A 55,291-nucleotide genomic window follows, 5' to 3' on the forward strand; every position below is an offset into this window, starting at 1 on the left:
TCCAACTAGCAGAGATTGAAAAAGGCTTGATTCAAGCCCGAGCTCGTGTGCGCCGGCACCTGGGGGCACGAATGTCGTCCGAAAATTGGCTGGCCTTGCGGGCTAAGTTATGCCAAACTTCGGTCTCAACTTCTACTCTTTCTTGACCTACTGTGTTCATAGCCATTGTCTTGCTCGCCGGATTCCTTGTTTGAGTGCTCAAACATTGAATCATTAGCAAGTTTTATCCTGGGAAGCCTAGGCCACAACGCTCCTAGCATCTTTGGGAGGTGGCAAATAAGGTTTTAAGGAAAGAGTGCTCACTTGACTCTTGCAAAAACCCAACACCAAACACTACCCACTTTTCTTCATCTTTTCTTCCCTTCTTTCCAGAAAATAATAATCTTATTTTTTTATTATTATTTGTGTTTTCTACCAACGGTACCAACACATAATCCATGTACGCGTGTGGTTGAGCATGTAACATGAGGATTAAAGTGGTATAAGTGTAAAATTTTAGCGACTAAACACATGTTTTCTTCAATAAAATGGAATTATATAAGTGTGTGCACCGCTTTTGATTTTTGAATAATAATAATAATAATTATTATTATTATTATTATTTTTTGGAGATAATAATTATTATTATTATTATTTTTTTGGAGATAATAAATTATTATTATTATTATTATTATATTTTATTTATTTTTTTTGTAAAATTCATTTGGTGTTGGTCCTCCCTCTGCCTCGCCACGACGCCACCGCCCACCACTGCCACCAGCTTCCCGGTCCCCGTCTTCACCCTCAGTCCGCCTCAGTCGCCGGTCGTGAGCCGCCTCCGTCTTCACCAGTCACCACCGTCCAGTCGCCGCCTCGCCTCAGGTTCGTAAATCGTAATCTCGTTCTCAACTTCTCACCCCTTGGACTATAAATCTTAATTTCAATAATTTTTTTAATTTTTTGCTATAAATTTTGAGTTTTGAAATCTTATTATGGATTTATGGTTTTGCCCTAATTTCCCTAATTTTGTTTTTGCCCTAAGTTTTTGAATTTTGATGTTAGTACTGGAAGCAGTGAGCAGTGTGTACTTGAAATCTTGAATGCCATGTTCCATGGGTTTTAAACTTTTAATTCCCTGTTTGCCCTAATTTCCATGTACTGTTTTTAAATCCACGTGCATCAATTCTTGATCAAACTGTACTGTTTTCTTGATTAAATCCATATTAGTTGCTTATGTGATGGGTGATGTTAGCTGCTTATGTTAATTATGTTTATTTGTTTCATTGTTTGCTGGAAATTTGGTTCAGTTATGGAGAGAGCGTAGATGAATATTATCCCGTAGTTCATCAGAAACCTTGTATGGTAATTTCTAGTGTATTTTGTATTTGAACATTTTTGAATTCATTTTACTTTCGCTTCTTCGCCCCCACTGAAAGGAAATTCTGGATCCCCTGTCAGGTGGAGAGATTAGAGACGACAGGAAAGGACGAGAAGAGAAGAGAGAGATACAGCCGGAAATGGCGGATTACCACTTCGTGTACAAGGACGTGGAAGGAGCTTCTACTCAGTGGGATGACATTCAGAGGAAACTCGGAAACCTCCCTCCCAAGTCGCCTCCTTTCAAGCCACCGCCTTTCACCCCCGCCGAAGATGAAGACTCCTCCCAGCCCAAGGACAAGGCATGGATCGATAAGAAATCCGCCGAAGAGCTCGAAGAAATTGAAGATGATTTTGACGAAGACCCCTTCCTTGAAGAGTACAGGTACGTACCTCTTCTTCACCTTGATCGCAATTTGCTAAATCAAGATAAAATCAATCAACTTCTGTATTAGGAGTACAGTTTATTATGTAGCTCCATAGAGTGGGAAATTCCTACCTGCCAATTTGTGATTTTGGGAATGTTAAAAACGATATTGTGATCTTAGCAGCTGCTTCTTAATTTTATTTTATGGTGATTGTTTGCAGGAAGAAGAGGTTGGCAGATATGCAAGCAGCAGCCAAGGTTGCAAAGTTTGGATGCGTGATTCCCATTTCTGGATCAGATTTTGTACGTGAGGTATCACAAGCTCCGCCAGATGTTTGGGTGATTGTTCTTTTATACAAGGATGGGTAATGTCTCTTTCTGGGCTATAATGCACATGGGCCAAACCACACTAAAAGATTGAATTCAACCAATTAGCTAGTCTAACCCAGACTTGTAAACCCATAGGCTCTCACTTATTTTATCAATGTGAGACACTCTTTAACACATATATATTCTAAATAAATAAGAATAGTTTTTGCATTCAGTAGTTGAAGCTCTGCACTTCTTCCTCCTCGACAGATATGCAGATTGCCGGGTGCTGTTGCAGTGCTTAGAAGAATTGGCTACTAAATACCCAGCAACAAAGTTTGTCAAGATTATATCTACCGATTGTATCCATAACTACCCAGATCGCAATCTTCCTACTCTATTGGTTTACAACAACAGCGCTGTCAAGGCAAATTATATTGGGATGCATAGTTTTGGTCGGAGATGCACTCCCGAAAGTAAGTATATATGTTGCATATTTAGATTTCCCAATGCCATATCTCTTATTTATTTGCTTCAGGTGTTGCCCTCGTTCTCTGCCAATCTGATCCGGTACTCAACGATGGCCATGGTGGAGAAAAGCAGTCGAGAGAAGCTGTTCTTGATGGAGTTCGGAAGAGGTTTCTTGAGAAGGTTGTTGCAGAGCATGAAAATGATGATGGTGGTTCTGACAGTGAGTGATTTGGTGTTGGTGAACTCTTATTTTTCTTTCTTGTTTTCCCCTCTCTTTTAGTGTGATGATTTTGGAGGGTTCCTTTCAAGTTTCAACTCAACTTAACATAAAAGATATATCACGATGCTATTGTCAATGTTACGAATTTAATTATTGTCAAATTTTTTTTTAGTTAAACTTATTATTATTATAGGCAATACCATGCAATTGAACTCGTGACCGTCTGAATATGAGTGAAAACGATAAGTGAGTTCTTAAAGGTTGCAGTGTGAAAGTTATACCGAATGTAGTGGGCTTTTTATGAATGTTATGCACTTGTTCTCACTTAATAGGGCACTAAGTCATTGTACTTTAGAGCATCCACAATGGTTGGGGAAAATTGGGGGATAATGTAAGAGTGATTAGGATAGAGAAAATGGGAAGAGAAAGAAAAAAGGGAAAAAAAAGAAAAAACAAAAATTAAATAAAAATAATACTATTTTATTAACTGTCAGGCACGCCTCTCGGTGCGCCTGACGCGCCCAGCTGGCGCGTGCACTGCACGCGTCAGCTGGGCGCAGAAGTGACAGCCACGCATGGCTGTCACACATGGTTAAAAATTGTGGTGGATCCCACATTTCTGAAATCTCTCCACATTTGCAGGAGAATTCCATTTTTCTCTTTCTTCCTTCTCTCTCTTCCACATGGCACTAATTTCTGACATTATTCTCCCATTATGCATTGGTGTGGTTGCTCTTAGCCATCTATTGTCCTATCGGACTATGAGGAGAGGAGATTGAGGCGAGAGAATTTTGTATTTTTGTACAAATTAAAGTGGAGGTCGTAATATTAAGATGGAGTAACGTAACGTATTGAATCTCCTGCTTTTAATAGTTTATGTACCAAATGAAGAAAAAATAGCCAAATTTGTGACGTGGCTTTAGGTAGGTACTTGGTAGCAGCAGCCGACTATCCTAGCCGTTGACTGTAGGTTTCGCTATTTTTAATTATAAAGTCAAAATTTGCAATATTATTTTTAGTTTATTTATTTAAAGGAATAAGATTCAAATTGGCCACTAAACGTAATCTGAAAATGTAATTAGGTAACTGAACAAAAAAAAAAGTGTACTGAACACTCCAAAAACGTGCAATTAAGCAACTAAACACTTCAAATGTATGCAATTTCGCCGGATAGTAGATTACCATCAATTTTAACAGGTTACATGCTTACGTGACAACTGAATTAGCATTTTAAATAATTTTAAAATAAATTTTAATAATAATTTTTTAAAAAAAAATTGAAAAAAATTTAAATAAAAAATAAATTATAAAAATAAAACGACCCATCATTTTTTTTTAAATTTATTATTAAAAATTATTTTAAAATTATTAAAAATGCCAACTCAATTACCACGTAAGCAAGTAATCTGCTAAAATTGATGGTAACCTGCTATCAGGTGAAATTGCATACATTTGGAGTGTTCAGTAGCCTAATTGTAATTTTTTTTTTCCGTTCAGTGGCCTAATTACCTTTTCAGGTTATGTTCAGTGGCCAATTTAAACCTTATTCCTTATCTAAATGTACGCTTTATTATTATATAATAACTATTATTTTTACTCGTGCGATGCACATAATAAATTTGTTATAATATATTATGAATATTTAGATCGATATACAATTATTTAAATTATAACATAAAATATTATATAGTGTAAATGAAATTAGGATTTAGATCATTTATGTTTGTTGATGTTATCATGTTTGAATTCGAGCAAGTTAATAGCTAATGTCTAAACTTCCTTCATATGTTCCATTAACTATTTTTACTTCGACCATGTGATCAACCAATCTTGTAACGTTGAGACGCGTACCATTGCAAAGACCAAGATAATGCTCTATGTTTCGCAATAACATAACATGTGGAATAATTATATTTATTCTCTTTATTATGTTTAAATTGTTTTCAAGATATATATGAATTAATATATATTAAAGACATAAACCATGGGAGCTTCTCCTCTTCCGATCGATCACGATGGTGGAGGTTCCACAGGCGACCCACCCGCCCAGTATCCAATACACCCAGCAATTCCTGAGCAGCGTTCTCTCGCAGCGAGGCCCGGCGGCTCTTCCCTACTCCGAGGAGCTGAAGTGGATGATCCGGCAATACATCCTCGCCCTCATCGAAGCCTACCCTTCTCTCCAGCCCAAGACCGGCACCTTCACCCACAACGATGGCCGTACTGTGAATCTCCTCCAGGTGGACGGCACCGTCCCTATGGTGTTCCAGGGTGTGACCTATAATATCCCCATTATCATCTGGCTCATGGAGTCCTACCCTCAACACCCGCCTCTGGTCTTCGTGAACCCTACTCGCGACATGATCATCAAGCGGCCTCACCCTTTCGTCAACCCTTCCGGCGTCGTTGCTTGCTATCCCGTATCTTCAGAATTGGTTGTACCCTAGTTCTAATCTTGTTGAATTAGGTCGCAATTTGTGCCATTATTTTAGCCGCGACCCCCCTCTGTATTCCCAGCAGCGCAGACCCCACCCTAACCCTAACCCCACCCCCAGTCCTTCTACAAGTGCGAATTTTGCGTCCGCCGTCCAGCCTGCCATACCTCCCCGTGTATTTCCGCAGTCTCCATATGGAAGTGGAATGGATGAGGCGTCTGAAGTTTTAAAGCGGAACGCCATTAATAAGCTAGTGGAGAAGTTGCATAGTGATATAGCAGGGTTGAGGAAGGGCAGGGAGGCAGAAATGGAAGGGCTGTTTAATGCCCAAGCTGCATTGAGGCAGCGAGAGGAGCAGTTGAACAAAGGCGTGAAGGAAATGCAGGATGAGAAAGTTGGAGCAGCAGTTGCAGATGGTTTTGATGAACACCGATTTACTGGAGGGGTGGCTCAAGGACAATGAAGCTAAGTTAGGGGTTGTGGATGCTAAGTTAGGGGGGGTTGTGGATGTTAATGAGGCTTTTGAGCCTTTTGATGTTCTTTCTAAACAGATGCTCCATTGTTCTGCCTCGGATTTGGCTATAGAGGACGCCATTTATTCATTGGACAAGGCTGCACAAGATGGTGCAATACCATTCCACCAGTACTTGAGGAATGTGAGGCTGTTGTCTCGCGAACAGTATTTTCATCGCGCTACAGCCTCAAAAGTTAGAGCTTTCTAATATGGCTTCCAAGGCTTCACAATATGCTTTATGATAGGCAAGCCATTTTACTGATATGCACCTAAATATAAGGCCAGTCTCATATATTTCAAGGTTGGTTAGCTGTGAATAAAATTTTAATGCTTGATAGCTCTACAGATTAGTGAAATTATTTGTATTAGTAGTAAAAATTTGAGTATTTTTCCCCATAGGCAATTGATATTCATGTCTTTTATTGTTTTGTTGAAGTCAGTGTTTGTGGATGGATCATTACGAGTTGTTCATGAAGTTGAGGATTTGTCTGAAGTTAGAAAATTGGGCTATTAGAGGTCCAATACCATTCTCATTATTGTTATTTCTTGTCATTAATACCTTAGTGGATTTGCTTATGCATTTTATGTCTATTTGATTTGATGGTCACCTGTAGATCCAACACAATTTAGCTTGTTATTTGGGATTATATGTTTAGCTTATTATTATTTGGGATTATACTTTTCAACATCACAACTTTGCAATAATATATGTGATAATGGTTTTCTTCTTTTACTCATATACAACTGCATATGCATTTTGCTGCTGGCATCTCATCTATATTGTTTAGAATTTTAAAAGCTTTTTATCAGTCCTATGTTCCTTGTGTGGTCTTGAAGATTACCAACTGGATTTAAACATTAAACAAGATGCTACTTCCTATTTTTGGAAGTGCTTATTCTTTATTGGCCTTCTGGGATTCTATATTTATTCTTCTATGGGGTTTGAATACTTATGGGTTATTCCTTTTGTTCCACAAATTTGGGGTGCTTCACCAATGGCGGCATAATGAGAAAAGCTGGAAATTTATATGTTTTAGAATTTTGGGATGCTTGACCAATGGTCATAATGAGTTTATGTTTAGTTGGTGATGCTATGTAAATGTTGTATTTTTGACAGAGGTGTCTTATCTGCTAAAACAAACTTGTATGTTATATTTTTGACAGGGGTGTCTTATCTGCTAAAAGAAACAAATTCTGGTCATTTGCATCACCCATTGCTTTATTTGTTATGGATATTGATATCAATAAGTTTATGATGATGGGTTTTCAGTTAGGATGCATTCAAAATGTACTTTAAAAGTTTCCAAACAGATGAATTTGGTTGTATAAAATGGCGAAAAGAAAAAGGAGCCATTTTCTTTGGGGAGTTTCTTTGATGTTTTTTTTCCACTCCTTCAACCTCTAGCTCTGTTCTTGGTGTAGAAGTTAGTGCCCTTGATTTTGCCTTAACAAGTCAGTTTCCTAGAATCAACTCCACAGTTTCGGGATTTCACTGTTCAAAGTAAAGTTAGGCCATCAGCTTTGCAATTGAGAGAATTGCGATCCTATGTGTCAATGTTTTTTTTGGTAGACGTATTGCAATTGTACTTATTATTATTATTAATGAATTAATAATACGGAGTATATATTAAAAAATAATTTATTATGTAATTGAAATAATATTTTATCTAACCAACGTGGTAGAAAAAATATAGTTGAGGAAGCATGCCATTTTATTAGAGCTCCCTTACTACAGTACATCATTTTAAATTCTAAACAATATTATCGTGCACTTGGTATCATAATAGGAAAAAAAGAATCACAAACCAGTAACATACCACTTAACGCTGCCCAATTGCTTCTTTAATACTAATAGATTGAAGTCAAATCAAACCAATCAAACCAAAAATCCAACCATTTCAGTTCAATCTGATTAGCATCAAAAAAATTGGCAAGAAGTATTTTATCTCCTCCTATCTCTATATAAACATCACGTGGATTTGAGAATTCTGCTTGCAAATTAATTCCATTACCCGCTCTTATGTGGATGACGTCTCCATTGAATTCATTTTGAAACATATCCATTCAATTCATTTTGAAACACAATTTTCAGCAAATCCGAGTTTGAGAATAGACTTCGGTCTATTGTTATTCAGTTTCCTAAATCAACTCCACAGTTTCGGGATTTCACTGTTCAAAGTAAAGTTAGGCCATCAGCTTTGCAATTGAGAGAATTGCGATCCTATGTGTCAATGTTTTTTTGGTAGACGTATTGCAATTGTACTTATTATTATTATTAATGAATTAATAATATATATTAAAAAATAATTTATTATGTAATTGAAATAATATTTTATCTAACCAACATGGTAGAAAAAATATAGTTGAGGCAGCATGCCATTTTATTAGAGCTCCCTTACTACAGTACATCATTTTAAATTCTAAACAATATTATCGTGCACTTGGTATCATAATAGGAAAAAAAAAATCACAAACCAGTAACATACCACTTAACGCTGCCCAATTGCTTCTTCAATACTAATAGATTGAAGTCAAATCAAACCAATCAAACCAAAAATCCAACCATTTCAGTTCAATCTGATTAGCATCAAAAAAATTGGCAAGAAGTATTTTATCTCCTCCTATCTCTATATAAACATCACGTGGATTTGAGAATTCTGCTTGCAAATTAATTCCATTACCCGCTCTTATGTGGATGACGTCTCCATTGAATTCATTTTGAAACATAATTTTCATTTTTTTAAGACAACCAATTCTGCTTGCAAATTAATTCCATTACCCGCTCTTATGTGGATGACGTCTCCATTCAATTCATTTTGAAACACAATTTTCAGCAAATCCGAGTTTGAGAATAGACTTCGGTCTATTGTTATTCAACCAAAATTGGGTTTTGACATTTTGAGTGATATGGTTTAATTGGTCGGAGTTTGAGAATAAACTTGGGTCTATGATCACAGGTAAAACCTATTTGTGATTTTTTTTTCTTTTTCTTTTTCTTAATCATTTTTTTCAACACGATATGGTGTTGGGTGATTCTAAGGGCTAATGTGATTGGATTGTTTTGTATGAACCACCAGAAGAAATTCATTTTTTTTTCAACAGGATATGGTGTTGGGTGATTCTAAGGGCTTGAAGTGTGATTGGATGGTTTTCTCTGAACCACCAGAGAAAATTTCAAATACCATTGAGATCGACAGAGCCATGATGACCTTCTGGATGTCAGAAAGAAGCTTAAAGAAAGAACTGAAGCTTTGTAAGGAACTTGGATTACTTGAACTCCTAGATTGGTAGGTTGTTTACAAATGAGCCCATATGAGGGCTATTTATACCTATTCCACCTCCTCAATGAATGGTGGAGATCTACTTCATCCTATGACTAAAGATTTGTTCTCTAGAATCCTCTAAGAATCTCTACACAACCATCCCTAAATTTCTAAAATATTCTAAGGATCTCTACTACTACTAGTGTTATGTATATGCTTCTAGATTATTCTACCAACTATGGGATGCTATATGTACAAGTGCTAGAGAAGTCCAAGGAGATGTAGCGAAACTCGGAAATGTGTAGCAAAGTGCCCCGCGAGAATGGTGCCCCAACAAAATAATTTCCTTCTTCTAGAATCTTGCAGACTAGGTCTAACCTTCTATGAAGCATAATACTGCAAATTTCTACCGCAGCAGCAGCAAATGTTTATACCATTATCTTGTATACTAGTGTGCAAGGTCAATATGGGATGTGTTTATTTTTACCATTACCATCATGGTGGCGATGAAGACGACCAGGTGGATGATCACGAACAGAGAGATGATCCACGAGTTCGGGAACTCCACTCTCTGCTCTCCCATTAGATCCTCCCCGTCAACGGATAACCGTTGTTACCTAGATTTTCAATTAATAAAGATAAACAATAATTCTGTGAAGAAAGAAAAAATTTCTTAATTTGTTATGATTCATCACAATTCTTGAGGTAACAAAAAAAAAAAAAAAAGTTGCGGTGTGGTGAACTCGCGCACTCTCTCAACGAGCACCTGTCTACTTTTACTAACAATTTTTTTGTTTGTTTTCTATTTTATGAGAAAAACCCCATTTTGATTTCTATAGATGGTGTTGTTCAAACAATAATAAAACCTAAATACAAAATGACTACATATTTCATGAATTTATTGGTACATTTTATTGGATTTATTAATACACCAAAAAAACAACTCAAGTTGAACCCCATGAATCACAAAAATGCTAACTCTATGATGTCTTAAAAAAGTAAAATTGGCAAGTACTCAAAATATAAGTAGGGCTGGCGAGTACTCAAAATATAAGTGTTAGACTTAGAATCGAAAAGTCATCCAATTTATGCAATTGTTAACTTCTCTATATGTTCTCCAATAAAACATCATTATTTAAAAATGTGACAAGCAAGTATTTTAGAGATAATAATGAACACTAGATAAACATTTACTTCAAATGCAATGAACAAAAAAGACAATAGACACTACCATAGATGAATTTTTTTGCACTCTTGGTTCCAAGATTATTTTGTCACTTACAACTTTGATCCCATGATTTTTAAAACTTGCAGAATTAGTTCACGAATATCATTTTCTTAGCATATTTGGTTCTTCCGGTAGTTTCTTCATCCAACTTTAACAAGATTTTTTTTTTTCTTTTATAGCATGGAAAGTCATCGTTTCCCTCTATCACTACTGATGACCTATTTCCCTATCTTTCTAAATAGATGTTCTTGTCCATCAATTTCCATCTTCTTCCTCGCGGTCCTATTGCCATCTTTCTTCATCTTCTACTAAATAATAATCAAGGTTTATTTTGAAGGTAAACATAATGGCTAGGTCATATGCCTCCTCAAATTCCCAAAGAGAGAGTAGTGATTATGGTGAGGCAACTCTAGTGGCAGAATGCAAATGTGAAAATCAATTGAAGGTGATCACTTTATGAAAAAATGAAAACCTTAGACAAAGATTTTGGGTATGTCGAGAAAATGGAGTAAGTTAATTTACCTGATTTCACTTTGGATTTTTATTAAAATTATTTTTTTAAAAAAAATTGGTATTCTAATTGTAGAGTAGAGGATGTAGGTTCATACAATCATACGGTCCTCCTATGTGTAAAAGGTTAAAGAAGATCATTACATGGTTGCTTAAGAGGTTGAATAAACAAGATGAAGAGTTGAAGTCATTGCAAATGAGGCTCATATTGGTTGTGAATGGTGCAAGAACAATGGATAAGTCTTGGTTTAAGAGTTGGCAATTCAAAGTTGTAGTGTTGGTAATTATAGTTGTTAGTGTTAGGTTATTGAGTAGTGGTATGAATGCACCATCTAATTGTAAACCTTTGAATCAATTGATGTGAGGAAATGGAAGCAAAAATCTTTTGCAATAGATGTGTATTTCAATCTATGTACTTGTTGAAATTTATATATCTTTATACAATTTCAAAGTTATTTACACCCACTTTTCACTAGGGGTGGTACAAATAGCACACTCATTCAGAAAAAGTATATTATTTGAGTACAAAAAATACATTATTTTATATAATGTACATTTAGTACACAAATAATATATTTTTAATATATTAAAAATGTACTTTTTGTTATAATTCATGTATATAACGTTGTGTGAACCATGATCTACACAATAATTTGCCCTAGTGAATCGATTGTTACGTGAACCATGGTTGTCAAATGAAACTGTAATAGAATTAAAATGATACTTTAGTATTGCTAAAATGAAACTAATGTGTGTGAAAAATGAAACTAAAAAACAAAGCTCATTCAATAACGTACTATCAAATGAAACTGTAGTACAATTAAAATGATATTTTAATGTTGTTAAAATGAAACTAGTGTCTGTGGAAAATGAATCTAAAATTCATAACCATACAATTATATATATTGTCAAATGAACGTGGAGTGTAATTAAAACAATATTTTAGCATTCTTATAATTAAACTAGTGTGTGTGGAAAATGAAACAACAAAATAGAGCTCATACAATAATGTATATTGTTAAGTGAAACTCTAGTAGAATTAAAATGATACTTTGGTATTGCTATACTATAATGAAACTAGTGAGTGTGGAAAATGAAACTAAAATGTATAGGACACATAATATCACCTCCATTGAGCAAACCCATGACTTCTCATTTGAAATAATCACTTACATGCCACTTAACCATAAAATCTTTGAAATTTACTTCTCATTCTTACGTCATCACTTTTACGCTTTTAATGTTCGGAGTAGTAAATACTGATAATATATTTCTTTTTCATGTAAATCCTAATAAAATTGTCTACATCAAGTGTTTAGATATAATACTTAATATTAGGGGTAGAGAATAAGAATCCACATAGATTTTCCATCTCAATTATCAATATTCAATCCATGTCCAATACACTCTCTCACCATTGTATGTGAATATCTATATGCTCTATATATTCCACATAAGTTTATTTATTATCATATTTAAATTATTATAATAATTTATAATGAATCTTACCGCTCTCATCTCTCCCTCGACTTTTATAGGGTTTTCAAGCGGTGATTAGCGATCTTCTCTCCAGCGAACGCTGGCTTCTCTCTTGCGATCGGCGAGCATGGCGCAACAAGAAGGAACCTCTCGGATGGACGACGCAGCAACCATGGAGGAAGTAGGGAGAATTACGGCGAGGTGGAGTGATCTGGCGTTGGAGGAGGATGAAAACGTTTTCGAGCCATGTGTGGAGGGTGACGGTGATGCGCCGGTAGAACAGCGTGAAACATTGAAGCTTGTGGGCAGGTTTTTGACAACTAAGATTGTGAAGGTGGAATTCATGAGCCTTATGGCCCCGGTTTGGCAGCCGGTTAAGGGTGTTCAGGTGACAGAAATATAACCTAACCTCTTTTTGTTTATTTTCTATCATGAAACGGACATGCAGCTGGTTCTGGACGGCGGTCCGTGGTCGTTTGAGAATAATACCTTGGTTTGCAAGCAAGTCCTGGATGGTGTTATTCCAGTTAGGGTGCTCTGGATACGGTTGATATGTGGATACAGGTTCAATGATCTCCCGTTGGGGTATACATCTAGTGGAATTCTCGAACAGATAGGGAATTTTCTGGGTACTTTTCTGAAATCTGATGATAGGTTTGCTGATGCTCCATGGAAGACGTTTTATCGGATTAGGGTTTCCATTCCTGTAGCGAAACCCATAAAGCGACGTATGAAATTCATGAAGCGTGACAAGACTACATGTTGGGTGAATTTTAAGTACGAAAGACTCCACAACTTTTGTTTCTTTTGTGGTATGCTCGGCCATCTCCACAAATATTGTTTGGGCGCAAGGAATGCGGGGCTGTCGGTGGAAAAATATCCTTTCAATGATGATCTGCGTGCTAGAGCAAGAAGGGGTCCACGCAAGATTGGTGCACCATGGCTTCTTGATAAAGATGGCAAGCCAGTGCAGTCCGAAGCAGCAACCACGGCAACGGTTTCTGACGCTGGACCCACAGCATTACCGTCGGATGTAGACCTCCGGGAGGGGGCTGAGACTGTCTCGGAAGTTGCTAAACGGAGATGGGGAGAGATGGGAGGCAGCGGAAGCGGGAATGGGGTAATTGGAGGAGGTGACATTACTATAGCAGATATTTCAAAAAACTTGCATCAGGCGGGATCTGGTTACCAGACCCGCCCATCCCAATGAGTACACTGAGTTGGAAGTGTCGTGGCTTGGGTAATCCACGAACAGTTCGCGAGATAGTGGACATTGTGTCCCGTAAGGAACCCGACTTTGTATTTCTTATGGAAACTAAAGTTGCCCGGATACATGCTGAACGTCTCCGGATCCGACTTGGTTTTGAGGGTGTATTCTATGTTGGCCCGGTTGGTTTGAGTGGTGGTCTAGCTTTGTTGTGGCGGAAGAATTGCACAGCGAGGCTTTTAAGTTTTTCGAAAAATTACGTTGATGTGGAGGTTAGCATGACGAATCTCCCAAATTGGCGAATGACATGTTATTATGGATTTCCAGAGCGCAATAGACGTGTGGAATCATGGGAATTGTTGAAGTCGTTAGCACCACGATCTAATCTCCCTTGGGTAATGGTGGGGGACTTTAATGATCTTTTGTTCCAATATGAGAAAAGAGGAGGTAATCAGCATCCAAATAATCTCCTACGCGGTTTTGGAGAGACTATTGAACACTGTGGACTGTCCCAGCTACCAATGAATGGCTATCAGTTTACGTGGGAAAAGGGGAAAGGCACACCCAATTGGATTGAGGAGAGGCTAGATAAGGTACTTGCAAATGAAACTTGGCGCGACCTCATAACTGGTGCGAGGGTTTATAACCTATTGACAAGGAAATCCGATCATTTTGTCATTTTTCTGGCCATACGAAATAATGAGACATGGAGAGGCAGGGGAATGAAACGATTCCGTTTCGAGATGGCCTGGCTATATGATGATGGTTGCAGGGCTGTGGTAGAAAAATCATGGGAAGAGAAAAGGGTCGAAGGCATGCAAAATTGTATTGAACATTGTGGGAATCGCCTAACCCAATGGGGTGGTGATTGGCATCACAAGTTTGGTGAGAAGATCATGAAACTCCGAAAAGAGCAACAACGCCTGAGAGGACGCACAGACACAGCCTCCTTGACTCAATTTCATGGCCTAGAGGAAGCCCTATGCCGTATAGAAGCACAGGAAGATGTATACTGGAGGCAGAGGGCCAAGCAACACTGGCTCAAACATGCTGATGCGAATACAATATTCTATCACAGGTATGCCTCTCACCGTAAAAGTAAGAATACTTTTATCTAGATTGATGAATGATAATGGGGAGTGGTGGAAGGGGAGAATATGAACAAGATTATTCTGGATTATTTTAAGAAGATTTTTACTACTGAGAATCCTGTGGATGGAAATTGTCTGTTTAGGGATATTGCCCCCCGAGTATCTCACATACAAAATGAATCCCTTTTACAGACCCTTTGAAATTGAGGAGGTCAGAGATGCCCTTTTTACGATGTTCCCTGATAAAGCACCGGGTCCGGATGGTATGAACCCTGGTTTTTACCAACATTTTTGGGATATTGTGGGAGTGGATGTTTCACATTTTATTCTGGACTGTTTGAACTCGCGCATTTTGCCCCTGGACTGAATGATACTGATGTAGTTCTGATCCCCAAGAAGAATTCACCAGAAATGGTCTCTGACCTTAGGCCGATAGCCTTGAGCAATGTAATGTATAGAGTAGTGGCAAAAATGATCTCACACAGGATGAAGCCTATAATGGATAAAATTATATCTGAGTCGCAGAGTGCATTTATACCTGGAAGGCTTATTATTGATAATATACTGATAGACTCTGAGGTAGGGCATTTTTTTTAATAGAAAACAGTGTAGAAGGACAGGTTGGAGTGCCCTTAAACTGGATATGGCAAAGGCTTATGACCGGATGGAATGGCCCTTCTTGCGTGGTATGTTGCTGGCTCTGGGTTTTGATGATAGATGGATTGATCTTATCATGCTATGTGTGACTACGGTATCATATTCCTTTCTGGTTAATGGTACCCGTAGTGGCTCAATTATTCCCACTCGTGGATTGCGACAAGGGGACCCTTTATCTCCCTACATATTTATTATTTGTGCTGAGTGTCTGTCACTATTATTGCAACAAGCACAAGCCAAGGGAGCAATTCATGGTTGCAGAGTTGCAAGGGGGGGCGGGGGGGGGGGGGCTCCCCCTATTTCCCATTTATTTTTTGCTGATGATAGTCTATTATTTTTCAAGGCAACAGTGCAGGAAGCTACAGAAATAAAGAATTGTCTATCAGTTTATGAAAGTCTATCTGGGCAAGTGGTAAACTATCATAAATCCAGTATATGTTACAGCAAAAATACAGATGAGGAAGAGAAAGAGGTGGTGGCGCAAGTTCTGGGGGTATCACAGGCACGTAATTTTGGGAAGTATCTTGGTCCACCGTCTTTTATTGGCAGAAATAAGAAGGCCGCATTTTCATACATTGAAGATAAAATCACGCAAAGAATTGGGTCGTGGAATAAGAAGTTGTTATCTCAGGCGGGTAAGGAAGTATTATTGAAAAGTGTGGCTCAAGCCATGTCTACTTTCTCAATGCGTGTATTTCTTCTACCTTTATCTATTTGTTCTGCCATTGAAAGACTTATGTACGAATAGGAAAGTAGAAAACAATATATTGTATTAGGAATTGCATTACACTATTTTACAATATTACGCAAATCTTAATAGTATAGGACTGTTTTGGGCGAGAAACTAAAGTTTGAGAATTTTGTTTTTATATATAGTTTAGATTATATAATTGTGTATTCAATTCCATGCGTTCATGATTCATGCACAATCCCCATCCCATCTTTTTCCACCTCCTTGTTGTAACGATAGAGACTCCACTTTAATAATATTCTTAATTAAGCATCAACCAGTTTTTTGGGGATAAAATTAACAAATAATTGTCTGTTGATATGTCTAATTAATGAAGAATAGTCAAGGAATTTTTGAATTTATTTGATTTGATTAGTTGAACAGAGGAGAAAAAAAATATATTTAGCTCCTCAATTCTATTTGTTTTAAATATTGTCTTTCTATCAATTATTATAAAGTATACTTTAATTTTATTTTTAAAAAAGTTACATACAATTTTTATCTCTATACTAAGTCGCCTTTAGCTAATTTTTATTTTTAATACATACATGATTTTTACCAACGAAAACCTAATTTTCCATGGGATATATTTATACATAAATAAGAGTAACTCTTATTGCTACAATCAATTTAGTATATCCATGCCATGTTGATCACAACACTTTCAATAGGTTAGCTTATTCATCTATCTTAAATAAGAAGGTAAGGTTATATATCGATTTGTCAGTTTATTCTTATAATATTTGTATAATTGTATTATAAAAATATTTTTCTTTGAAAAAAAAAAAACCTTACTGGTAATGATGAATAGTTGAAAATGTTTTCATAATATTGCAAAATCATTTTCATTATTATTTTAACGTATTATCTATGTTGGAAATTTTAGCATAAAATGACATGTTAAGTAACTATTTTGTAGTACAAATATATGTGGGGTTCACTTTCAATTTGGGACAGGTCAAAAACTCAAAATGGATCCGCACTCTTCGTACTTCGTAGTGAGACTTATGTTGAATTATATATTATAGAGGCTATCTCTCGTGCGGTGCAAATCAAATCTCAAAATGAGTTCAGACTTGTCCTTTTTATCCTGGGAGACTGACGCTACAACGCTCCAAGCACCATCGGGAGGTAGTGATCTTCTCGTTGGGTAAATGTAAATCTCAGATTTCCGAAATCCTTTTTCGTTTTTATATATTTTATATATAAATATTCTTGGTTCTGAATCAAGTTTTGGTTGGATTAGTTTTTTTTAAAAATAAAATACTTTTGTGCTTGTTTTGTACTAGTATTTGCTTAGAATTAATTTTTTAAAATTAAATTCCATATTTTCAAATATATATATATATATATATATATATATATATATATATATATTATTTTGATAAATTCACTTACTCACTCATCTCCAACAAGGCAACAATCTATTGGAATTTTTTAAGGTTGGATTAATGCTATGCTTTTAGGACACAATTCACAAGGTGAGGAGACTAGCAAGAACCAAAAGTAAAAAAGATGGTGGATCACTTTGCTCATTTTCAACCTGTTGTTTTCATTGTTTTGCTAAATTATGGGACAACTGCTCATAATTTTCACATATAGTCAAGATTTCACTACTCAATGTAGGTGGGGTTTGGAAGGTTGCACAATTATGATATATAATTACATTTATGACTTTAAATTGTGTGGTTACACAAGGGCAGATTCAAAATTATGTTTTTGAGAAGGTTTTAAATCTAGAAATCTAATCATCTCCTTCTATCATCCCATGCTTTTTGTTTGTGCATGAGAAAGGTTTGTCAATATCACAATAAATTAGTTTTTAGGGTTGTCTACTTGTCTATATGAAATATTTTTTTATTAATTGGTTATTTAATTTGATGCCTTCTTCCAAGTCATATGTCTTGTCAATACCCGGATGTATGTTTTGGGGTTCAATAAACAGCTCTTACGAGGAGTTAAACTTAAAACATTGTAATTACCAAATCAACTATCCAACTAACTTAGCTGGGATTACCTCTACGTTACACCTCTTCCTTCTATCATCAATCCAGTTGGATAAAAACTCCATATGCAACATTGCAAAATCCCATAAGGATAGCGTTTGGTTCGCAGAAAATATTTGAAGGGAAATGGAATTGAAATTTCATGAAAAAAAATTATTGGGAAGGTTAATTACTCCGTACATTGTCTGGTTGGTAAAAAATAAATTACTAAAAATATTAATTTCATTGCTTGGTTAGATTTGGAATTGTAAGGAATAATGTGTATAAAGATAATTATACTCTACACAATAACAACAACAACAATAATAATGATAATTAAGAAAAGTTGATGAAGGCTTAATTGTCCTACTTGTTTTTCATGGAAAACAAAATATCAAAGGGGGGATGGAAAATGTTTTCCTCATTCTTGAGAAAAATGTTTTCTAATAAAAAAATATTTTTCATAAATCAAACAAATGAAAAATCAGTTTTTCTCAAATTCAAGAAAAATATTTTCCTTGGAAAACATTTTCCAGCGAACCAAACATGCCCTTAAGGAATTACTGCTTTGGGCCACATTAATTGTAGTAACAAGACTCTTAGAAAATGGGGTTGCTTCATTGCCCCAAATATTTCAATATAAAAAATGGAGGCCCAACCTAACCATCACTCTAGCAGGGAAAAACCTGGTAAGCAAGAAAATCATATGTTCTTTCTTGAAGATGCAACAATGATCATACATTCATACAAGCTAAACCTCCATGCTCTTTTATACTATGCAATAAATCATTGGTTCTTGCAGGGTTTGCAATCCAGCGCGTGTTTGAGATCTTTTTTTTTGGGTACATTTGAAGAGGTTAGAGATATGGAATCAGACTGACTAATTGCCTGGAATTGAAAGACACTTAGCCTACCACTAGAAGAACCTCAAAAACAACATATATGCTTACACATCAATGAGTGTGTCTGCTGCTGATTTTTCAAGCTCAAGTATAGCATCAAATCCAAAGGCATTCCCGGGTGCAAATGATGATTTGAGTTCTTTGGCAGTCTGAGTGGTGGTAACCTTGTTTTCCTTTACAACGAGCTTTTCCTGTCAAAATAGTGACCCTGCAAAAGTTAGTGAAGCTCCTCACTTCATACTCGGAAAAGAATAACAACAGTACTTGCCTCCGTCACATAATTGCCCACGGTTGAGGTAATTATTTCCTGGATTACAAAATTGGTGACTCGGTCTTCGCCTAGCATCTGTAGTAAGAACTCCTTCGGAATCTACATACAGAAGTTTCAAGCTTGTGAATCAACTTTAGAGCAGTAAAGGAGAGACATGCATCAAATTGGACATTATATTTCAAATTTTCTGAAAACCCAAATGTAAGACACATCATTTTACTTCACACTTGGTACTTTGAAATATGTATTCCCTTTGAAGTCCAGGATGTATCTCTTGGAAATTATCCATTTTCATGATCACAAAGTTTTCCAGTTCATAATCTAATATAGGCCCAACATAAAGCTGGGAAAAAAGAACAAAACAAAAAGAGAAGTAAATGATGCATTATAATTGAAAAGCTTGGCTTATAATCCCCACATTTTCCATGCCGTTTTTCAAAATAAAGTCCAACTATAGAGTTCTATAAAATAAAATAAAATAAAAATTGTCTGCTCGCTGTTGGTGTGGATCTCACAAGGACCATGGATTTATAGCAATGGCAGGACGGAAGCAGCATTATAAGAGGTAAAAAGTCAAAACAAGCAATGGAAAAATTCAGCACAGGATGACATTCATTGAATGGTTAAGTCAGACTAATAATGCATGAGAGAGGCACATACCTTCATTTTCCCTGGGGAAGCCACCATGACATGAAAGATCAAAGTTATAATCAGTGGTTACTCAAGTCAAAGGAGATTGCAAAATGAAGAATATATAGGTCTGCAAGGCACATGGCAGCACAAATGGAGCATCAAAATGCCAAACAAACATAGCACATAGATTATCCTTTAGCATCAAATATGAACTCACAGGTATATCTATTCTCGTTTTACAAGAAAATGGAAAGTATATGATTAGTCTCACACAAATTCCATAAATTGTCTAAGAAGCCATTAAGAAAAGCATTACATTAGTAACATATGCCAAGTTCTATAATTGCAATCAATAAACAAGAATATCGGTGAATGAATGTTAACTTTGGGATATGCATAGAAGGTGGTCCAAGTCTGCTAATACCTCCTTTTTGCTTGCGAAAACCAGGAATTGGTGGTGCTTCACGACCCAACCTTATCAAAATCTTATCAAAAATTATTTGTGTGTCTTTTCCTGTCAAATCAACTCTGACCTGAAACAGAATGTCAAAGTGATCCCTTTTCTTTGGTTTGAAATTACAGATAAAATATACTTAAAAATATAGATATTTGGAGAATATTGAGATCAACTTTTAATAAAGAAAAAAAGTACAGCATGTCAATATATAAAAGCCAAAAGTATAATCCTAGTTAAACATTGAGATAACCTAATAAATACTCCGTAGTACATTTAGAGAATTGAGCAAGTATACTAGACTTTTCTGTTATAATCAATACCAACTTTTAATGCCATTCATCAACCTATCATCAATTGTATAACCATTGTTGTATCCTCATTTCACTGAGATGATAAAAGAAAAGAAAGAAGCAGACATATTTTCTCATTACTAGGACATGTATAGTATCTTTTTTTTTTTTGACAGTTGATATTTTGTAGTTCAGAACAATGAATGAAACTTATCCTATGCAAGGATAACTTACATGTACGAACTACGAAGATGTTGAAATTGAGGGATTGATAGGTCTAGCGGGTGGAGAATAACCACCACCCGCCAGTTAGGCGGAAGCAAAATATGTGAGAACCAAAGAATAAGAGAATAAAGAGAATATATTATAGTGAAAGATTACAATAGAATCGTCTCTCTTAATGTCTATTCTATACTTCTATGGACCTCTATATATACTAAACTAGATACTAAATTAGTCCTAATAGGAATAGGAAACTACTAATAAGAATAGGAAACTAAGACAACTTTCCTAATATTCAACAGAAGAAAAAAGAAAAGAAAAAGATTAAAATGATGGTAATGAGTTCATTCATCCCAGCTCTTAATTTACCAACTTGATTGAAGTCAGGCCATTTGATCCCTAGTGCATTTGCCAATTGCATATCAAATGGTTCTAAATATGATAAAAAGTTGAAGAGTTTGGGGTTCTGTTAACAATATTAAACCATTTATTTGACCAAATTCAGTCAAACTAAAGAAGGGGAGGATGCTTGGATAGGTTGTTGGAGAAAAACTACTAACACTGATAGGAAGAGTAAATTTTGGTGGCGTTGTGTTGGAGTTTTTCTTCTTCCTCATCTTTTTTTTTTTTTTTTTTTTTTTTTCTTTTGGGGTATGTGGGGGAAATATGTGCTTCTAATATGATTTCTGGATTGGCAAAAATGTAAACACAACACCCTTAGCATCTTATGTTTTTCTGTACTTTCTAAGCCTTTTTCATGTTTCAAGGCTATTCTTATTGGTTAAAGATTATTTTGAGAATTTTTGCTGTAAACTTGTGACAAATGTCACTCTATCAAGTTGACAACAACACATAACCAGTCATCAAATCATTATTTGCAAGGGGAAGAACAGTTGCTTCACTAGGAGGCAGAAACTACAGATGAAATAAAGTTTACAATAGAGGCAGTCTCGCAAGATTACTTGTATTGTTTTATCATCTTGAGACACAAGAGTAACCTCAGAATCTTTAACAGTTATGGAAGCGTCATCTGATAGGGATGTTTGAAAACCTGCAAAACCAAAAGACTATGACTATGACATCAGTGAGGGGAAGATATTGGTAATCTGATTAAACAACAGTTTCTTCTTGTTCATAGAGGTAGACAGGTTTTAAGTAATTGTCACCTGAACCAAGGGCACATGTGGGCCTGACCAAATATCTACTGGAGGGGCTACACCAATTTAGCAACCATACAAGAAAATGAGAAAAGGCCTATTAGAGTTGGCACCACACGGGCACACGGTATAAAACAAACTAGGCACCTAGATATGAGATATGCTGAAGAGAGTAATCAGTTGGAAGTTAGAAACGGAAATTTTGATGTGCTATATCATAGGAATGACTCAGGTTGTCAGTAAGCTTTAAGCAGCCATTTCTAAAAGTACTATCAAATCTATAAGTATGATAAAGACATTCTTATAAGATTCTGTTTGCTCAATACAATGAGTATATAATGTATTACAACCAAATAATTGATGAATTCACAACAATTAACGACCTATTACAACTCTCCTAAATAAACGAGGACTAAATACCCAGTAAACGGAGGGACTAAGACACCCCACCTAGGATTCCAATTAGATTTATATCAATAGGAATGCCATGAAGCGGATGGGGACATGATACGAATCAGGCATGAAAGGAAAGTAATCAAATAATCGTTCTAGTGGAAGCATAGAATAAGGGATTGATTGATTATGTAAATCCTTGCTTATTTTATGAAGCGTATAATTAGGGATTGACTAATTATGTAATTAGTAATTGATACTCCTACCTTATTTTACATATGGTAACAAATTATAAATAGGGACCATCTCTTAGAAGAGAGGGTATCCAGTAGAATTGGAAGAATTAGCTCTAAGTAGCTGCGAGCAAGAATTTATTCTTGTTTGAGGGATATTCTTAGAATTCCCTTGTTTTCTTTCATTTGGTTTTACTTTATAATATCATAATCTCCTACATTTCTTGGTTCAAGCTTATCCTGTCTCTTTACTCTTATCAGGACACATATTTATGCACATAGATGGTAATGATAAGGTTGTACACGGATAATGCCAATTGTGTTGCTATATCTATTTGGTTCTGCTAAATACATGAAGACATTGAATCATTGTAATTACAGTAAACAGATTAATTGTCAATAAGGTACTAGCCACAATGAATTTATAAGTAAAACAGCAATCAGAGCGGTAATGTCACTGTACAAACCAGAACAGCTAATCTAAAAAAACACTTAGCAATAAAAGTAAACTTTACCTCTTGCATACAAATTTAATTCCAACAGGATACTTCCCATTTAGTGCAACACAGCTAGATAGGGAATATTTCGGAAAATTTGTAATGCAAAAACCCTATGAAAACAATAGCACAAGGATTAAAATCGGAACATGGAAAATAGTGTTTCTGTTACACATCAGATACTCTATTATGACTCAATAAACACTGTAAATCAGTAGAGACCATAATCACAGATAAAAGATGGTACTCCATCTTTCTCATTTTACCAGTCATGCTTAATGAAAGTCAAACCAATTATTTTTCAATTGCTTTTTCTCTTTAATACTTTTGTACAGTAATATATAATAGAGTAAAAGACAATTTTGGTGTTTTCTATACATCTTCAAGATATGAAAGCTGAATCTAAGACCTCCAATCTAGAGTGACGAGCTGATACTGCTAAAACATTTTGTTTCAAATAGAATTTTTAGTATATACTTTTTAAATTTATGAATTTATTTGCTAACACTAAATTAATTAATATAAAAATTACATTATACACAGCTACACAAGTAGCCCTCTTCAACCAAACAAGAGACATAGGGACGGAGAGAATATTATTCTTTCCTCATTAATTTGTCTCGTAATTCATAATTTACACAATTTATTGAACCAGTTCCAGTTTTTAGAGATGATGTACATTCACAATTATCTAAAAATTACTGCAAATTATTATTTCGTCAAGAATGACTGAATGAGTGAATAACTAAATGCTACTCCGCACCATCAAGAGAAGAACTGATAATTCATGAAATGAAATATATATAAACATAAATGATTCCGACAAATTGGTCGTAGATGATAAAACTATTAACCTTAAGCTTTTACGTTATCCTTACCCGCAAAACTCTGAATTGCTGGCGCGATACTGACGTCACGGCCAAGGTCGTCGTCGTCATCGTCGCCATTGAAGATATGCTTCTTTCCCGACCAAAGAGACGGCAGCAGGCCAGAAGAGCAGATCCACTGTTTTTTTTAAATTCTTCCAATCTCTTTGTATAAGATAACAGAATTTATCTCACTTTTGATACATTTCCATTTATAGCCTTATACAGAATTTTACTTTCTTTTACTACTTAATTTTGAAAAGGAAAAAAAAAAAAACATTTTCACTTTTAACCTTCCAATTTAAAAAATAGTTGCATTTTTAATTTAAAAATGAAGAAAATATCTTTACTTTATAAAAGTGTTACTACACTACATGTGAGGATATTTTAGACCAGAAGCATAGCTTTAAAAAATGGGTATTGAAAAGGAAAAAATAAAAATAAAATCCAAGTATATTATAAATGAAAATGACATTTTAAATAAATGAGTAAAATTTGTTTTAGAAATAAATAAAGAAAATTTACATTTGTAGTATCTAAACTATGAATAAAAAAATTTTGAGTGTAGCCATGAATTTCCACTAACACAGTCACTAATACTTTGGCTAGATGGATAACTAGTCTGAAAATTTAAAACTGCTTCATTGGGAAAGTAAATCTTCCTAAATATGTGAAAGAGTAAGCTGTACTTTTATCATTATTTGAACTGCTGAGAGTGTTTCTTCCCAATTAATTATCCCTGCAAGGGTAGTTTGGTCCAAAAAATCGTATCTGTCTTCTGTATATTTAAAGAGAAGCCATTGACAAGTAGAAGAAGAAGAAGAGCAAAGGAAGATAAGGAAAGGAAAATGCTAGCCGTTAACACGGGAGCTCACTTCTTTCTTTTAAACCCTAAGGTGAAAAAAACCCAACTTTCCTGTCTTTCTTAGCTTTGGGTGTGTGTGTTTGTTTTGTTTTTAATAAATTTTTATCAAGTAGATAATTCATTGTATATTATGTAAATTATCTGTGACTTTATTTGATCAATTTAGTGTAACCAGGGAAGCTAATGACAAATATCACAGAAGTTTTATACAAAGAATTAGATACAAATAGATTTTTTTTTTTTTTTTTTTTTTACTTTTTCATATATTTTACTTAATTATTTGGGGGATTTCAGTAATTGGACTACAAAGAATATGGTAATACTATATTTCTGATTATGATTGTTATAATTGTTGATTCTGGTGCTTTGTAAAGATCAATTCTTGGGAATTCTGTTTAAGAATGTTTATACTGCAATGTTATTAAACCAAATGTTTATAATTTTTTTTGTATGGATTGACTTTGGGAACTAGGAGGTTGAGAAGTGTGTTTAGTTTTACTGCAGATTACAGGTCAAGTGCAATGCAAAGATATCTTGGTCCCATATAATTCATTTGGAAGAAAGTTTTTAGCCCTTAGGATTCAATATGATTCATTGAGGTATGGTATTTCAAGTTTTGTTTTTTGGGGTAATTTATTTGGTTAAATTTTTTGAACTTGTAAGCTTTCATACAGAAATAAGAAGCTTTTTGTGCGCTATAGTTGATGAAAGTGTTTTAGAATCAATTAGAAAACATGAAACGGTTTAAGCCCTGCATTAGTTGTTGTTCCCAAAATGTTGCCCAACCCCAAGGGCCCCGGCCCGACAGAGCATCTGGGAGGATGTAAATCATGGTAACCCAGCTGAACACAGAGGCTAGACCTTTGCTTACTGCGCACAAGGAGCCCCCCCTCACTTTGAGAATCAATTAGAAAACATGAAACGGTTTAAGCCCTGCATTAGTTGTTGTTCCCAAAATGTTGCCCAACCCCAAGGGCCCCGGCCCGACAAAGCATCTGGGAGGATGTAAATCATGGTAACCCAGCTGAACACAGAGGCTAGACCTTTGCTTACTGCGCACAAGGAGCCCCCCCTCACTTTGAGAGGTTGCTCTCACACTGCCGCTGGTGAGACTCGATCCCAGATCATTCTTCCAAACTTCACCCCTGTGACCAACTGAGCTGCCCATGCGGGCTCAAGCCCTGTATTAGTAAATCACCGAATAGTGGTCTTTCTTAAACTGTGTGTTCGTAAATGATGGAGTAGTGTTTCCTTGAAGTGAATTTTGTGGCCATTTGCTTCAGAATGAGATGTGTGTTGTTTATATTTGTCTTGTAAAGTTCATCAGTTAGTATTGCTCTTTTTGCATCAAAGGTCTAGGGATTTCTTTCTCTGGGCGGTCCTTATTTTTTAATAAACTTTATCAGTTGTTATAAATGGAGGTGTTGCCTTGGGTAACATTTTCCTATTGTGCATTTTTTGGTGGGGGTATTAGAGAAGTGACAGCAGAAAAAAAAAAAAAAAAAAAAAAAAACCCTTTTCTTGATTATATTGTTTTCTCTGCTTTTAGGATCTGTACCAACTTTCCTGCAGTTCAAGCTATAACATCAGGTAAAAAACAGGTCAATTTTTTTTTTAAGTTGTGACAAAATATTTTGTTTTTATTGGGCGGAGGCCGGTGAAGGGCTAACTCCAGCACCTTGCCTCTTGAAAATGTGAAGAGCAAAAACTGTGCAGTTAAGACTGGCAGGTGCAGAGTCCAGCACCCTGCCTCTCGAAAATGTGATGGTGTTATAAGGAAATAAAGTTGCATTTTTGCTACGAGGGTATAAGGAAATAAAGTTGCGTATTCGCTACGAGTTATAACTTCTGGCTTAGTGGTAAACGCTTGATCCTAACATTTTTGCCACCATGAACATAACATTCTTCTCCATTACTTAGGTTTGGAAGATGCTGAAGTTTCCACTGTGCAATATGAAGAATTCTCTGTCAGTACAAGTGTTACTGACAGTTCTAATGAGCTAAAGGTGAGAAGTTAACCATTTTTTGGTGTCAATATTTTGAAGGATACCCCTCACCAGACACCGGGGATTATTCTTGAACTGACTCTAATGAATGATCCAAACTCATCTTCTTCGTGATTATAAATATGGTAAATTATTGGTAGTGATCTTGAGAGTTCTAGGCATGATTACAGATTACAGTTGATGTATCGGGGAGCAAAACTCAAGAAATTTTCGATGATGTATTCTCAAAAATGGTTGCTGAAGCTCCGCCTATTCCAGGATTTCGGAGAGTAAAAGGAGGTAAGCCTTTCTATCTACACCTCTGAATTCTTCACTTCCTTTCGAGGAAATTCCTATTAGCTAATCTTAACATTATATGTGATCTTTGTTTCGGCCATGATGTTTTTCTGTAAATAACGTGGAATCACTCAGGGAAGACTCCGAATGTAAGTTCCTTAATTGACTTCTTCATCTACACCAAATTCTGTGTTTTATTTGCTTCTCTATACAGAAACTTTGTCCCTTACTGCCATGGTTAGGCTGCAGAACATATTGTATTATTGTTGTATGCAATAAATCATTGAAGAAGCTATTCGTGAGTTTACTTGTATTCAATGCCGCAAGAGAAACTTTGACATTTATGCTTGGTACGTGCACTTTACAGATACCAAGAAGCGTTCTTTTGGAAGTTCTTGGACATTTGGACGTTTATAACCGAGTTATCAAGCAAGTGATCAACTTGACTATTGGTGAATACGTGGAGAAGGTTGGTATAAGTTTTGGTTTTCCCGGTTTGTGTATTTCGTGCATGCATTCATAAACATCTTATATGCTGTTTCTTCTGGTTTCGTTCATCAACAATTTGCGAGGAGTGACATTATGAATAATACATTATGTTGGTTATTTCCAGGAAGGTCTAAAAGTTGGCAAGAACTTGAGCATTGAGCAGAGTTTTGAAGAGCTTGAAGCCTTATTTGTGCCTGGTAATCCATTCAGATTTACTGCAACTCTGAAGCTTTAATTACACTTTGGATTATGGCTTTTCAGTTCAATTTTGTGAATTCTGGGTCCAAAAATATTACACTACTTCTTATGGTAGAAATTACCTTTCAATTAAAGTTCTTTTTTTTTTTTTTTTTTTAAATATTTCTTGTTGATCAATAACTTTTTTTTTTTGGTTCCCCTATTGGGTTAGTAACCCTTGTCTCCATTCTTGTTATGATCATTATTTGCTTTTTGAGGATTGCTACAATTTCATACTCTTTTTTTGTCTCTGCAATACTCTTTTCAAAAGTGATTAATATAACATAAATGAAAAATTACAATTTTCGTCCTTAAGTTATAGAGTAATTGTAGAATTCGTTCTTAAGTGTTGATAATACTTACTTTTTGTCCCTAAGTTATCATTGACGTTGCACTTTTGGTCCTTTCGTGCTCACTTTTTGTCCCTGAGTTATACTAAAACGGTAAATTTCGTCCTTAATGTTTTATTAGTAAAGGGACGAAAAGTGCAACATCAATGATATCTCAGGGACGAAAAGTACAACATCAATGATAACTTAGAGACGGAAAGTGAGTATGACCAATACTTAGGGACGAATTCTACAATTATCTTATAATTTAAGGACGAAAACTGTAATTTTCCACAACATAAAAAATGTCCTTAACGAAACAATGATGCGTTTGGAAACATAGAAAATGACTTCAGGAAAATGTTTTTCGAGTTTTCAGTGTTTAATAAGAGGGGGAAAAATGGGGTCAATGGAAAATGATGCATTAATCAAAGGAAAATAGGTATGTTTTGGAAGAAGTCATTTTTCAACCCGCCTGCCCTCCTTGCGCCTAGAACTGTCAATACGGGTTGGCGGGGCGAGATGGGCCAAAGCCTGGCGGGTTGCGGGCTTGAATTTTACTGGCCCAACCTGCCCGCCCCTGGCTCGCGGGCTAGGCGGTTTTTTTTTTTTTTTTACTCTTAAGTTGTTAGTATGATAATTTGTTAATTTTTACCATTTGTACACTCTAAAAATAATTAAAAATAACTTGGTACATAACTAACATAAGACATAGTTCATTAAACATTAGACATTACAAAATACATAACAATAATTTAAATTCTATAGTCTAAAATTTTAAGACATTAAACTAGGGTTATGATTATTTTTTATTAGATTATAGTTAGATTTTAATAAAATAAAATTATATATATATGGAAGAGTTCAGGTGCGGGTGAGGCTTCCCGTGCGGTTAGACGCACCGTAAGCATTAACATGGTTCATCTTAAGTACACAAATCACCATGCACCTTAAGCATACAAAATAAAGCACCTTAAGAACACAAATCACTCACCTTAAGTACATAAACCACGCACCTTAAGCACAAAACAAATTACATTAAGCCCAAAACTCAAGCACTTAAGATTTTAAAATGTCTCACATTAACCACAAACCCACGCACATTAAGCACAAAATCCACGCACCTTAAGCACAAAACCTAGGCACTTTAAGTTTTACCAACTACTCACATTAAGTACAAAATCCACCCAGCTTAAGCACAAATCTCACGCAGCTTAAGCACAAAATCCACGCACTTTAAGTTTTAACAATTACTCACATTAAGCACAAAACTCGCGCACTTTAAGCACAAAATTCACGCACTTTAATCACAAAATCACTCACCTTAATTTCGACCTAGATGCAAAAATTACCAAATTGCCATCGCATTTTTGTTTTTATTTTTTTTTAAATCTTGATAATCTTGGACGTTGATTTAAGCATAATCAATTGCTCTATTGTAACTTTTAACTGCACAACCGCACCTGGACCTCTCTCTCTCTCTCTCTCTCTCTATATATATATATATATATATATATATATATATATATGAAACTGGAATTGGCAGAAAATTCATAAATTTTTTTATCTAGATTGTGAAATTTTTTGGGAGTATTTGGTAACAAATTTTTCAGATATGAAGTTCAGCAAGTCTAGAACATACACAAAAATTTTCATATCAATCTAAGGCCTAGAAGTAATTTTATCAAATTTTTTTCTTAAATTGCGTCAAACATAATTTTTTTTGAACAGCACACTACCAAGAACTTTACGGAATTTTCTGTGATTATTGGAACATGTTTTCAACTAAAACTTATTTTTGGATATCAAATTATATAAGTGTAGGTTCTAAAAAAAAAAAAAAAAAAAAAAAAAAAAAAAAAAAAATCAAGCAAAAAAGAGTCCAAGAATTTATTTATTTTTTTCAAATTTATATTTCCAACTGCATCAGACAATTTTTCGGATAGTAAAATCTTTTTTTATGACTATTTTTTCCACTGACATCTAAAATGGTTTCCTGACCAGAAACTTCTGGAAAACCAGTCTAGCCTACTGATTTCTATATTTTTTTTTCAATATCATTGAATTAAAATGTTGAAATATACAATTTTTTTTATTTTCCTACTTGTTTTTTAAAAAATGAATCAAACACAAAAAATGGTAAAGGAAAAATATTTTTCATAAAATATTTTTCAGAAGTTATTTTACTGAAAAACGGAACCTAAATTGCAAACCAAATACATCAAATAATTTCAGAACTCATGTTATATTTCAATAGGTAATTATACGCCCCCCTTAAGGATTTCCTCAGCCATCTTCACCTTTGCTCTTAGCGTCTCAACATCTGCTTTCAAGATTCTATTCTCAGCAGCTGCGTCATTGTGCTTTTGGCTTACCTCCGTCAAACGCTTCAGTAAAGACGAGTCAATTGAGAAACCTGTGCCTCCATTTCTGTTAGATGGGCCTCCTTTCTTCTTCTACAACGCCGCGCTGATTCTCTGTTACATAGCATCTTCCTTTCCCGCTTTGCATCCATCTTCTTCTGAGTTTCTTCAGCTTCATCATCACCAATTGACAGTTCCAATCGTTCAGGCAAAATTATGGCAGCTGATGAATCTCGAGGCGGCTCCGGGCAGTTTCCACGCGAGGAAGCTACGGCGGCGCAGGCTAAATAGAGGCGGCTTTTGAGGAATTCCCGGTACTCCTCGGCGTCGGTTTCCGGCTGCCGCCGTTGTTGATGAGAAGAAACCGCAGCGGTTACCGGAGGTGAAGGAGACGAATTGTGGTCGACGGAGGCGGTGGCTTCCAGCTGGAGGAAGCGTTGGAAGGCTTGCTCGGAGGGGCTACGGCTCAGCATCTTCTCCGGCGGCAGTGACATCGACTCGCCCACTGTGAAAACGTTTTCCATTTTCCACGTTTTCCGAATCCCAGAATTTGTCACCTTTTATATGGCCCTTTGATAGACGGACAATGGCCTTATATGGTAATTTCATATATTAATGTATTAATGTATTATAGTAATTTAATTTAGGGAAAATGGCACTTTTTCCCCTATGTTGTTTACTAATAGCACATTTTCCTCCTGTGTTGTTTATGTAACCACTTTATCCCCCTCAATTGTTTTTGAAGTGTCTATTTTTCCCCCTCTCCGTTAAATAAGTGTTAGGGATGTTAAATATGAGGGTAAAAATGACATTTCACTTATTATTGTTATTATTATTATTATTATTATTATTATTATTATTATTATTATTATTAGTAATTTAGTAATGCATTTGGTTTGCAATATAACTGTGCATTTTAGACGTGGAGTACTGCAGTATATTAGGGCGTTGGGTGGGACTTATTATTATTATTATTAGCAATGAATTTGGTTTGCAAACTGCTGTATATTAGGGTGTTGGGTGGGGTCGTTCATTAATAATAATAATAATAATAATAATAATAATAATAATAATAAGTGAAATGTCATTTTTACCATCATATTTAACAGCCCTAACACTTACTTAACGGAGAGGGGGAAAAATAACCACTTCAAAAACAATTGAGGGGATAAAGTGGTTACATAAACAACACAGGGGGAAAATGTGTTATTAGTAAACAACACATGGGAAAAAAGTGTCATTTTCCCTTTCCCTTTAATTTAATATAGGGATAATTACATTTTTTTGGCTCTTAATTTTGCTTATTATGCAATTTAATCCCTTATTTTCAATTTCAATCAATATAGTTATTCAATTGTAAATTTAATTCTTAGAATTGTAAATACAGTTTATTAATTTGATTTCTAACTTCCATCTCAAACAAATTGAGGGACTAGATTAACTATATATTTATAATTTGAGAGACTAGATTCATAACACGATAAACATTTAAGAGATCGTAGTAATAGAAATTGAAAATGATGGACTAAATTGCATAATACGGAGTAATCAACAATTAAGAGACAAAAATTATATTTACCCAAAATTTACATACACATACATATATAGTAATAATAATACAATTATAGTAATAGTAATTAATGCATAGTATACAGTTATAGTAATAATAGAGTGTATTATTATTATACTAGTAATTCACCCGCGCAATGCACGGAAAAAAATTACGTTATTATAAATATAAATAAAAAATAGAAAAACTAAAATATTTTAAATTATTTAATATAATAATATTTTTGAGCTTCCATTGGTCAAGTATTTATTATTTTTATAGAATACAAAATTACAATTAAAATTAAAATTTATATTAAAATTATAATTTTGTATGGTTAATATAATCTCTAATTATGTGCATATTCAAATAAACTTATAGAGAAAATATACATAATTACATTGATTTATTCTTAATTGTATTTCATCTATATTATAATTTTCACAATACGAATAATAACTCAGATAATTACATTTGGAAAGCAAATTTTAAATTTTGTATGTGTAAATTTAAACTCTAATTGAACATATTTTTTATATGATTATATAATATATAGCTATTTTATTTTTCAAAAGTATATTTTTTATATGATTATATAATATATAGCTATTTTATTTTTTAAATGTTGTGTTTTTTTTTTTTTTATAATAAAGGATGTTGTGGCATTAATTGTAACATTAATTATTTTCCAAACCATATAGCTTTATTATATAAAGGACTATACATAGAGAATTTATTTTATTTTTGGTCCTACTAATACTCTTCTGTTGATTTGTGAACATGCTTTCAGGTAAAAAAGTAAATATTAATATGATCCATCTATTTGAGTTATTGAGTAGATCAATGGTGAAAGGTTGTTGAAAAATAAGAAAAAAATATTGAGTTCTTTTTATAAATATTAAAAATTTAAAAATTTTCAATAATTATAAAATTGATCTTATATATATATATTTTTGGATAAAGTACAAATAAGTCACTGAACTATTTGAGAAATATCAATTAAGCCATCGAACTCAAATAACTTCCAAATAAGCAATTGAACCCAAGAAAAAAGAAGAATTAACATTTTTAACAGGTTAACTCCAGGTTTTTGTTGACTGGATTGCCAAATGTTTCTTTTATTTACGTTTCTTCTTATTATTAATAATATTAATATTATCTACTTGGATATTATTATATTTTAAAGTAATTATAATCAAAATAGTTTTGCCTTGTCGAGATTTGATTTATTTATTATTATTTTTTCATTGGATCTTCTGTTTAAAAAATAATAATAAATAAATAAATTAGATCTAGACAGGACAAAACTATTTTGATTATAATTACTTTAAAATATATTAGTATGTAGTGTATTATAATAAAAAAAACGTAAATAAAATAAACATTTGACAATCTAGTCAGCAAAAACCTGGAGTTGACCTGTTAAAAATGTTGATTATTGCTCTTTTTTTTCGGGGTTCAATGACTTAGTTGGGGGTTATTTGAGTTCGATGGCTTAATTGATGTTTCTCAAATAGTTCAGTGGCTTATTTGTACTTTATCCCTATATTTTTTTACTAAAGCCCTCCATCATTGATGAATCTTGATGGGCGGATGAGATCAATCTTCACTTTTTACAGAGGACTATGTTCTTATTTGATTTATTAATCTACGATGATTAAATGCTAAAAATTAATGAAAAAGGAGAAAAAACACAACGGCGTTTCTGTAATTATAATTGTACATTTAGAAATACTTGACAGTGCATTTAAAAATGTTTTCAGTGCACATAAGGCACTACTTAATTCTCAACACCTTCATCCTCCGTGTCATCACAAGGGTTTCTAAATGCATTTTCAGTTATATGTGAATGCATTATCAAACATTTGAAAATGTACCCTCGTAATTACATAAAATTACAAAGAATGTCATCGCATTTTTTATTTTTTCCCCTTTTCATTATTTTTCAGTCTTTGGATTTGTCCGCGCTTCTAATTGAGATTGTTCTCATTTTATCCCAATTCTCGACACACACACACACACACACACACACACACACACACACACACACACACACACACACACAGAGAGATAGATATATATTAATGATCAAATGAAAACCATACCCAACATGAATATAAACAATCTACTACACGAAAGCACACAATCTACTCTAGGGTAGATTGTATGTATTATGTGCATCTATGTTGTAGTTTGCAATTGTGACCTAAAAAGTGATTCTCACTTGAACGTAATAAAATGCATGTAGTTATATTATGGTTATTAATTTTTACAATTATTAATTAATACGTTTACTTGTAAAATTATATTAATATTAATACAATTATATATATAAGTAATATAAATTTTATTTATTACATAAATTAAACAAAGTTATAAACTATACATTTTATAAATTTCATAACTTAATAATATTATAATTATAAAGTAAAAATAAAAATATTAGATATAAATTATAATTATATTTCAAATTAGTACAATAAAACATTTACACTAATAAATATAAACTTATAAATCATTCAAATAATCTTAGCCTTTATTTCTAAATTCCAACTAAAAATAATTAATATACTTACAGTACAATATACTCGTAATATTTACAGTTTTTAATTATTTATTATTTATTATTATAAAAGTAATTTTTTGTAATATGTTTATTAAAATTTTTATTTAAAAATATGATAAAAAATTCTATAAAAAAAAAAACTTACATATAAATTTCATGTATATTATCTTTTACATCACTTCTTTAATAAAGAATAAATTATCGAGCTAACCCATTAAATTTGGAGCTAGCCCCTATTGGACCATCGCTTATTGTTTTTGAGCTCATATGACTAATTTTTTATCGAGTTAACCCACTGGAGTCGTCGACAATCGTTATGCCTTGGACCCGTGTCCAGCATGCTTGCTGGACACGGGTAACAGTGCCGTTAGGCAATGTTATCTCCTTCCTTTTTTTTTTTTTTTTTTTAATTTCAGATCACTTTGTTATAGAAGTATATGTTCATAATTTTATTACTATATGTTAATAACTATACATTCATAACTCCATAACTGTACATTCATAACTCTATAACTGTACATTCATAACTCTATAACTGTACATTCATAACGTCATAACTGTACATTCATAACTCCATAATTGTACATTCATAATTTTCGAAGCTCTATGCTCACAATTTTAGAGCTCTATGTTCATAATTTTATCACTATATGTTCATAATTGTAAGTTCATAATGTTAGAGCTCTTTGTTCATAATTCGATCAATAACTGTACATTCATAATTCCATAACTGTAGATTCATAATCTCATAACTGTAGATTCATAACTCCATAACTGTAGATTCATAACTCTATAACTGTACATTCATAATCTTCGAAGCTCTATATTCACAATTTTAAAGCTCCATGGTCATAATTTTATCACTATATATGTTCATAATTGTAAGTTCATAATGTTAGAGCTCTGTGTTCATAATTTCATAATTGCATAACTGTACATTCATAATAAAAAAAAAAATAACGCCGTTAACGGCAAAACGCGCGCGATTTTTTTTTTTTAACTAAATGACGCGTTTTTTTTTTTAAATTGATGTCGTTTTGGGCTCGTGTCCACAATTCATTGTAGACACGGGTCCAGGGCATAATTTGCCAGTCGTCGACCTGTTAATTTCAATTTCAATTTTATCGGGTCAGCTTACCAAATTCCTATTTCCTATACAAACCCCCGTCTTTTCTGTGTCTCCCCAGCTCTCTAAACTCTCCGGGTGATCGTAAAAGCAACAGACGAAGACTTTTCTACGACATCGGCTGCTTTGCTACTGCTTTGATCGTTACGGAGAAACACTTCGAAGATGGTAAACTTCGAATCGATGTGTATATACACGCTATATGTAACTATGTTGATCTTTCATTTTGTATATAAATCTGTCTTGAATTTCCATTCAATGTAAATCGATGAGTTGTAGACGTAATCAAATTTGAAAATGCATCAGTTCGATGCGTCGATGATAAATTGTGTAAAGAGAATAAATTAGCTCAATGCAGGATTTGACTTCGCAATTCTATTGGCCTGTCTTTCATTACGATATTTAGTGTGTGCACCGAGTCTGATTAGGGTTTGCTTTTCAAGTGTCAATGTGGTGTGAAATGGGGTTTTTGGAATAAAGGTAGCACTGTGTTTGAACGGAATTTGAAGGTTTTAGGGCACATAGATCTCCTGTTTTCATTTTATCTTTCTCCCCCTACATTGAATTGAGAAATGGACTCAATATTTGGGTTAATGATTTTCAAACAGAGAACTGGGGGTAGTAGGAAATAGAGTCATTCAATCTAGGGAAAGGGGTTACAGTCTATTAAACAGCAATGACATAAAGCCAGTAAAATCTAAGGAAAGGGGTGGGCACAGATGCACTATACCAGTTAGAGAATTGTCTTGCTTCTGTTTGACATTTGAGAATGCTGCAGCTAGAAGGGTGTTGGAGGATGGCTGCTTGTAATGCCAAATTAGAATTACAATAGACTTATGTATGGACATAATAAGATTTTCTCTTATGACATGGCAAGACTTCTTGTGATTTGGATTTATGAAATGAAGAGAAGGTACTTATTCTTATCATGTAATGTGTTCTAAGGCTCTGTGTGTTAAGATTTTGCCCCAATATGTATTCTATTTAGGTGCTGATTTGTATGTAAGTATCGATTGATGAATTCATTTCATAGTTTTATAATGTGCTGCCTAAATTTGTATATTGAATATTAACAAGAGTTAGCATTAAATTGTGAGCAGGGAATGGTTATCTTTGTTTCTAGATACACATTATTTGACTTGGGTTACTTTTGTACTGAATTTACTAGGTACGTTTACAGCCAGACCCATTCCTCAATGAACTTACAAACATGTTTGAGCGAACTACAGAAAAGGGCTCTGTTTGGGTCACTCTCAAACACTGTAATTTAATGCCTCTGTTCATCTGAATTTTTTTTTTTTTTTTTTTGCCTTATTTTATTAAGATAATAAATTCTCTGTGCATCATGTATATGCAGCTTCTGATAAATCTAAAGCCAAGCGGAATAAACTGAAGAGTGCTGGTGAAAAAATTGAATATAAGTGCCTTATTCGAGCAACAGATGGGAAAAAGAACATTTCTACAATGGTAAAAATTGTTTAGCTCCATTTTTGTTTTTGAACTTCTTCTTGCTTGATTTTCATTGGATGGCAAATTTCAACTAGCTCTTTTCTGCATCTTGTGCTAATTCTTAAGAACCAACCTTTAATGTGTCAAGGGGAAAATAATATGCTTTAGCTCTCCGTACCCTTTGGATAAGAATTAGGAAACAAGTTTCACATAATTATAAGTGGTTTCTGCTTCATGCTTGCTTTGTTTTAAAAGTTCTGAGGCCCTTAGTTAAAAGGTAGCATGGAAAGTGTTGTGCCTTTAACTGCATTCTTCTAACTATTATGGTTTTCTACTGCTTGAATTTGACATAGCTTGATTTGAAATGAAAATTTGGTGAGACTCCTGAAATACCTTATTCTATCACATAAAATGGCACCCAATACAACTACTTTTATTCCTCAGCTTACATTCAAGTCATCAAGTGAACTTTCTTTCTCTACTGTAAAATAATAATTTTTCCACCTCTCTACCAGTTAAAAAATAGTGGACAGTTGGCATACAACTCCAGGTGTACTGAGGATAGTGCTCTGGGTTCACATCAACACCCACCCATTTTTTATTCCTAACTTCATGTATAAAGAAATTTGCCTTCACGTATAACTTCTCTATGCCTTTCCGTTCATTTAGGTCTACCTTCATGTTCACTTCACTCTGTAATGAACCTACAATTCAACCAAAATGCACATGGGCTTAACCAAAATGTTTTTACATAATTACATTTCTTTGAAAATGATGTTGAAGTTTTAAATAGAAGTCTAAAGTACCCAAATCTCAAAGTGAACTTTAGTTCTGATAAAATCAACATTAAGCACTATATAAAAATGGCAATGAAGTTCCATTTTAATGAACATGGTGTCCAAATATAATGACAACAGCATGTCTGCTGATTTCATTTATGCATTTGACACAAAATTAGGGGTCAACTTAGTCGTGCCATGTAGGATGTGACCACCATGTTGCTCTGGGAGCACGGGAGCACCAAGTATATTTCCAACAGTAGATATGTTGTCATCATGCTGGTTGAATTAATAGTAGGGCTCTGAATGTTTAAAATGTAATTCAGTCTCCTGTTTGTTTTCTATTTTGTTTTTTTGTTTTTCCCTCTGTTTTCCTCCTGATTGATTCATTTGAAGGAGTGAAAGAGCAACAATAAATAGTTGGCAGGACTATCCATTTTCTCTGCTATAATGCAATTGCTGAACTTCTGTGCTCTCTAGGTAATGTTGTTCTTGTCTGAAGGTCTGTGTTTAGATTGGCATCTTTCTAGTTGCACTTGCATGATGACTGACCTTGTTTGGTGGACTGGTATAGTTTGAGTTTATTGCCCACCTGCACAGATTTCCTTTTTAGTTTGTTGTATTTGATGAGAACTGGGATTTAACATGGTGCCAATCTTCTTTTGTGTAATTGGCAACTCAATTTAGATGGAGATGAATGAAAGCCATTTGGTTTATCCTTTCTATAGCTTAAAATGCCCATACTATGCCTTGCCTTGCCTTTAAAGTGGATGCTGCAATGCAGATTTGAACTATATTCTCTCATCATTGTTGTCACATTTAACTGTTTATGGAGGTTATGTTGATGTCATTTTTCTTGTCGCTGTCCATGCACTTGGTTTGATTGGAAAATAGGTGGGGGCGAAAGATCACCAGCGTTTTCAAGCTTCTTACGCAATTTTGTTGAAGGCTCAGATGACTGCGTTGAAGAAGAGGGAGAGGAAGGACCGGAGAAAGGCTGCAGATTCTGACAAGAAGCAAGATGGTTCGAAGAAGCAGCGGTCTGCTGCTCCCAAGGCCTCTTCTTGAATCAAAGTATTTGTTTGTTTCTTTCCTCATTTTTGCCTTGTACAATAGGGTTTAAGATTTCTTATCCCTTTTGGGACACAACCACTCTCTCCGATCCTTACTACTCTGCGGAATCCAGGTTAAATGAAAGGTGGAGGTTTTAGACTATTAGTTGTTTACTTTTTATTTTTTGGATAAAATTCATGAATATTTTGTTGAGGGTGTGTTTGGTTGTTAACTTCACTTTTGGCAAAATTGGTTGCATCTTGCAGGGCTTAACTGATGGCTTATGATTTTGATTTTCATCGTTTTTTGTTAGATTATAACAGAGTTATTATTTTATTAAATGCTTATTGGTGTTTAAAACAACAACAACAACAACAACAACAACAACAAAAAAAAAAAAAAAAAAGCTCTATGATTTAATGATAATTTTTGCTCGAGTGTCATGTGTATCCATGTTCATGAACAGAATTAAGTTGTTGATTGGCTCTCGACGAATTCTAAAAGTACAGAGTTCTAGAGGTGGCCACAGGCTAATTCAAGGTTGAATTAACTTTGACCAGCTTGGAAAAAAGTGGATCTAGACCGAATTTAGCTCAGACCAGAACTAACTTGTTAAGGGTTGGTTCAGATCTTAGCCCGACACGGATTGGCCCATGCCCGAGCACGGCCCAAGCAAACACAACCATGCTAAATTTATTTATTTTTTTTTTTAAAGTAATTTTGGCCAGCTGCCACAATCACATTGTGGCAGCTGGCCTTATTAGTTATTATACTTAGGCCTGCAACGTGCAACGGCCAAATTTCAATTTGGCCGTTGCACGTTGCAAGTTGCCTCTGTTGGAGGCTAGGCTAGGCCTGGCCGCAGAGGCTACCTGTTCTCGGCCAGTGGCCAGTGCAACGGCCAAATATTTGGCCGTTGCACTGGCTGTCTGGCGGAAGACTTTTTTTTTTTTTTTTTTTTTTTTTTTTTTTTTTTTTTTTTTTTTTAAAATTTACTCTATAAATACTTTTTATCAATTCATTTTTATCACACAAAATTTTTTAATTATACACTCTCTTATTTCTACTTACAACAATTCTCTATACATCCTCTTACTCTTTATAACTTTTACCACTCTTATTTATTTTTTATTTTTTAAATTTCTTTCAACCTCTCAAATTTTCAATTTCAATTTATATATTTTTAATTTCTTATAATCCTATATTTTTAATTCTTGCCACAATATGAGAAATGAAGGACAACTCCAAAGAGGACAAACGCAAATTTTCGGGTATGCTACCCTCGGCAGAGGTATTTTTACTTATTCACGAGAATCAATGATTGATGAATTTGGTAGATTTATAATTGGTGATGAATTACCTTTTAGTCAATCCGAAAGTACTCGTTTTGAAAGATTTGTTAAAAAATCTTTACAACCACAATATAAAAAAGTACCAATAAATACTTTAAAACGTGTTATCTATAAAAGCTTTCATATGTCAAAAGTTATGTTAGTTAATTATTTTGCAAATTTTAATGGACGTGTTGCTTTAACTAGTGATACTTGGACAACTGCTCAAGGCGAGTCATATATTTGTGTTACTTGTAATTGGATAGATAATAATTGGATACTCCAAAAGAGAATTATTGGTTTCGAATTAATGGAAGAATCTCATACTGCTTTTAATTTAAAAGAAAGAATAATAAATGTTTTGGATGAGTTTGAATTAAGAAATAAAATTTTTTCAATTTCTTTAGATAATGTTTCTTCCAATACTAGATCTATAGATTTGTTACTTGAAACCTTACCTTTACCTGTTAATGGTCAATTATTACATATTAGACGTTGTGTTCATGTTTTAAATTTATGTGTTCAAGAAGGACTACATAGTTTGAGTGATTTAGTTGAACCAATTAGAAAATGTGTTAAATGGCTTAGATACAATAAAAAACAAAAAAAGATGAATTTAAAATATTGTGTGCACAACATGGTTTAATAAAAAGATATTTTAGTTTAGATATACCTACTCGATGGAATTCTACATATAAATTGTTATGTGAAACTGCTCCATATCATGAGGTAATAACTATTTTGTATAATAGTAATCAAACTAGTGATGCTTGTGTAATTACAACTCAACATTGGGAAGTAGCTAGTAATGTTTGTGCAATTCTCCAATCGTTTGATAGTGCTACAAAATCATTTTCTTTAGTTTATGAGCCTAATGTTCATTTAGTTGTAACTGAATGCATTGCAATTGTTAGTACTCTTACTTCTTTTATTGAAGATCCTATTTTGTCTGGTTTAGTTCAAAATATGATAGACAAATTTGTATCATATTTTAGTGATATTCCTTATATTTATGGTTTAGCTGCTATTCTTGATCCAAATGTGGGTATAAATGGATTAAATGGTTTATTAGATTTTTATTATAGTTGTTTGCATTTTCCAAAGAGCAATTACCAATTTTGATCTCACGAGAATTAGCAAAATGACAGTTTTGGTCCACATGTTTAATTCCTACCAATTTTCATCCACCACTATTGTTTTAGTACCAATTTTCATCCACAACTATTGTTTTAATGCCAAAACTCATCACGCCGGTCACCCCTTCATTTAAAACATGCCGAAATATGAAATTATTAAGGGTAGTTTCGTGATTTTCAAATTAGGATCCCTATTTGAGCATAAATAAAGGGATTTAAGCAATAAGATATGTCCCAATTCACAGTTTTATTCCTCAAATTAAAGGTAGGATGAGGAGGAGAACTGTGAATTGAGATCAATCTTATGGCTTAAATTCATTTATTTATGCTCAAATTGAAATCTTAAGTTGAAAATGACGAAAATGCCCTTAAAAGTTTTAGATTTCAGGATGTCTTAAATAGATGGGTGACCGACGTGATGAATTTTGGTACTAAAATAATAGTCATGGATTAAAATTGGTACTAAAACAATAGTCGTGGATGAAAATTGGTAGAAATTAAACATGTGGATCAAAACCGTCATTTTACTAATACTTGTGGGACCGAAATTGGTATTTGCTCTTTTCCAAACTATGTTTAACGTGTTCAAAAGTATATTGATGATTGTTCTTATTTGTTAAAAAGTTTATATGAAGAATATTCTTCTACTTATGCACCACAATCTGTTGATCCCATTGTTGTCCGTAAGAGTAAGTGGCATAGTCCTATTGTTTCAACAATATTAAAAAAATCAAAGGGTTGTGGTAATGGTAATTCTTATGAAATATATACATATTTGTCTTCTAATTTTAAAATAAATGATGATTTTCATATATTAACATTTTGGAAAGGAAACGAAACAAAATTTCCTATTTTGTCAAAAATTGCAAAGGATATTTTTGCATGTCCTGCTTCAACAGTGGCATCCGAGTATGCTTTTAGTGCTGGTAAGGGAGTATTAGACGATAAAAGATCAAGTTTGGCACCGGATTCCATCAAAATTTGTGTCATGAAGAAAGATTGGGACGCTGCCGAAGAACGCACTCAAGATCAACTTGCACTAATTGAAGACGATGACATAGGTGAATGGTTAGCCATGGATACATCATGTGAAGCCACACCTATTGCTAGTTCTCGTGCAACCTCCGCCGGTACTTCCGATCAAGAATGAAAATGAGCTAATCCAGTGAGGTACGTACCAAGAACTACGAGGGCTTTGATTCCTCTAAATTATTGAGGATACGTAGGCATCTTAATTTTTACAATATTAAGAGCAAGCCTAATTATTTTTTTAAATGATTATAAAAATAAAGAACTACATGAGTATTGATTCCTCTAAATTATTCTGGATACATAGACATCTTAATGTTTCTCAATATTAAGAGCAAACCCAATTTAGAAGTCTTTTATAAATTTTTAATTTATCAATCTAACATAATTTAGTGACTAAAAATTAAATGAAATTTATAAACTATAATACATTTTATAATATTTATAAGTTATCAAATAATATTAAGTCGCCAAGCACCTTGTGCTAAGATGGCACCTCTGTGGCTCCCCTTGAGGGAAGGTCACAGAATCGAACCCCGGTGGTGGGGTATTATCTCTTTGGTCTTCAGTAGTTTGAGAGAGTATAGAACAGATATTACATTGTAATAGAGTTAATAGTATTCATGTTAATTTTTAATTTGAGATTAATAATTAAAATATTATTTTTAACAAAAGTATTAATTTCGAAAAAGTGTGTGTGTGTGTATTCCAAAATTATATTTCTTTAATTAGAATATATATTTGATTACAAGTTGATCTATTATGTATGACACAATATTTCTCTCCACATTAAGAATTTAAATGTAGACATTCACTATCTAATCAATCTTATAAAGAAAAAAATTGTATTTCAAAATATCAATGAAATTTTGCAAAAGTGAGAGTTCATATAAAACATATAACGACAATTGGGGCATCAATCATATACACAAGGAAAATTTATGAATTCGTACGTTATATCTTCATTGCATGAATCATTCTTTGATAACATTAGTAAGCTTATTATAAACATGTTACACCCAACAAAAAAAAAAAAAGAGATAACTTATGATGTCTCACCATGGTCATCAAAATCACATTAAGAAGACTTAGTTTATTTTAATATGAAAATTGTTAGAACATGATTTTTATTTTCAATCATAACTATTTATAATAATATTCATCTTTACTAATACTTTTATCCCAAGTTAAAAATACTCATTTTAATTATATTAAATAATTAATTTTATTTTATATTACAATAATTAACTTTCACATTTAAAAATTATATTAATATTAAATTGGACATTACTACATTAGAGTGCAATGCTAGCTTGTATTATAACTAGTTTTTTTACATAAATGTCAAAATTATTATTTTTTTGAAATTAATTTACATTAAACATTAGTGTTTTTCAGTTTGTACATTTTTTAAGTTTACTTTCCCATATAATAGGGTACACATTTAGAGTTCACATATATTATAAAATATATGCATGTTTATGAGTGATGGTACAGATATGAGCCGGCCACTTATTAACATTATTTGATATTTTTTCAGTAAAAATTTACTTTATTCGATTAGTTATATTCATAAAGAAGTCAATAAATGTGCAGATTAGATAACATGTAACCATCATTTTATTTTTAATTCTCGAGACCTTTGCTTTCGAAATCATACCACCTCCCAAAAAAGCATTCTATGAATAATGTTGATGAAATGAAACAAAAATCAGAGTGTATAAAAAAATACCCAAAAGTGGCGGATTTTAGATATATAAAAACAAGTGTACATATTCTACGCTTATCTACTTTGGATTTTGGACACCCCCCCCCCCCCCCCCCCCCCCCAAACGCACCTTCTTCTTTACTGCCTAATCATTTGAATTTCATCCTAAAAATGAGGAATTCTATTTGCAAAAATTACATTATTATCTCAATTTTCCTTTTGGGAGTCTTCACTGTCTCGCCGTGTTACGCATCCTCCCCTAATGGCAGCGAGTCGGTTTCCGGGATCGTCACCGCCGCGTTCTTCGACGGAATCGCCGGGAAGGCGTCGGCGAGCTGCGAGGCGAAAGGATTCTACACGCGAGCTGCGTTTCTGGAAGCAGCCGAGTCGTATCCCAAGTTCGGAACGGTCGGCTCAGCTGATGTCGCGAAGCGGGAGGTCGCTGCTTTCTTCGCCCACGTCACCCATGAAACTATCCGTAAGTTATTCCCATTTTCTCCCTTCTACCATTTGCTTTCAATATTGAAATATCGCCGGATACGTTTAGTTGGAAGGAAGAAATTAGAGAAAAAATAAATTATAATTCAATGAGTTTAGTTGGAAGGAAGAAATTAGAGGGAAAATAAAGTGTAATTCATTGAAAATAAAGTAAGATGAAAAAAAGGAGTGGTATAAAAATTAAAATATTTTCGTTAATAATAATATTAATAATAATCAATGATAAAATAATCTTTTTCTTTCTTTTTCTCTTTCCTTAACGCGTTCACGAACTATTTGTTAACATTTGCGAATGTGTTCATTAATGTTCGCGAACACGTTCATGAACGCTAAATAAACAAACACATGTACATGTTCATAATTATAATTTGTTCCCTGAACATGAAATAATCTAGGTTTACAAATAATAATCAAACAACAACATAACGTCTATAAAAATAATGCAAATAAGTCCAAAAGTATTTTTTTTTTTGTTTTTTAAAATATATAGGCTAAACGCCTAAACTAAAATAAATTGTATTTAAATGACTTTATTCGTTAACAATTTTAAACGAGCACCCCGAAAGCTTTGTTCGATAATACCACTAAGCTCAAATAGTGGGGCTATAAATAATGTAATCTTGGAGAATCAAACCCTAGTATTAGTGTTGGAAGTATCATATCACAAACCACCAGATAAGGGAGATTTACTAACTTAGTGAACCAAGAAATGAGGTCTTAAGAGGAAATAAGGGTGCCTATTTAATTAATAGTGTAGAGAAACATCCATATGTTAGACAAATGTGTAACTCTAGCTTGCTTTCATCCTGATCATACATGTGTTTTTCCACTACTTGGATGCTAACAATTTTCACACTGGTAAAACCCTTTAATGTATGATATCTTGACTAGTTTGGGTGGTTGATGCTTGTGTTGTTATTACATTGGGTGTAGGTTCAAATCTAGCATGTTGGCTACACTAAACTTAATATTTTATTAAGTTATATCGATAGTACAAAATGCATGATCATAAAGTTATGTACAAAGTGGTAATTTTAGTTCTTCATTGACTATTTTTACCACCAATTTTTTCACTTAATAAAGTGACTGATTCGGTCCTTCAAGTACTAAAAATCTTCACTTCATACATAATTTAAGAGTTAAAATAATCACACATATAACTCATGGATGAAGTGGCGATTTTAGTTCTTCATTGACTATTTCTATCACCAATTTTTCACTTAATAGAAAGTGAAGGGGGTTCCTTGTGCGCAATGAGCACGGTCTAGCCTCTGTGGTTCATGTTCAGTTGAGTTACCATGATTTACATCCTCCCAAATGCTCTGTCGGGTCGGGGTGTGGGGGCCCTTAGGGTTGGGGTTCAGCCATTTGGAATAATTTTTCACTTAATAAAGTGACTGATTTGGTCCTTCAAGAAAATTGCCACTCCATACATAAATTAAGAATTAAAATGGTCACATATATAACTCATGGATTAAGCCTGTATCTTATAACGACTAAAAGTGTAATTTTTCCTTAATAATAATGCAGAAATGTGTTACATAAACGAGATCAACGGCACCACCAGAGACTACTGCGACGAAACCGACACAGAGTACCCCTGCGCCTCCGGCAAGATGTACTACGGCCGGGGACCCATCCAACTATCCTGGAACTTCAACTACGGACCCGCCGGAAAAAGCATAGGATTCGACGGCCTAAACAATCCCGACGTCGTGGCTAAAGATAGTGTTATATCCTTCAAGACAGCCCTGTGGTTTTGGATGAAGTATTGCCATTCCCTCATCGTCTCCGGCAAAGGCTTCGGCGCCACCATTCGAGCCATCAACGGTATCGAGTGCGACGGCGGCGGCCCTCGCTCAGTTAGGAATAGGGTTAAGTATTTTAAGGAGTATTGCCGTCAATTTGGTATTCAGACTGGGGATCGTCTCACCTGCTAGCCGATACATACATACATTTCGCATTTTCTCCCTAATTTAATTTGTTGGTGAAGATGTGTAACGTAACTATGTAAGCTCTACTGTGAAAGTTTAATTTGTAATCGAGATTATAATATAATGTTGCATTAATAAATTGAAAGTTTTAATACATGCAATGTAGACTAGTCACTCGATTCATTAATTATTACTCTATACAAATGTTTTCATTTAATTATGTGTAAAGTGTGTAATGAATGACCTATTTGACCATTATTTCATTTACTTTTGTATATAACATAATAACTAAAAAAAAAAAAAAATTCAAACAAATAACCTACTAAGCTCACCTAAAATTTAGTTGAGATAATATTAATTTTTTATCTAATATTTAAAATATTTTTTTTTTTGGATATGTTCATTTGAATGAGATGTGTGTGTGTGTGTGTGTGTGTGTGTGTGTGTGTGTATATATATATATATATATATATATATATATATATATATATATATATAGAAGAGCGCTCATATGCGGCGGGGTCTTACGGTGCGGCGGTGCGGTCAAATTCCAGAATACACCAACAGTGTTAATAATATGCACCAACAGTGTAATAAAAACACACCCCAATGAAATGTAATAAAACATCACAAAATACACCACAGACTCAAAAAAACACACCATATAACTCACCACCCCCAATTGTGTATTTCCGAACAGTGTATGGTGTTTTTACTCACACCTAATGGTGTGTGTTTGGTGATGCAGGGCTCTGTTTACTCTGTTTTGTGTGGTGTATTTCCTAACGTTGATGGTGCATATTTGGTGAACTATTGGTGTTGCCGCACCGTAAGAAATAACCGCACCGTAAGACACTGCCGCACCTGAACCCGCCTAGTGATCACATGTGGCCATGTTGTTAGGTCTGGTCATATGGTCAATTATAGGCCATTAGATTAGATAGATCCAATGAATCATATTAATCAAGGTTTTTCCAATATTTTCGCGCACATTCTCCTACCCAGCAAACTGCAAGGGTAAACTCGTCATAAAATACTAGAATAGGGAAAATCAAATTGATGTGTGTTTTATTACACTATTGGTGCATGCATGTTGTCAACACTGTTGGTGTATTTTGAAACCCGGCCGCTATAAATGGCCACTGTAATTACCATAACACGGGAATACACCATAAGTGTGTTTCACTGTGGTGTATTTTATTACACTATTTGGTGTACGTTGTCAACATTGTTGGTGTATTCTGGAACCCACCAGCTATAAATGGCCACTGCAATTACCATAACACCCCCACTTACCAAAATGTGCGAAAATTCTCAGAATTACCACAACCATTAGATTAAACTGATTCAACGACATAGATACGACCACACCTAATGACATGACAACATATGAGCGCTCTTTTATATATATATATATATATATATATATATATATATATATATATATATATATATATATATATATATATATATATATATATATATATATATATATATATATATATATACACTTTAAATTTTAATATATGTGAAATTTCAATATCTGATATCCAAATCGAACTTGTATTATGATATAACATAACTACAAATATCCGAACCAATAACCTATTGAGTTCAATCAAATGTGAAACATTGTATAGAGTTCAATTTTTAATTTTGATAATATGAATAATGTATAACTTTAAAGTGTAAGCAACTAAGTTATAGTAAAATAAGTAGAAAAGATAGAAGATGTTGATAAGTAAAGAAAATAATAATAAATATAATCATAGTGGTTATAATGACATATAACCAAATATATGATAGATGATTCTATTTTGAGTAAATGCCAGCCAAGGTCCTCCGAATTCGGTGGTTTCGCCACCTTTAGTCCTAAACTTTCAAATCGATCATTTGTGATCCTCCGAGTTTCAAAATCGACCCGTCATAGTCCTTCCGTTAAGATATCTCATCTTATCCATGAAAATTAAGGGTAAAATAGTCTTTTTATTGCAACCCCAGCCAAAACAATTCATTTTCCTCATAAATTAGGTCTAATCAATTTCTTCGTACCTTCTTCCTCCCATTTCTCCTGTCGCGACCAGTGTTGTTCCAGAGGGTCCAACTCTTTTTCGGAGGGCCCAACTCTTTCCCGGATGCAATAAAATGAACAGTTTTGGCAAGGGTTGCAATAAAAAGACTATTTTGCCTTTTAGTTTTACAGGTGAGACGAGATATCTTAACGGAAGGGCTACGACAGGTTGATTTTTAAACTCGGAGAATCACGAATGGTCAATTTGAAAGTTTAGGACTAAACGTAGCGAAACCACCGATCACGGAGGACCTTGACTGGTATTTACTCATTCTATTTTCTATTTTAAAAATAATTTTTTAGAGTTTTTAAATTTTTTTAAAAAAGAAAAATTATTTTAATTTTTAAAATATAAAATCGTGCTAGTAAACATATTTTTTGTTTTCTATTCTTCCATTTTTCTAAAAACTGAAGAAATTTTTCATAGCACATGCGTGGAATCTTGTATTTGCGCGTAGGACGTAATGTTGGTCATCATTCAAGGCGCGTAAAAGTGTAAAGCACAAGGTACTAGCAACCGCGTAATCCCTACTTACATCATCCTGCATCTACTTTTAAAAAGATGTACTCCGTGTTTTTTTTTTTTAAATAAATAAATTATCATTCACTTTTTTGAATTTTAAATTAAATAAAACTCAACAAGTGAAAAGTTAAAACAATAATCTAAACATATTTTAAAAAGAATATATTTAGAAATAGTTAATAATATATAAATTAGAAAAGTTAATTTTTTTTAGTCAGACCACGAAGTGTCCTGAACAAGTCTTAATTGTGTAATCAGACAGATCTAAGTAAGATGTAAAATGCTAGTCAAATTGATTTTTTTTTTTTTTTTTATATATGAGAGGTGATTTAAATTTCTGACCTTTCTTAAAAAATAAGAGTTTACGACCATCCACACTAACCAAACTGGCTATAAAAGTTAGCTTTGTCTATAAAAGTTAGCTTTATTTTAGAACAAATTGAAAAGAAAATAGTGCTAACAAAATGGGACGTCGCGAGGAAGTAAATGTAGTGGCGTAGTGCAGGGTCACCCCTAGACACGTGCCCTGATCTCAAAGAGGCCGGCCGCATAAGGTCCCTGAATTATGCCATAATTACTAATTTGGTCCTCAACTACCATTCTTACCTAATTAAGTCCTCAATTAAGTAACTTTTACTCAATTAAGTCCTCAACTATACAATTCTTACCCAATTTAGTCCTCAACTATACAATTCTTACCCAATTTAGTCCTCTGTATTAATTTGACTGTTTGTTGACTGTCAAAAGTCGGGATAAAATTATAATTTTACAAGATTTCTCCTTCCTCTCCATTTAGCAGCGCCAAACCATGCAGCAATACACTCCGATCAGATTTCGATCGTCAAAAAATCGTTGGAAATCAAATTCATGGGCTATCCGATGCATAACCACTACTTCGATACTGACAGGTTTATAACCCAACCGGAGCTTATTGCTACATGGTTTGGCGCTGCTAAATGAGGTGGAAGGAGAAAACTTGTAAAATTACAACTTTATTTCCACTTTTGACAGTCAACAAACAGTCAAATTGACAAAGAACTAAATTGGATAAAAATTGTATAGTTGAGGACTTAATTGAGTAAGAATAATAGTCGAGGACTAAATTAATAATTACGACATAGTCGAGCGACTATTTTGGGTATTAACTCATATTAATATGTATATAATATATAATTTTGTTTTTATTGACAATTAAATCCCATGATGCTCTTCCTATGGAGTAAAATGTCCACCTGAGTCACAACGGACATCATTGCTTCCGTATCCAATTCTCCAAGCCCATCTAATTCCAAGCATTAAAGCAATAAAGCTTAATCCTTTTATCAACAAAGCAATTTAAATATCCTTAAATATAAAGACATTTCTGTCTTCAATTATGAATATTCTAATATATATATATATATATATATATATATATATATATATATATATATATATATAATATAACGGTTTAACCTACTTTGTATAAAAAGATTGAAATATTTTTGTATCTAACAATATTTCAACGATTTTGTTGATGAATGATTACAAATAGTCATGCCACAATAATACTAGTACCAAATGAGGATATTTTAATAAAAAAGATTAAAATGTGAATTGTCATCTATAAATCTAGGACCCAAAACAGAATTTACACTCAATATATTATTTATTTATTTGCTTTCTTGGGCGTAGTGAATTATATATATAGTTACTCAAATATCAATTAGGCATCTTTCGGCACAGATGTGAAACTTTGTGAATTAAAAATGATGGCAATTGAGTCATCCACTGTTATAATCAAGGATTAAATTGAAAAGAATGAATATAGTTGATGACTAAATTAGTAAAATTACTATAGTTGAATATTAACTTGAGTAAAATTATTATAGTTGATGATTAAATTATGTATTAATGGAGACGAAATTATCAAGTTATTTTAACAGATGACTTAATTAAGAAAACCATCAAATCAATGACTTAATTAAGCATAAAAAGTCGTTTAGGACTAAATCGAAAAAAATCACTATAGTTGAAGATTAAATTGGATATTAACTCTATCGAAATGTATCCTTATATGCAACTAAAGTTCAAAAATAAATAAATAAATAAATTCTACATATATAAAAATATGTTTAAACATTTTTTGGGTATGAATTAAATATCTAAATAAAAATTTGAAATATTGTTATGATTATATAGTATAATTGGATAAATGACAGGAATGTGTAAAGGGGCAAGAGAAATGACAAAAATGTGTGCTGACTTTTTTTTTGACAGAAATATGTAAAACTCAGTTACCACTTGCGTTTTTGGAGTGATCCTGGATGTATTTTTTTCATTATTTACGTAAAACGCAAAGGTGACTTGCATTTTTCGTATTGTATACCATAAACGCATCTGCCAAATGCGTTTTCATGTGACGTATGGAATACGTTAAACGCATTTGGGAGATGCGTTTTACGTATAATCCAAAAAATACGTAAAACGTAAATCCGAAATGCGGACTATTACCATGGGTTTAGAGGGCGCCATGTTGACTCCGGCGGAGAGAGGTGGTCGTCAGATATCCGGCGGAAGAGAGAGGAGAAACCGGCGAGCATAATATATTTCTTCTTTTTTTCTTTTGGGTTGTTTTTTATTTTTTTTTTTCTTTTTCTTGAAGACAAAAAATTAGGGAATAGAAAGGGAGGGAAAAAGATTGAAATGAAGAGAAGTTGGCGAAAGGCAAAGGCTATTGTTTTTTTGCGAAGAAAACGATAAGGCAATGGTGGTCGTAATTAAAATACGTTGCTTTCTCCTCCCCGAAAAGTGGCCGGAAAATTTATAACAATTACAAAACGCAATTACAGTTTGCGTTTTACCTATTCAAACCAAAAATGCATGTGCTAATTGCGTTTTGTGCTTCTATCCGTTCTTCCGGCGACTTCGCGATCGCCGGAAACTGCAGGTACAAAAAAACCAACAAACGCAACTTACTTTTGCATTTTCGGTATAATACGTAAAACGTAAGAGTAAGTTGTGTTTTTGCCTATACAGTATCCCTTAGAAAACGCATTTAGGTAATGCGTTTTACGTATACGAATACGTAAACGCAACCAACTCTTGCGTTTTACAGAAATACCGAAAAAAAAAAATACGTCGGGACACAACCAAAAACGCAACTCCCAAAGGAGTTTTGCATATTTTTGTCAAAAAAAAAAAAAGGCAACACACTTTGGAAATTTCCCTTGGTTGACCACACATTCCTATCATTAATTGACACAAAATATGAATATTTAAATTTTTTTCAAGAAATTTTAAATTTTGAAATACAATTATTACAAGATATAAAAATATGAATTTTCTAAACTTATAACAATAAGTGCGCAAATTACCACCATGTATATTGTAGATCCCCTGAACCTATTCTTAAGATATTATATATATTTTTACTTAAATGGATTATGTACATAATATGTTAACACAACTATAAATAAATAAGTTAAAAGTATATAATATGTTAACGGTATGTATATAATTTAGACTATGGTCAAGAGAGGATATAGAAATGACAAGAATTGGTAAATTATTGTGTGGGCTATGGTCTACACAGTAGCACAAAGCAAATTATGCTACGCAACTGTGTGCACCATGCAAGGTGCATATGGAATTAGATCCATAATTTCTATACTATAAGATCTATAATTTCTATACTATAGATTCATAATTTTTATACTATAGATTTATAATTTGTTTTATAATTCCCATACTATAGTTTCATAATTTGTTTCATAATTTCTATACTATAGATTCATAATTTTTATATTATAGATTCATAATTTCTATACTATAGATTTTGTGAATCTATAATTTATGTATAGAAATTATGAATCTAAATTATAGAAATTATGAATCTATAGTATAAAATTATGAATTTATAGTATAAAAATTATGAATATATAGTATAGAAATTATGGATTTATATAGAAATAATGGATCTTATTCTGTGTGCACCTTGCATGGTGCACACGGTTGCACAGCATAACGATTAGTAACACAATGCTGTGTACGTGGACCATAACAAAATGTACATTTTTAATATATTAACAGTACATTATTTGTGTATTGAATGTATATTATACAAAATAATATAATTTCAGTATTCAAATAATATATTTTTTCTGAATACAATGTACATTTATATACTAAAAGTATATTATTTTTGTACTGAATATACATTATTTGATAATATCGTCCATATAGCTGTGTGAACTATGTTCCACGTAATAATGATGGGTAAGAAGTGACATTTTTTTTATTGAATTATGAGTTCTATTGCATGTATTTTCAATTTTTTTACTGCATTTCTTGATGTGATGGCCAGTGATATGTTATTTTTTTTCATGTGGATTCCTGTAAAAGTGACTATATCAAAATTTTAAATGTGAGAATAAAAGTTGAAATTAGAGAAATAGAGTACATATTGTGTTTTCCAATTGTTGGAACTAAAAAAGAATTGTACTATTGAATGTGGACCACTAATTTAATTGGTGAATAGTAAACTTCTTCCATCTTGATGTTAAATTGCTCAGAAAAGAGCAGGACACGCTTTCTAAATTTAAGTAGCACTGCAACATTTCATATTTATATCAAGTTATCAACGTCTATATATAATATATCTCAAATATATCAGATTATCAACAATTCCAAAACTCAAACCTCCACTCTCGCTCTCAAGTATCACCCATCTCTCTCTCTCTCTCTCTCTCTCTCTCTCTGTTATACCTTCACTTGTTCAGACGAAAAAAATGGCGGAAGCAGCCATTAGCTTACTGGTAAACAGGCTAGCCCAAGTTGTGGAAGAAAACGCCACGCTAATCCTCGGCATCAGAGACCATGTGGAAGAGCTAGTGAACGACCTCAACTCGTTCCAAGCCATACTCAGGCAAGCATCGAAGCACGAAAGCAGCAACGACAACGATGTCCTGAGGGACGTAGTGGATAAGATCCGAAGCGTGGTCAACGAAGCCGAGGATGCCATCGACAAGTACCTAGTGGATACCAGGAAACACAAGTCCAAAGGTACGGTGATGAGGTATTTGGATAAGGTTGCTTACTATTCGAAGGCCAGCGATGCTGCGAAGCAGATAGATGCCATTAAAGGAAAAGTGGCGAAGATTAGAAAAGATCATGATGCTGGCCTTAGGGAACTCCAACGTGATCCAACTGAAGCTCAGTTGTTCCTCCAAAGAAAGGTATATCACAAGATATTGATTTCTGTTAGTTCTCAATAATCTTTAGCTTTTTTTGTGTCAATTTTGAAATTATAATTTGGGAAGCTACAAAATGGGATTCAGTTTGAAATATGGGTTCTTAGTTCACTAATGAGGGTAGAATTTGGGGGTTTTATTAATTGATTAAATTTGATTTATTTAATTAAACAATTTATAATCAAAATGGCATTTTATTATACTAATTTTTGTGTCAATTTGTAAATTGTAGTTTGGAAAGCCTAAAATGGGATGCAATTAAATTATGAGTTGAAATCTGGGTTCTTAGTTTGCTTATGAGTGCGACATTTGGGAGTTTTATTTATTAAATTATTTTACATTATTTTTCTAAACAATTAATATTCAAAATGGGATTATAATTTACTACTTCTTATGTCAACATGGAAATTATATTTTGAAAAGCTTAAAATGGGATTTCAATAGATTCTCAGTTTCAAATCTGGGTTCTTGATTCGCTAATGGGTGGTATGAATTTGAGGGTTTTTTTTTTTTTTTTCTTCTCAGTATTGATCAGTTTTATTAATTGATTTTTTTTTTGAAGGGATTTTATTTGAGTTACTTTATTTATATAAACAGTTTATATTCAAATTGGGAATATGTTTTACTATTTTTTGTGTTGACATCGAAATTATACTTTTGAACGCTCAGAATAGGATTAAATAAATCCGCAGAATATTTCTTAGTTCACTAATGAGTGTGAAATTTGGAGTTAAATTAATTGATTAATTTTATCTTATTTATTTATACAATTTGTTCTGAGCTAATTTTATTTTGGTTTCTCAAGTATTGTGGTTTTCACCTTTTACTTTAGTCTTAAATGTGACACATGTTCATTAATTGGAGACTAAATTTGATTAATGTTAAACTTATGAGCTAAAAGTGGAAAGATGTAATAGTTGAGCTAGGAATTAAAATTATAATTAATTTATTTGTTTGTCATTGTTCAGTTTCTTTTAGCTCATTAGACAAAAGTTTTCTA

At 33.5% G+C, this 55,291-nt stretch overlaps 8 protein-coding genes and 1 pseudogene across 12 annotated transcripts in view; 7 read left to right on the top strand and 2 right to left on the bottom strand.

Moving 5' to 3' along the window:
• Positions 1-700: 700 nt before the first annotated feature.
• Positions 701-2,900, top strand: LOC109156842 (phosducin-like protein 3). Of its 3 annotated transcripts, none has more exons than XM_019304701.1 (6): positions 701-861; positions 1,287-1,341; positions 1,438-1,741; positions 1,945-2,088; positions 2,303-2,508; positions 2,571-2,900. In XM_019304701.1, the coding sequence occupies exons 3-6, from the start codon at positions 1,497-1,499 to the stop codon at positions 2,729-2,731; spliced, it is 756 nt and encodes a 251-aa protein (XP_019160246.1). In that variant the 5' UTR covers positions 701-861; positions 1,287-1,341; positions 1,438-1,496; the 3' UTR covers positions 2,732-2,900. The 3 variants fall into 3 exon arrangements, with proteins under 3 accessions (XP_019160246.1, XP_019160245.1, XP_019160247.1); XM_019304700.1 differs by having other exon boundaries at positions 1,287-1,336; XM_019304702.1 differs by lacking the exon at positions 1,287-1,341.
• A 1,838-nt stretch (positions 2,901-4,738) lies between these two features.
• On the top strand, positions 4,739-6,104 carry LOC109156730 (annotated as a pseudogene).
• Positions 6,105-13,358: 7,254 nt separating this feature from the next.
• On the top strand, positions 13,359-15,855 carry LOC109156731. The gene is made up of 4 exons (XM_019304566.1): positions 13,359-14,457; positions 14,594-14,713; positions 14,833-15,029; positions 15,451-15,855. The coding sequence occupies exons 1-4, from the start codon at positions 13,359-13,361 to the stop codon at positions 15,853-15,855; spliced, it is 1,821 nt and encodes a 606-aa protein (XP_019160111.1).
• A 2,657-nt stretch (positions 15,856-18,512) lies between these two features.
• LOC109156844 lies at positions 18,513-23,987 on the bottom strand. Of its 2 annotated transcripts, none has more exons than XM_019304703.1 (8): positions 23,756-23,987; positions 22,896-22,990; positions 21,764-21,828; positions 21,560-21,648; positions 20,053-20,161; positions 19,656-19,666; positions 18,993-19,094; positions 18,513-18,915 (listed from the first exon to the last, which is right to left on the bottom strand). In XM_019304703.1, exons 1-8 carry the CDS (start codon positions 23,822-23,824, stop codon positions 18,769-18,771), a joined length of 687 nt encoding a protein of 228 aa, XP_019160248.1. In that variant the 5' UTR covers positions 23,825-23,987; the 3' UTR covers positions 18,513-18,768. The 2 variants fall into 2 exon arrangements, with proteins under 2 accessions (XP_019160248.1, XP_019160249.1); XM_019304704.1 differs by having other exon boundaries at positions 21,764-21,810; positions 23,756-23,986.
• Positions 23,988-24,415: 428 nt separating this feature from the next.
• LOC109156845 (trigger factor-like) lies at positions 24,416-27,834 on the top strand. Its single transcript, XM_019304705.1, has 8 exons — positions 24,416-24,639; positions 25,113-25,207; positions 26,158-26,198; positions 26,529-26,614; positions 26,785-26,893; positions 27,026-27,039; positions 27,258-27,359; positions 27,504-27,834. Exons 1-8 carry the CDS (start codon positions 24,592-24,594, stop codon positions 27,612-27,614), a joined length of 606 nt encoding a protein of 201 aa, XP_019160250.1. The 5' UTR covers positions 24,416-24,591; the 3' UTR covers positions 27,615-27,834.
• Positions 27,835-30,334: 2,500 nt separating this feature from the next.
• Positions 30,335-30,832, bottom strand: LOC109156732 (basic leucine zipper 63-like). The gene has a single exon (XM_019304567.1). The coding sequence runs from the start codon at positions 30,830-30,832 to the stop codon at positions 30,335-30,337; it is 498 nt and encodes a 165-aa protein (XP_019160112.1).
• Positions 30,833-35,577: 4,745 nt separating this feature from the next.
• LOC109156846 (signal recognition particle 14 kDa protein-like) lies at positions 35,578-39,129 on the top strand. Its single transcript, XM_019304706.1, has 4 exons — positions 35,578-35,717; positions 36,718-36,811; positions 36,907-37,016; positions 38,672-39,129. Exons 1-4 carry the CDS (start codon positions 35,715-35,717, stop codon positions 38,843-38,845), a joined length of 381 nt encoding a protein of 126 aa, XP_019160251.1. The 5' UTR covers positions 35,578-35,714; the 3' UTR covers positions 38,846-39,129.
• A 4,989-nt stretch (positions 39,130-44,118) lies between these two features.
• Positions 44,119-46,621, top strand: LOC109156708 (chitinase 6-like). Its single transcript, XM_019304540.1, has 2 exons — positions 44,119-44,512; positions 46,063-46,621. The coding sequence occupies exons 1-2, from the start codon at positions 44,206-44,208 to the stop codon at positions 46,470-46,472; spliced, it is 717 nt and encodes a 238-aa protein (XP_019160085.1). The 5' UTR covers positions 44,119-44,205; the 3' UTR covers positions 46,473-46,621.
• A 7,096-nt stretch (positions 46,622-53,717) lies between these two features.
• The window catches only part of LOC109156856 (putative late blight resistance protein homolog R1A-10), a 4,643-nt gene continuing 3,069 nt past the window's right edge, over positions 53,718-55,291 (top strand). For both annotated transcript variants that reach the window (XM_019304721.1, XM_019304720.1), the window contains exon 1: positions 53,718-54,276. In XM_019304721.1, coding sequence (XP_019160266.1) covers positions 53,830-54,276 — 447 coding nt within the window. In that variant the 5' untranslated portion in view covers positions 53,718-53,829. The remainder of the gene's footprint in view (positions 54,277-55,291) is intronic.

This window comes from Ipomoea nil, unplaced genomic scaffold (assembly GCF_001879475.1).
Source record: "Ipomoea nil cultivar Tokyo-kokei standard unplaced genomic scaffold, Asagao_1.1 scaffold2759, whole genome shotgun sequence".
Lineage (NCBI taxonomy): Eukaryota > Viridiplantae > Streptophyta > Magnoliopsida > Solanales > Convolvulaceae > Ipomoea > Ipomoea nil.

Coding starts and splice junctions, on each gene's coding strand:
- LOC109156842 (XM_019304701.1), top strand. CDS start 1,497: ATGGCGGATTACCACTTCGTGTACAAGGACGTGGAAGGAGCTTCTACT. Junction 2,089..2,302: donor GTTCTTTTATACAAGGATGG/GTAATGTCTCTT, acceptor CCTCCTCGACAG/ATATGCAGATTGCCGGGTGC. Junction 2,509..2,570: donor TCGGAGATGCACTCCCGAAA/GTAAGTATATAT, acceptor TATTTGCTTCAG/GTGTTGCCCTCGTTCTCTGC.
- LOC109156731 (XM_019304566.1), top strand. CDS start 13,359: ATGAGTACACTGAGTTGGAAGTGTCGTGGCTTGGGTAATCCACGAACA. Junction 14,458..14,593: donor GTATGCCTCTCACCGTAAAA/GTAAGAATACTT, acceptor TTGTCTGTTTAG/GGATATTGCCCCCCGAGTAT. Junction 14,714..14,832: donor TAAAGCACCGGGTCCGGATG/GTATGAACCCTG, acceptor ATACTGATGTAG/TTCTGATCCCCAAGAAGAAT.
- LOC109156844 (XM_019304703.1), bottom strand. CDS start 23,824: ATGGCGACGATGACGACGACGACCTTGGCCGTGACGTCAGTATCGCGC. Junction 22,991..23,755: donor AGCAATTCAGAGTTTTGCGG/GTAAGGATAACG, acceptor TTGTTTTCATAG/GGTTTTTGCATTACAAATTT. Junction 20,162..21,559: donor AAGATGATAAAACAATACAA/GTAATCTTGCGA, acceptor ATTCTGTTTCAG/GTCAGAGTTGATTTGACAGG.
- LOC109156845 (XM_019304705.1), top strand. CDS start 24,592: ATGCTAGCCGTTAACACGGGAGCTCACTTCTTTCTTTTAAACCCTAAG. Junction 25,208..26,157: donor ATTCAATATGATTCATTGAG/GTATGGTATTTC, acceptor CTCTGCTTTTAG/GATCTGTACCAACTTTCCTG. Junction 26,615..26,784: donor ACAGTTCTAATGAGCTAAAG/GTGAGAAGTTAA, acceptor GCATGATTACAG/ATTACAGTTGATGTATCGGG.
- LOC109156732 (XM_019304567.1), bottom strand. CDS start 30,832: ATGGAAAACGTTTTCACAGTGGGCGAGTCGATGTCACTGCCGCCGGAG.
- LOC109156846 (XM_019304706.1), top strand. Junction 36,812..36,906: donor TTGGGTCACTCTCAAACACT/GTAATTTAATGC, acceptor ATGTATATGCAG/CTTCTGATAAATCTAAAGCC. Junction 37,017..38,671: donor AAAAGAACATTTCTACAATG/GTAAAAATTGTT, acceptor ATTGGAAAATAG/GTGGGGGCGAAAGATCACCA.
- LOC109156708 (XM_019304540.1), top strand. CDS start 44,206: ATGAGGAATTCTATTTGCAAAAATTACATTATTATCTCAATTTTCCTT. Junction 44,513..46,062: donor CGTCACCCATGAAACTATCC/GTAAGTTATTCC, acceptor ATAATAATGCAG/AAATGTGTTACATAAACGAG.